The following is a 60,266-nucleotide window of genomic DNA, read 5'->3' on the forward strand; positions in this document are numbered from 1 at the left end:
ATATACATTCCTAGGTTAGGCTAAACTAAACTAAGGAACTAAAACTAGAGAAACTATTTGCAATAATGAGGTTTGATATGTTTGTTATCATTCTTTTATAATTAGATGACCCTTTAATTGTAGTTGGAGCATTGTTTGTGCGTGTTAATTGTTTTTTTTAGGTATGTGCCTTGAGGGGGCGTTTGGTATGAGGGATTGGGAGTTTGGGGATTAGAGGATGGGATTGGGAATGGGAGTTAGAAGGTGGGAATTCATTAAATATATCCCAATCCCTTGTTTGGTATGTTAGTGGGATTAAGTAGGGAATATATTGTTAAATTACAAATTTACCCATTTTAATGAAGGATAGTAAAAGAAGAGCAAGCAATATTAATGAAGTATATTTTAATGAAGGATATTTGTCTTTTAACATAACCAAAAATAATCCCCTCCCTAATACCTGCCCCCTCCCATGTCTTATTTTGGTGGGATAAGAGGGGTTTTAATCCCATTCCCCTTCACATGGGAATTTAGATATCCCCTCAAACAAACATGGGATATCTACCCATAGGGATATAATATCCCATTCCCACCCCCCTAATCCCCCTAAACAAACACCCCGTGAATAGTGAATGCACTCCTCTTTTGGCTCCAATTTCAACCATCACTTTGATCAAAACTCAAAAGAACCTTGAGGCTTGAGCGCAATAGTGTAGGAGTGTTCCCTTCCGGCTTCCTCCACCCAACCCAGACACCCACCTTTGAGGCTCTTTGGTCTTTCCAAGCATGGCAGAAAGCCGACCTTACGACCTCATCATACTCGGCGCATCAGGCTTCACAGGAAAATACGTCCTTAAAGAATCCCTGAAATTCCTGACTTCTCCGAATTCCCACCTCAAAACCCTCGCAATCGCCGGCAGAAACCCCACTAAACTCACTCAATCTCTCTCCTGGGCAACCCACCCAAACCCACCTCCCCAAATTCCCACTCTTACCACTGACACCGCTGACTTTAACTCCCTTATCAATGTCACGCGCCTCACGCGCCTCTTACTCAATTGTGTCGGCCCCTTTCGCCTTCACGGGGACCCCGTTGTTCGGGCTTGTATCGAAACCGGGACTGATTACTTGGACATTTCTGGAGAGCCTGAGTTCATGGAGAAGATGGAGGTACAGTATCATCATCAAGCTGTTGATAAAGGTTGTCATCTACTTCCTCTCGTTTTTAATAGTTGCAACGTCTTCATTTTTATGCTTTATAATACACTATTTTCATTATTATTATTTCTAGCTATCTATTTCTGCAAATTATAAAATTGAAATCTTGTAGATATATAGTGAGAAATGCAACAATATCCCTCATGCTACATTTTGTTATTCTATTATATATTTCTGGGTCAAATTTAAGTACATCAATAGTGCAATCAAGAGTCAAAACATTGCAACTATTGAAAAACGGACTACACACAAGTTTTTGCTGGAGGAAAGTCTGACCATATAAGCATAGACCCTATTGGTTTTCCATCTTAAAACCAACCCATTATAGTTATATGTTGGTTATTCTCTTCTTTTTTTCTTCAATGTGGGATTCTTAGACATTGTTGTGGGTGAACAGGTTGTTTGGTGGTCTCTGCTTGTGGGTTTGATTCTGTTCCTGCTGAGATTGGGTATATGTTTAATTCTCGTCAGTGGGTTCCGCCTTCGGTGCCAAATGCTATGGAGGCTTATTTGAGTTTGGAGAGTGAGAAGAGGATTGTGGGGAATTTTGCCACTTATGAGTCTGCGGTTCTTGGTGTTGCCAATGCTGAGGTGCTTCGACAGTTGAGGAGATCGTGGCCTAGGAAAGCTCGACCTCAGGTTATATTGTTGGCATTTTCGTGTGATTTGAATTCATGGTTGAGATCAAAGAATTTTGGTTTGTTTTCTGTTTCACATTGTGTTATTGTTGATTAATGTGGGTTTAAGGGGGAAAAAAGAGAAGCTCTGGAATTAGCCTTAGCACTTGGGTTACTTAAACCAAGGCATGGTGAGAAATAGAATGGAGTACAAGAGAAAGAAAATGGTATAGGGGTTGCCTTTAATAATGATTTAATCATCAGGATGTAAATGTGGCTCAATTCTGCTGTTATATGGTGTCATTGTTGATCATTTGCTTCTGGATGTTGTTGATATTATGTATGATATTTCTGTGTCGCATGCTTAATCTTCGAGTTGATCTTTGTGTAGGTTGATATCTGAAGTTATGAAACTGGCTGTCTTGTTGTCTGTTGTAATATGAAATTAGGTCTTATGTAAGACTTTCGGGGAGGGTTTTGTGGAATCACTCTATTTTGCTTGTTTCCCCTAAAATGGTTTTCTGGGCTTCACTGATGCCAGCTTCCGATTGATTCTCCAATCAGTCAGATTTTTTGCCACCTTTATGATAATATGGTTTGTGCATCTAGATTTGGTTCAACAAGAGCAGCTAATGTTACATTTTGCTGTGCTCACAGAACTTGAACTTGGAAGTTTGGCACTAGTGTTGTAGTGGTTGGTACTTGGTAGGTTTCATGAAGTTTAAATTTCAAGCTTCGACAAGGCTTTATCACTGTCTTTACTGAAGGGGAATATAATAGCATTTGCCGTTCACCTTAGTATTCGGGACCGGGGATTTGGTAAGGAAAGGCGATTGAAGAGAAGATTTTTTTCTGCTTTAGCACGTCAATTGGAATATGATATATTATGGTAGCTTATTTAATCACTCACTCAAATATGTGATCAAAATATCAAATGATTGTACTTCTATGTTGCTGATCTGTGATTGATTTTTTTTAAATTTTATTTACAATGTTATTATAGATGTGAATCTTGTTGAGTATTAAGTTGGTACTTATTTAAGCTTAAATGTGATTTTTTTTTCCGTCGAATTTATAAACCATGCATTATCTATGTTTTTTTTTTCTGGTTGGAGCTTCATTGTCATTTCCATAGCTCCATTCAGATGTCAGCCTGTAGAGTATAAAATCTGGTACTTATTTGATTGTTTCTATAATGAGAAGAAATTATATGTCAGTCTTGCTCTCATAACCTTATTTGAATGTGTCTACCAAGCAAAGCGAAGACATACTTTTCTAGTTTTTTAGTGGAGGAAGGGAGTGTAGGCTGGCTATTGGACCAATATTTCTCTGCGTTGGGTTATTGCTTCTCTAAAACTGCAGCTAAGTTATTTATTCTGTGGCCCATGCAGATTCCAGGTCCTCCTCCTGCTAAAGGACCGACGATTGAACAACAGAAAGAGCTTGGCCTCTGGGCTGTGAGGCTACCTTCAGCCGACTCTGCTGTTGTACGAAGAACCCTTTCTACTCTAACAGAAAACCGTAGTGGTCTTTTTGGGGTGAATGAGAGTGCTGATCAAGCTCTTAAGAGAGAAGCATTTTGGTCCTCTGTGAAGCCAGCTCATTTTGGGGTGAAGATCGGCACCAAATCTTTACTAGGCATCTTGAAACTTATCACCGTGGGTGTGTTTATTGGGCTCTTGGGTAAATTTTCTTTTGGAAGGTGGCTGCTTCTAAAATTTCCTTCAGTTTTCAGCCTCGGAGGGTTCAGGAAGAATGGACCCACTGAAGCTGAGGTTAGTAGTGCAAGCTTTAAAATGTGGTTTGTTGGTCACGGCTTCAGCGACAGCAATACTGCATCCCTGGGAAACAAGAAACCTGACACTGAAATTATCACCAGAGTAATGGGACCAGAGATTGGTTATATAACCACACCAATTGTTTTAGTTCAGTGTGCTCTTATTACTCTAAAAGAGCGAGGAAACTTGCCCAAAGGAGGCGTGCTTTCCCCTGGAATTGTGTTTGGACCAACTGATCTCCAAGAACGGCTTCAACAGAATGGAATATCATTTGATGTGATATCCAAACGCTCATTGATGTGATGTCAAAACTTGCCTGAAAGAGGCATGCTTTCCCCTGGAATTGTGTTTGGACCGACTGATATCCAAGAACGGCTTCAACAGAATGGAATATTGTTTGATGTGATGTCTAAACACGCTTTGTCTTCCTAATTGGTAACCGTTTTCCTTCCCTTTTCACTTTCCTATTTGATTTGTAGGTTCCACATCCTTTCTTTATACAATGTTATGTGAAAGCAGATGGCTTATCATCGAAGACACTGAATTACTGAACTTGTTACTGTTGCACTTACTTTTTGTGTGGATATAATGCAGTAGTTTGCAAAGCTTCAAATTTCTGATTAGGAGTGCTGTTTAGGGGACTAACATAAGTTTGTTGAGATATTCTCAGTAAACTAACACCCCTAACGACGCATTTTGGTGATGGATATAGATAAAAAAGTCTCATGTTAATATCCGTACAAGTACTTGTCCATCTCCAAGTACCTCTCTTCCTTCGCAAGTTTCTATTATGAAATTTTGTGAGAAACTACTTAATAAGATCAATTTTTTGCGAGAAGCTACCTGTAAAAACCTACCTTTCATCGGATTATGAAGTTTGACTAAATTTTCCGGCGTTGACCAAGTATGTTCTAAAATATTAATTTCCCTAATTTCTCACGTTTTCTCTCTCCTACCTTTCTCTACTCTCTTCCCTCACAACTTTGTATAGTTCACCCACATTCAGACCAATTTACGAAGCTGAGTAAGAAAATTTTCAGCCATCACAAAGCACAAGTGACTCTAGAATTATTGCTTTCCAATTCCATTAGGGCCAAATCGAGCGAGGTAATCCAAAAGTAGGTGCGAGGGAAGAGAGTGAAGAAAGAAAGGAGAGAAAAAACATGAGAAATCAGGATATTATGGGTTTTGAAAATATCGTGATCAGTACATGTTTGGTCAATTTGGAAAATTTAGTCAAACTTCATAATCGGGTAAGAGGTAGATTTGTAACACAATCTATTTTATAAGGTAGTCAACAACATATTTTTGTTAGGTGGTTTCTCGTCAAGATTCAATTTTATTAGGTAGTTTCTTGCAAAATTTCCTAATATCATCCATTACCAATTTGGATTAGATATTGAGTGGTAATGAATATTTTATGAAAAAGAATACATGTTTGGGGATGTTGCTTTAATATCTTGGGTATTGGCATGAGACTTTCTTTACAATATTATCTATAGATTCATTATCATTACCATTATTTATTACTATTAACTAAATGAGTAGTATTCTGTTTTCCCACTAACATCTAATGGTTTCCATTTGATGAACACCATCAAATTGAAAATATTTTGTATCCTACCACATGGAGCCTTCGTAGTTCGTAGAGATCATATACCAAATCAGTTCCTTTTGAAGGTTTCATAATGATAATATGGCAAGTTGATTCAAATGAAGGTAGTTATTAGAGAAACTTCCTTTTTTGTGGTAGAAACTTTGAGAAACTTTTGGTAAGTGAACATTGTTAGTAGGACATCTCAAAAAGGAAATTGAAGGTAGACATATGATATATTCTTGTGACCAAGACCTTTGGAAGTTGGACCTTTGGAAGACAATATATTCCAAACATAATTTCCCAGAATTGGTTGCAAGCAATTGCAGAACTAGTTTTCTACTTAGCTTTCCTGATATCTCCTAGACATATCAATAATTGTCTTGAACGATTTTTTTGAGCTTCCATGTATTTCCCAAGCTTTGCTAGCTTGTTCCCCAACTCTTCTAGCAGAATCCATTAACTTTCCACTTGTCATCATCTCTTGTATCTTCACTGCAATCTCCTCACCCTTCACTAATCTCTCTCCTCCCCATCCCCAACTTCTTTCCCAGACTCCTAAACCTGCTTTCTCCACTACCTCGGCGTTGACCTTTTGGTCTCCATGTAGGGGCCAAGCAAGCAAAGGGATCCCTCTTTGAGTGGCTTCCATGACCGAGTTCCATCCGCAATGAGTCAAGAATCCTCTTATTGCCGAATGAGCTAGGATCTCCTCTTGGTTGACCCATTGCTTTACAACTAACCCTCTTTCCTTAATTTTCTCGAAAAATGTCTCACCTAGCAATTCTCTTAGCTCTTCTTTATCTTCTTTGTCGACTACCGTAGTCTTGATCACCCACAAAAATCTCATCCTACTTCTTTCAAGCCCTTCTCCCAGTTCTCTTATTTGGTCTTTGCTCATTGATGTTCTGCTTCCAAAGGAGACAAACACCACAGAGCTCAATGGTTGGTTGTCCAACCATGATATGCTCGTGCTTCCTGTACGTGGACATAATCAAGGGGTGTAAGTGTGTAATTATGTCAGTACAAAAGTTCATTGTTAGACAAAATTAGACAATAAACCAAGGTTGTTTGGTCTAGGTCGTTACGGTTCTTTGAACAGTAAGACAATTTGCCTAAACTTTAGGTAGCTAATTTAGTGTCTTATGAGTCTAAAGGGGGTATATTTATATCTGTACTCTGATAAAGGATTTACAAGTTTTGTATCTCATACTCTGATGAATTGGCCTAAGGGAGAGAGGTACTGGTGGTAGTGCACAATTATTGAGTTAGGAGTTAGCTTGAGTAATAGAAAGTTGGTGAGGAAAGGAATTCTATACAAACAGTAAGTTTGGGAGTAAGAAATTATGCTGAATATTTATAGAATTCCCTATAAGACCTTTGATTTCATTCAAGTAAGAAACTATGCTGAATATATGAATATTTGGAGGTATACCATATACTTTATCTCTTTGTATAGCCCAACTGGAATAAAAAAAAAATACTCCTAGGACAATAAGCAAGTTGTTTGGTGTAGTTTGCGTGATTCTTATGTGGTGATCTTAAGGATATATTGTTATACCTACATTGGAAAACGATAACAAAGCGTTGGACAATGATGGTTCATTTGTTGGTTATAAATGGTGGCAATAATAACGCATTGTGGTGATCTTAAGGATATATCGTTATACCTACATTGGAAAACGATAACAAAACGTTGGACAATGATGGTTCATTTGTTGTTTATAAATGGTGGCAATAATAACGCATTTTAGTGTAAATTTAAAGAAGTCTCGTACCAATATTGATGGTAATGAAATTTCATTCCAGAACATCTTTTCCTACAATATATTGTTACCATTCGTTACCAAAAACCAATGAGTGTTATTGAGTGATAATGGAAATTTAGAAGCAAAATCACATATTTAAGGATGGAACTTCATTATCATGAATAAGTTAGCATGATTACTTTATATTAAATTACACTAAAAATTTCATCACCATTACCACATTATTTTTGAATGGAATACCGTTACCACCTTTGATGACCTCGTACCAAGCAGATAAGAGACTATGCTTACCTTTCTTTGTCTCAAATGAAGTCAAAGGTCCTACAGGGAAGATAGGCGGTAAATTTGGTAGAACCTTGCCACTTTGTAGAGCTGAGATTGTTTCAGGTTCAAAGAAGTCAAAACTGTTGAGTAGTACGCCCTTAGCCTTGTGAAGATACCTACAATTGATTTCTAAAATCCGAGTGAATACATGATCTGGATTACACATTGGAGGAGGAACATGTTCTCCTTGTATTGGATCTACACCCGGAATCGCAACACTTTCACCTTTTGTAATTCTAATATGAGGTAGACTCGCAATGAGAGAGAAGAACCTTGCAGAAGTGGTTATGACAGTGTAGTTTAGGACACCAAGGTCAGCAAGCGGCGTGTTGATCCCCGAAGCAAGCATCAAGTCAGAGAACACGACAGAGAGTGGTGGTGAAAGGTTGGAGAGGTGGTGAACGAGGAGGTGGGCAGAACGAGAGACAGCATCATATTGGAGGAGAAATGGGTCCTGTGTGTTGGGGTCTGATGGTTCAGGGGGTAGGGCGTGGAACTCTGAGGGACTGATGTGGGGGTGGGAGGATAAGAAAGTGCTGATTTGGTTGGCTTCAGCAGAGGAAAGCGTGGGGCGGATGATGATCATTGTGACTCTGCAGCAGTTGGACGGAGCTGCTAGCATCGACGCAAGCCGAAGGAAAGGGGTTAAGTGTCCTATTCCTGCGCTTGGACCAATGTTATCAGGATCGAGATCCTACTTTGGATCGTAGGGGCTGGTAGAATCGAATCGGTGGGATCGGATCGTAGGATCGTAAGATCCTACAATTCGGTGAAATAGAGATAATTATACTAAAATATGGTGAGAACGTCATGTTAAAAATTTACACATATTAATAATGATTTTCTTAGTTAGCAAATGATGATAGTTTTTCAATACAATAAGATTGAAGTAACATGCGATCAAAATCTAATAGGAGAAATATAATATGTGAAATTACTTTATAATTTTTATATGGTAGGATCGGATCGTAGAGTCGTAGGATCGTAGAATCGTGTTAAGATCCTACCATGTGATTTTTTGTGGTTGAGCAGGATCGAAAGATCCTACAAAATTAAGATCCTACGTAGGATCGGGATCGGTGAGGTCCTCCAGGATCGTAAAATCGTAGAATCGTAAGATTCAGATCGGGATTTTAACAACAATGGCTTGGACATACAGATACAGCTACATGTGGGTGTGTGGGTAGTGAATCCATGGGGGGTGTGGAATTTGATGTTAATTTGGTAAGGCTTGATTTTGAGCAAAGACTGAATTCTTTTATCATCTATCCTGCTTCCTGTTCTGATGGACGGAATAGAGAGATTTCGGTGAAATTAGTGTTGCATACCAACGACTTAAAGATGTAGGACCACATTAAACATTAATTTATTATTAGTCTTGAAACATATGGCCTGTCAGGCTTTTGGTGACCTAGTAAAAAAAAAAATAGTTATGTCGAGTTGTATTAGATTTATGAATTTTTAAAATGATAACCTTTTATGTCTTTTACATACCCCCGTTTTTTTTTACTTGCAACACTTTCCTAAAAGAGAAATAATTAATTACTTGCAACACTTTTTACTTTTGCTTTTCCTTTCTCTCTATCTTTCTCCAATCACATGGGACCCTTTCTTTTTTTCCTCTCTATCTCTCTCCTATCCAAATTTTGCATTGAAGTTGAAAAAAAGTGTTGCAAGTAAAAAAAAAAAAGAGGAAGTATATAAAATTAAAAATATTAATAATTAAAATTATATTTCCTTATTTTTCTAGACAATACGTTTTGGCTTTTGACATTATTCATATATGTAATTTTGACTATCTCTTGTGATTTGTATTTAAGAAAAAATATAATCATGTAAGATCTTGTTAGATTCGTCTTAATAAATAAAAATATCATTTTTTTTTATAATTTTTGCTTATTGATAATTGAAGATATAAAAGTTCAAAATAGTTCATAGATAGATATGCTTAAAGGCAATAGATCAATTAAAACAATATAGGAGGTAGATTATAAAGCTTGAAGAGTCATTGTCTCTTATTCTCTTCTATTTTTCCTTTTTTTATTTTCTTCTGTGAAAATACAGTGGGGAGTTTGACTGTCTATCCTTCTTCCATTCATTGGATTATCAATTCAAGATCGGATCAGATAAGTTCAGATCAGAAAATTTCAGGTGAACTAAACATAGCCATAATGTAATAATACAATTTGTTATCTTATTTGAATTAATCTATACTCTGTGTAATTTTGTATGTCCTTTCCATAGGGAACGTAGGAATAAACCAAATAGAATTCACTTTTTGTAATCTCTCTATTAATATTTGGAAATTTCTCACATACTTTCTAGTACTTGTTTCTTACTTTTTGGTAATTTCTAGTACTTTATTGATATTTTTCTTGTACTCTATCTGTTTTGAAGTAGTCTGAACTAATAAAAACATAGGAACCAAAATGGAAAACATTAGTAGTTTAAAATAGGATTTCTATTGCTACTTCGTTTTTGGGAAATCAATGGATAAATTTCAAATTCTACCAGTACTGGAAATATAATGGAATATCAATTTCAATATATATTATTTTTAACAATTAGCAACTCTCTACACTAATGAGCCATTAAGGAGCTTTATTCTTATTTTTTTTACAACGGAGAAATTTTGCATTAATTATAAGCGCAAATACATCTTAAGGCTAATACAACCAAATAGAAAAACAAAGCAAAATGAAACTTGAGGATTTTCATTTGCTCTTACATACTCAATAAAATAAAAACAAATTATTACATATTCAGACCAATTTAGACTAAACTCGAGCTATGGTAGAATGGTATGGGAGGAAGGTCTTGATGGAGTAGGCTTGATATGAGAGAAGACGTATTGAAAGACGACATCCAAATGATCTTCAGAAGTAGATTGCTGCAACTCAGCTTGTAGCCCCAATGGCTACTAGTCACACAATCTCAAGGTCCTTGAACAAGACAGTGATTCTACTGATGAAAGTAAACAAGAAGTCACCTCCTTTGGTGACTTTTGACCCTTTTGCAAGGGTAATTAGAGTTTATTCTTGCAAGACTGAAATTCAAAATGCATGAAGGTCATAACTTGCTCTAAATTAAATTGGAGGGCCTTCCACAAGATGCATTTTTTAGTTGTGATGACTCTAAAAATTATCACATGAATTGTGGGCGAATTATATTACGGATCTGAATATCCAACCTTACAATCTCGAACCTAGAAGATCTAACCACAACAGGATTAAAAAGAATCACTATTTCTCATCTTACCAAAATTTTCAACTCCTAAGAAAGCATACCTATATTTAAATAGACCTAAATTAAAGTGGAAAGAAAAAGCATAAACAAGATACATAAAACAAATAAACATCCAAACCATAAAACCACACCATAACCAACACCATAGAATCGTTGAAAACTGCATGAAGTCTTCACGGGTCAATGATGGCGTCCTTACCAAGCCTGGCGAACCGACAACACCTAACACTAGTGGGGAACGGGGAAGGGGACACTAAACTCTAAAGCTCAAAACTAGAGCAGGGGAACGAGGAGGGGGAACTAAAACATACGACTTCAATTTTGAACGGGGGATCAGGGTGGACGACACAACTCTAGGGAGGGGGGAGGTGAACGCGACTACAAATCAGGGGAGGGGAAAAAACGTCGACTACAAACTAAGGGAGGGGTGGGGAAAACGACGACTACAACCAGGGGAGGGGGAGGAGAAAACGAACAACAAACAGGGGAGGGGGAGAGGAGACACAATGAAGGGACACGATAAACCGGGGAATGGGGAGGTGATGGCGAGGGGAGACGCAACGGGGGAAGGAGACGCACGACGGGAGACGAGGGACAAGGGAGGGAATAGGGCGACGCACGACTATTGACCTCTACACACTATAATAAAGACTCGCCGGCGACAGGTGAAACCACGCCAGCCAAGCAGCTTATCAATACAACTAAAATACATGTCACATATCCATTTTCAAGACCATTGAACCATCAAATGAGCGTTATTAAAAGATTTTAAATTTAGAATACTTCTATAGTTCTATATGGTAAATTGTAGTAAAACTATGAACCTAAATTGCGTTTAATTGATGCACTAGAAAATTTGCTTATGAGCGATAAAGTGGCATAACTAATTCGAATAAAACTTGGTTAAGTCAATGAGTAATTTATTTACCACTAAATAAAATTTAATGTACGGTGGAATGGTTTATTAGGAGCGAGCAATCTACTCAATATTCACCCGATGGATGCACTTATGTCCTAACTAATACAAAGATTTATTTAATTTATGTTGATACCAATTGTTACTCGTAGAACAAGTACGTTGCCTTAGGAAAAAATTAACATAATATATGCACTTTTCAAATTTCATTAATCATCACTAATACGTTGTTTGGATAGCATTAAGGGATGGGAAGAGAGGGAAGGGAAGGAGAAGGAATGAGGAGAAAAGGAGGAGGGGGGATGAGGAGGGGAGAGTGAGCTTCTATTTCCCTTTTAAAAAAATTCAACATTAAACGACTTTGCCGTTTCAAGAGGAGGAACCAAGATAAATCCTTTCGATTTCCTTGCCTTCCCTTCTCCCATGTATCCGAACAAGGGAAAATGAAACCCTTCCCTTTCCTCCTAATTCCTTTATTCAAAATAACTAAAAAGAAAAATTAAGTGATTAAAAAAGGGCTTAACTGTGGTTAATGGATGGGAAAAGGAGAGAGAGAAGTAGGAGGGGTGGGGGGTTGTGAAAGAGAAAGAACAAGGTTGAGGGCCTGATATTTTAAGGAACACGAAAAAACTTTTATTGTTTTAGGGGCTACTGTCAATCTTTTGGTTAATGGCAAGTCTATATTTTCTTGTTTTTTAGTAGTTTTAAGATTATGTTCATAATAACTTTTCTTTCTCTCTCCATTAGAAAGTTTTTTCTACTCCATTATTGAGCTTTATTTTGAGTCTTATTTCTATTATTGAGTTTGGAGTTATATTATTCAATTTCGCAAGAAAAGTTGGTTTGTTTATACAGATTTGTGGTATTCGCAACATAAATCACTAATAGGGTTTGGCAATAACTTTTGAGGTAACTTTTAGTGTTTGGATTAAGTCAAAACTCTAATAATGATGAAAAATTGTATTTGGTTAAGAGGTGATTGGAGTAGCTTTTGGTGTTTGAACTAGTGTTTTGGAAAATCTATAAATATTAGCTTTTGAGGTAGAGGTAGCTTTTGAAGATTGAATATAGTTTATTTTTGTTATTTTCTAAATTATCAACTAGTTTTTCCAAACACTGATTGTTATAAAAACTATTTTCACAGTCAAACTCTAACAACTAATATTTGATAACTGATGACTAGTATAAAAACTGACAACTACTTTTACAGCTAAGAGCTACTGCAACAGTTACATTTGTCGAATAGTCACATAGTCTACAATCAATTGCATTAGATTTGGTTTAGTTTCAAAACTACAATGGATCGAAAGGATATCTCGTGGAAAGTTGTACTATCAAACAACAAAGTAAAAGAGGGTATTCATCAATGACGAATTTCATCGACAACTATCATGGTTTTTGCCAAATTAGAATTTCATTTGATAAAAGATGCTTATCTGCTCAGTTTAGTCTTTGTTCTAGATGTCATATGACTCTTTTATTAATGATTAACTACAAAATATAGGAAAATCTTTTAAGGAACTCAAAAAAAAGTTTCCATTTAACGAAATTTTGTTTGAGATTATATGGACCCGAGTTTCTTATTACTTCTTCCGGTTTTTGTTAGTTTACCCGTTTCTTTTGCACAGAGTTTTAATAGAAATAATGTTGGGACATAGAAAGAAAGAGAAAAAAAATGTATATTAAATTCAATGAGTGTGCCATGAAAAGTTATTGGACCCATTCCAAAAATAAAAACAAAAAAAAATGAGTAAACTAATAAAGGATATTCCAAAAAAAAATAAAAGTAAACTAATAAAAACCAATGTATATGACTATATGGCAAGAATTTGGGTAAGTTCCAAATTCTTTCAAATCCAAATATGTCATTGTGGGCTAACCCCAAAAGAAACACTAGTAAGTAGTATCCAAAGAGACCAAATAAGACTTCCCAAAGAACTTTTAATTTGCACAAATCAGATATAGATTATAAAGCATAAAGAAAAAGGAAACCACTAGTTTTTTTACTCATGTGAGTCACAAAAGTGGTACAAAGTATAGAGAAAGGGAGGGGAGATTTGAACCTATGACCTATCATTCAGAACACCTCAATCTTAACCACTTGGCCAAGACATCCTTGGTAAAAAGAAACCACCAGTTATTGTACATGAAGATGGGGAAAAGAAGTTCAAAATAACCTATTCTGTTTTACTTATAAGATACAACTTCTGACCATTGTCAACCAAATCTACATCAAGTATTTTACCGCCATCATCAGATAAAATACAAGAACCAGTTGGGAAGTTTAACTTTTCTGATGCTATCTTAACCAATTCATCAATCGTACGTGGAACCCATAATACAATCCCTGTTCTTCTGTTCTCTTTGGTTTCCCACGGATGGAATGGGAAGACTATACATTTCTTATGTAGTGTCTTGTCTGCAAGAAAGTGATATGATTAAATTAATAAAGATAAATTCTTATATATATGTAACACGTTCTATTTTCAAATAGATGTCATATTGACTTTTAGATTGTGTATGGACTTTACTTTGACCATATTTTTTCATTGGTGTATAAAAACCAATGTTAGCATATAAGATGTTGAATTTATCTCCACGTAATTTTTTTTTTTAAAAAGTATTCTTTATTATTTTTTTTCATGATGATTGATGAATAATTAAAGAAATAATTGATCATAGTTATATATTGGCAAGTATACAAATTAAGTGAAGCGTATGATGGTTTTAGTGACCTTAGAAAAGGCCATCTAGGAAAAAAAGTTCACTCAGACAATACTTATTTGCAGTAATCATCTTTATATATCTTTCTTATGTGAGGGGTTTGGGGAATATGAAAGTGGCAACATGAAATCAATATATATTGACATTATTAACCATTTGATTACCAGACATATCTTCAATGTCAGCAGAAGATTGAGACAGTTGAGCTAACTTTGCATCTTCAAGAAGCTTTATCAAATTGTTATGTCCACACATTCGGGCTTCGTCCATTGGAGTTTTACCCTGTCTGCAAAATACATAGCTTTATAACGATTACAAGTACCTTAGTGTTTAGTGCAAAATCATGCATCATTTTACATGTCCTAATCAATTTAGTTTATGTACATGTTAACAAGTGAAACAACAAAACATATATCTAAACTATAAACTTCATAGAACTTTGTCACAATTGACAATTTTAGATTTACCTGTCTTTCAACAAAACATTAGCTCCAGCCTCTACCAGCAGCTTTGCCATCAAATATAACCCTTGAGAACAAGCAACATGAAGTGGAGTTCTAAGATCATAATCTCTCGAGTTCGGGTCTACTCCGTTAGTTATCATCCTTCTAAGAACTTCCACATCTCCGCTTAGGACAATTGTGCTAAGAGATGATCCAGCATTTTTTAGATCAATTCTTGCTCCTTCTTTGTACAACAACGCAGCAACCTCGTCATGTCCATTTTTTACGGCTTCTAATAAGGGCGTATTTCCAAAATCATCTGTTGATAAAAATAATTAGTGACGTTGTTACAAAAGAGCCTAGTTGAGTTTATAGCAATTAGCAAAGAAGTTAAATGCTAAAATCACCTAATATATTGACATCAGCTCCTTCTTGAATAAGGAATAAAACAATAGCTTCATGTCCTCTTGATGCGGCTACATGCTGAGGCCAATGGAAATTATATCATTATTACATAGCAATCAATCTATCAATAAATTCTTTTGTTTGGCAATGTAAAGTGTAAACCACAAGTTAAAGCACAAGAGTCTTGATAATAAACAAAGGCTACGAAGGAAATGAAAAGGTAATGATAGGTATAAGATGAGAACAGCATGGAACCATATGCAAATAATTTCGGAAATAATGGACTATCTATATCAGAAAATGCAAGGGAGTGCAATAAATATTTACTATCTATATCATACCAGTGGAACTCTTCCATTATAATCTTTCCTCTTAAGATCAGCTCCTCCATTGATAAGAGTCTTCAGCTGATATAGATCACCATGATATGCTACATTATTTACTTTGAGAGCAAGTTCTGATTCTTGTTTCCTTATGTGAGATGCGATATCAGATTCAACTTGGCTTAAGTTGTATTTTCCATCATTCCCCTATCACATTAAAGAAAAATAAGTTAACACATTATTGGTGCTCTTTAGTTAGTACCTAGCTAAAGTTGAATTGCTGAATTTCATCAACATAAGTTACAAAATTGAGTTTCTTCTGATATATAATAAGCCTACATTTGAGAAAAAGAATGCCCCTCTTATTACCTTAAGGAGATTGTTAAAGATTATTTTCCCGTCATTGAAGTATATGTCAATAATATTGCTTAATGACTCTTTGTCTATTCGCAGAAGCCGACACAGATCAAGAACTCGAACTGTACACGATTGAGGGATGTTGCAAAAAATGGAAATCTGTCCAAAAGTGCTATTAGGTTGAAGAATTGAAACCTTCATTTCTGACCCATCTTGCCCAATGCTTACCTCCTCCTGTAAAGCAAGAACAACAACTGATTGGTCAAATCCTACAACCTCCATCTGAAACTAATACTTGTTTGAGACAGAAAAGTAAGAACAACACATTGAAGCTGACTTTGTTTTTATCAGCTATAGCTTTAGTTTTGCATCCAACATCAAATCAGAGTCACAATCTACCATTAATTATTTGTAGTTCATTATGAAAAATTGTAACAACACAAGAAGAAAAGTAAACGGTAAAAAGGAAGATAGTAGCATGTGTAACAATGTATGGCATACCAGCATTCCATGACAAACAACATAAAGTTGATCTACGACATTTCCCTGCTCCAAGATCACTTCACCGGGAAGAAAAAATTCTTCATGGACTCTAATTACCTGCAAGATCAAGCGCATAGATAAAACATCTTATTCAGATGATTTCAAATTATGATCTCTCTGAAAGTCCTAAAATTGCTAAAAGCGGCACATAGACAACTTTCTTCATTGTTACTTAAAGATCTATAAGCTTAAGAAATTTCAAGAATTTTCCTAACAAAATCATCACCAATGTGCAGATCAGTTCAAAAATCTTTCCAGAAGTGTATGAACATATTGAAAAATCACGAAAAAAAAGTTACTCAGAAATTGTATCTTCATGAGAAAATTCTCCTAGTCAAACTTTAAGCAGCATGTTAAACAAGTATCATGACCAACAACCTGCACCTCAATATTTAAGGAGAAGAACTCTGGACCTCTAGAAATGATCATCATGTGGGTGGATTTTAGTTCTTCTTTTTACCAGGGACACCACATATTTCTAAGAAGCACAGCATGCAAGAGCCTCCTTTCTACTTGAACTTTACAATAGTAACCAGGAATAAGCAGCCCTCTTAAGTATACACATGCATAACTTGTGTTTTACTAGAGATTCAAGAATGCATACTAGGGGTAAGATATTGGTGCTTACAATCTGATTAATAAACTCTGAAGAACATCCGTTAAAGAGAGGAGATTCTTCAATGTATGGTCTATATAATGATTGAAAAATCTGCACATACAACATATATAGTTAGTTAGCACGATAGGCATAAGTCGTGACACAGACACATGTAATTTGTCAGAGACTTGAACGGCCAATATATGAGTTCAAATAAAGAAAACATGTATGCAACATAATCGTTGGCTACTCAGATTGGTAACTAGACATAGGCATAACTCATAAGCAGCGAAATCACCATTAGAGTGCATATGATAATATATCCTAAATGTATGTGCTCGCATAGAATCCTTTTAATTATAAAAGTGGAGAACTCCTTAATATCCATGAAAGGAGTAATGTTGAATGAATTTTAACAACTTTTGACATAACCAAAGGCCTTAGATATGGGAATGTTCTCAGGCACTCAAGGATGCACATAAAAGGTATCAGTGTAACTTAAAATAACTTATATATGTTTTTGTACATTACCTTAGCTCGAAGAGATATGGGAATGTCTCGCAGAATAGACGCCTCAGTATAACTACTTTCATATTGTAAACGCAAATGACCTTTGATCTGATTGCAGAGGCCCCTCTCAAGCCTATTTCTGTTCATATATTTCATTACATCTGTCATTTTATCCCTAAATTTTTCTGTCTTAGAACCTTTCACTATCAATGCTGTCATATTACCAATCAAATAAGCACCCAAAATCATGTCAAAAGAGACATAAATCATAATAAATATCATCTCCCTCAGATTGACAGCATGTATGTCACCATAACCTGCAATATAACAAAAATATTGAGACAATCCTGACTGATTCTAGAGACTACTCATGATTAAGACATAATCAGGATCATGATTTGTCCAGCATACATATGCATAATATATGTTTGTATGTATTTTGTGTGACCCCTCCTTAGGTAGGCACCATGCTTGTGGTGCGAGCTGGTTGGAGAATACATAGTCACTTATTATAATGACGCAAAAGACTTGAAAACTTTGCATTAGCTAATTCTTAATTAGTAGTCATTTAGTTAAAATGACATTGGCACTTAGAAAATGACACTGACAACTTCATAATTGACATAACAACTCCTAGAGTTAAAGTCTCGTGTATCAAGAATTGACATTAGCTAATTAATAGTTAATATGTTGAGTTAGTGACCTTTGGGGAATTAAGTAGGATATACTCATATCTCTTTACTGATTCAATTGTGCAAAGAAATGTGTAAGGAAGAAATTAATACGAGACCAAATTTTTTAAGCATCTTGCAAGAGATCTACTAGGATTGGTGTCTCACAATTTTGTGGACAATCCCACTGGTATTTAGAAGGTTACATATCGAATAAAATCTACCACATCAAAGTTTTTAATAAATCGACAACTTGCTCCTAAAACTATGTGCATGATAAGTGTTCAAACTAATGTATTTGTGACGGAGGGAGTAGTATCACATTGTGTAGTTACTATAGTTAACTTCTATACTTTGAGTACTAGTTATGATGCCCTTATGATTTGGCATGACGCCTTAAAAGCCAATACATAGTCTCATATCAATTCAAAAGAAGAAAAAACAAAAGCACTTGAAATAAATAACTCACCTACAGTAGCCATGGTGACGATGGCAAAATATAGAGATGTTGTGTACCTCTTCCAAATATCAATTTCCCTAAAGTTGGAATAACTGTAATCTCCCAACGTTAAACTACCAATCCATGTGTAACCTTCTTCGCGTTCAGGAACTGTGGTGGCTAAGTAATAGAAAATGCAAGCTGCTGTATGCGTGCAGTAGATTTCAACAACAAGAAGTTTCACTATCCTAGTAAAAAGGTAGTTGATCCTTATATCCTTCTCCAATTTGTGGAGGAAGTAAGTAATCTTGCGAACTCGACACAGCCTGATCCATAACAAGTATCTCATTGCTTCTTTCCGTTTAGCTGCCTGACAAAACACATTGCAATTAGATCTAATCAAACTCTACATTTCATTGATCACTTTTAAGCTAGATGACTTGTAAGTTGCAAGGGAAAATTGTAGTAGTACCATACTGAAAATCCATTTTAATTGTAAACGCATGAATGCATGATCAAGTTTAGCAAAAACAGAAACGACGTTGGTCAACAAAGGTAAAGCTTAAATGGTATATTAGGGACAGTTTTGTTGTGAGGTAAATAATAACCTTTTAAAGTGGCCATTTTCCATTTTTTAGATTGTGAAGGATAGAAAATTATTCTTCCAACGACAACAACAACGAATAAAGCCTTAATCCCAAAATGATTTAGAATTGGCTAACATGAAACGTCATATGAGAAATCATTTCTTCAAATGATTTATTCTTTCAATGATGCAAAAAGATAGTTAATATACATTGCTCATATAAATCAAATAATATTTGATATTTTAGCTTTGTATATTATCACCTATCAAACGAGCCAACAATTGTTAGTCTCTTCTCTATAAATATCTACTTTTTTTAGCTTTATTATGTCTTTGTAATGTAAAAAAAATCACACACACACACATGAAAGCGAAAATCGTAATTGTCCCCAAGACCTCATGCAAGTCAAGGACTTGATCAATGAGCTAGCTCATAATGGTCAAAAGCTTAAATGATGTGAATTGTGAGGTTAGTATAAGAAAGCAAGCCAAGAAAAAGAAAGACAAATATAGAGAAGGTTATTAGAATTACCTTGTAAATAAGATCCCATGGCATACAAGCTAGCAAATCAAGCATAAAAGTTGATTTCAAGTACCTGCAAAGTAGAATATTGTCACCAAAGATGTCTTGGCCTAATGGTTAAGATTAAAGTCACAGATGCGATACATTAAATTAATTGTAGGCACCTGAAAGCAATAGCACGACGCTGATGGACCATATGATGAGTCTTTCTATCTCTGTATCCAACATAGAATAGAAGCACAATGTCGACAAGGAAAGCAACTTGTCCAACAAGGTCCAAGACTAATAGGTTTTTAGGAAGTCCAGTAAAGAATCCAAACTCCAAAGGTGTAAAGAATGAAGAGTAAATTGCCCATAATAGTATGAACTTCTCCCATGCCCTGTACCACCTGCATTGGGCCATTATGGTGCCATTCCTTTGTATCAGTTTTACCCTTTTTTGTCTAACAAAAGCAGTAGTGCAGACTGCAGATGCAGCAGCAGTACTAGTACGTCACTAGTTTGTGCTCGGCCATCCCGCAACATTATTTTGCTGCTTGGATTTACAATCACAAATCAATAATCAATTTAACTCTATGCTTTCTCAAATGCTCAGTGAATTATTGCTAGTTAGTAAATTACGTACTTGAGCTCCTAAAAAATATTACACACTCAGTGAACATAAAATAGATATTTAAATATACATTTAGACAAATTCGGCAAGTTCACATGTGACTATATTTAACTTAAGTATATATACAAATGTAACGGTGGTCAAACTGATGTATATGAATAGTGTCAAAATCAAAGTGTAACTATCCAGGACCGTTTGGTTTAATGGAAAACATATTCCGTAGAAAATGATTGTTCATGAAAGATATTAACACGAATGAATTTTTCTTTGTTCGATTTGATGGAAAACAGATAAGTTAATAAGATGAAAATGGAGATGTTGCAAATGAGAGAATGGAGGAGAATGATTTTTCCTTCAAATATGTAAGAAAAATGTTTACAAAAAGATGAAAAATATTTTTCCAATTTAGTTTTCCTTTTTAAAACTATTATCTAACCAAACAATGAAAAATACTAAAAATCTTTTTCTTTCAAAATAAACGAAGTCCTAATGAAACATACGGATAACAATACTTTGTTTTCCTCTTACACAAAGCACATCCTTCTCAAATATCATTATCTGTATTTGATAAATCAGATGATGTGGTAATTAAAAAAAATTGTCTCGATTGTCAACTTCCTCTTGAGAAACTTCCTCTCATCTCGAAAATGTATAAACTTTGTTTATTAAGTAGCGTTTTTATAATTAAAGATCACAAAATAAAAAATAAGAAGTCGTATGAATTAGATTCTCATAGTCGGGAGTTCGATTCTCATCAACCTCATATTTAGGGTGTTTGTGTGGATTTATGCCTCTAGTTATAAATCCCTAGTTTTCAGTCTCTCGATGTTTTCTTATGAGTTGCGATCCTCTTCTTACCCCTAGATCACGAGGGTTGAACCTTTGAGCTAGTTAATTACCGAATAAAAAATATATATAAATTAGATATTAAGTTTTAGTTTTTCTTTTTACATTAGTTAATTTTTCGCATGTGCTAGTGTGGTTGACAATACACTTCTTCCGAAATTTCAGTCAAAGATTTAGCTGTCATGTACTGATTGCTGTCCAATACAAATATTTTAATTCATGTCTCTAGACTCTACTGTCGTGTCATCTTTGATTCAATCCTAGCCGGATTATGCCATGTAAACTCCAAATAAAAAAGACCCCTAAGAGCAACTCCAATGGTAGAGCAAAATGAAAATTGGCTTAGAGTGACACATAGATTTTTCTAGCTAACTCCATTTTAAGCCAAAACTCCCCCAATGGTTAGCCAATATGAGTAGGTCCCAATTGAAGTAAGATAGTTTTTTTTAGAGAATAGTATAGAAATTGTTCACCAAAATTCCCACATGGGCCCACAATTTTAGCTTAAGCCAATTGGCTTAGTTAAGCTACATTGGCTAGCAAATGAAATTCTAGCTACTCACTTCAATAGTTAGGCTAATTGCTTAACTTTTTATTTATTTGCTAGCAAGTCCCTAATGTTCACCATTGGAGTTGCTCTAAACCAAAGAAAAAGTCGGATGTGTAAACCAACAACGATCTCATGGAATCATCAAAAGAATACGAAAATGTCAATTCATGTAAACGTAATCTAATTAAACCCAATACTATTATAAATTCTTCCCAAATCTATGTAGTCATCTTTTTGGCAATTACTGTGGTGGATCGCGTAGCAAATTCTTACACAATAAATTCATTGGGGGAGTCATTTAATCGCGGCATTGTTAGTTTTTAGTAATTAAACTGCACTAATTAAGTCTCAAAAGGAAAACATTCACCCATCATATGAGCCTATGAGGTAATATTTGGCTTATTTGATAACTCTTATTTTGAAGAGAAGTTTAATGAGAGAGGATGAATGCTGCTGACAGTTAATGGCAATGGGCAAGATAGGATTTTTAGGTTTGTGGCCTTCAATGACGGCACAACCTTTTTGTGTATTATATTCTCCTGTGTTGTCTATTACAAGCAACCTAGTTCTCCTTATATATTGGAGAGAACAACTGAGGGAATCAATCCCTAGAAAGATTACATATAAAGACAAAACATGACTAGACACCTAAGCAATATAACATGTGCAGCTCACATGATGTAGTAAGATAGAATACTAATGCTTAGGCTCTTTACACTCCCTCTCAAGATGTGAGTGAGGTGAAAGCTGCACTCCCATCTTGCTGAGAAGCTTGTTATGCTGCTGAACAGGAAGCGCTTTGGTGAGAACATCTGCTAGTTGTTCCTTAGAAGGGACATAGGATGTTTTAATGGTCCCTTGAGCTACTTTCTCTCTGAGAAAGTGACAGTCCACTTCAATGTGTTTTGTTCTTTCGTGATACACAGGATTAGCAGCAATGCAGAGAGCAGCCTGATTATCACACTTCAGGGCAGCAGTTTGTAATTTCTTCAGGCCTAGATCTTTGAGAAGGGACATAAGCCAAGTCACTTCACATGTAGTGAGAGCCATTGCTCTATACTCAGCCTCTGCTGAGGATCTAGCTACAACAGTCTGTTTCTTGCTCTTCCATGAAATAGGAGAGGATCCTAGAAGAACACAATACCCAGTAGTAGACCTTCTAGAGTATGGACATGAAGCCCAATCAGAGTCACAATAGGCAGTAAGAGTAGCTGCAGTATTGCTAGCAAGCAAGATACCTTGTTCAGGAGCCAATTTGAGATATCTTAGAACCCTTCTAGCTGCTTGCATATGAGTAGAAGTAGGAGCTTGCATAAATTGACTAAGAAGTTGTACAGAGAATGCAATGTCAGGTCTGGATATAGTGAGATAGATCAATTGACCTATGAGCCTCCTATAGGATTCAGGATTAGGAAGGGGTGTTCCTTTGTTAGGTTCAAGTTTAAGATGAGCATCTAAGGGAAGTTTGAGTGGCTTTTGCTTGTCAACACCATACTCCCTCAGTATATCTAGAGTATACTTTCTTTGAGATACAAATATGCCTTGTGAAGATGTGATGAATTCCATGCCCAAGAAGTAACTCAGATTTCCCAAGTCCTTCATGTGAAACTGGGTACTCAAGAGATGTTTTAGAGTAGAAATAGCCTGATTACAGTTGCCTGTGATAAGTAGATCATCAACATAGATTAAGACAGCAGTGAAAGAATCACCCTTCTCTTGAATAAACAGAGAATGATCTGCATGAGATTGAACAAAACCAAATGAAAACAAGGCACTTGACAGTTTGGCAAACCACTGTCTAGGTGCTTGTTTCAAGCCATACAATGCTTTCTTCAATTTGCACACTTGTGTTCCAAACTCCCTCTCATTTGCATAAGGGGTAGCTTCATGATAGCCTAATGGAATCTTCATGTAGATCTCCTCTTGCAAATCACCATGCAAAAATGCATTTTGCACATCCATCTGACAGGTATGCCATTTATTCATGGCAGCAACAGCTAGCAATGCTCTAATTGTGCTCATTTTAGCCACAGGAGCATATGTGTGAGTGTATTCAACCCCTTTCTTCTGATTACACCCTTGAATTACTAGCCTTGCCTTCTTCCTTTCAACACTTCCATCAGCTCTATACTTAGTTTTGTATACCCACCTACATCCAATAGCCTTTCTTCCCTTTGGCAATGTGGTGATCACCCAGGTGTCATTGGCTACTAATGCTTCAATCTCTTTATTCATTGCTTCAACCCAGCCTGGTTGAGCAGCTGCTTCATAGTAATTCTGAGGCTCTTCAGTTTCATTGATTTTTCTTACCATGTTTACAAAATGCTCAGTGACATTGGTAGTCACAGAAGGCAAGACCACTCCTGGTTGATTGTTGTTTGTATGAGCTGTAACAAAGTCATCTAACCACCCAGGAGGCCTTGATACTCTGGTAGATTTTCTCAAGGGCAGTGGTTCAGGTGAGGGTTGAACAGGTGATGCTTCAGGGCTAGGTGTTGGTGTTGGTGTAGGTAAGGCTTGATTTTCAGGTTGGGCAAGGTTAGGTTCCATATTGTCATTGAGTGTAGTCAATGTAGAGTCATCATAGATGTCTACAGGAGAGTGTTGTGAAGGAAGTGGAATAGGAACAGGGTTCATAAGGTTATGTGTTTGAGTTTTAAGCATAGGGTAGATATGTTCATAAAATTGAACATCTCTAGAGACAAACTGTTGTTTTGTGAGAAGATTTTGAAGCTTATAACCCTTCTGGGTTGTAGGATATCCCAAAAACAGACAAGGTACAGCCCTTGTCTTGAACTTATCCTTTGCTCTATCTGGATTATAGGCCATTGCAAGACAACCAAAGCACTTAAGATGATCATAATCAGGTAGCTTGGCATACATCATTTCATAGGGAGTCTTGTTTTTAATTACAGGAGATGGTAACCTATTTATAATATAGGCAGCTGCAAGGACACAATCACCCCAATATGACAAGCTTAATCCAGCACCAAACCTCAGGGCTCTACTTATTTCAAGTAGATGCCTATGCTTTCTCTCTACCACTCCATTTTGCTGTGGTCTGTCAACACAGCTAGTCTGATGAACAATACCCTTTTCAATAAACAAAGCAATACAGTCTTGATCCTTAAATTCAAGAGCATTATCAGACCTGATGATCTTAACATTCTTATCAAATTGATTCTTTGCATATGTACAGAATTCCTTGATTGTAGCAAAAGAATCAGATTTGTTTTTAAGAAGATGAACCCAAGTTGCCCTAGTATAGTCATCAACTATAGTTAAAAAGAATCTATATTTTTCTTTGTAAGCAACTTTGTAAGGGCCCCATATATCTATATGTATAAGATCAAAAGGACCTGCCACTGTGGTTTCACTGGGAGAGAAGGGAGATTTTGTTAGTTTTGTCATAGGACAAGAAAGACAAATTTCAGAGTTGTGTTGTTTGATGTGATCTTTTAAACATGTAATATGCTTAAGCTTGCCTAAAGAAGCATGTCCAAGTCTAACATGCCATAAAGAGTAATCAGAACACTTTGCATTATAAGACAACAAAGCATTACAAGGATAGTCATTGACAAAAACAATTTTTCCAGAACAATCAACTACATTTTGTTCTCTTTTTACAGTGTTACTAACACTTGTTTGAGGAATTTGGCTAACATTTGCCTTAAATTTCTTGAACACTTTAGGCTTCTTTGCTTGGGTTGTGTTTGAGCTGAAAAAGAGGCTTGGGTCTTGACTTGAGAAAGGCTGGTTTTGAAGATGGTAAAGTCCACCAGTGGCAGTCCCTATGTCTTTAGTTTTCTGTGTGATGCAATCCTGCAAGACACAGTAATCTTTGTAAAAAATTACTGAACAATTATCATTTTCACAAAGTTTTTGGACAGACAATAAGTTTTGTTTAAAATCAGGAACAAACAAAACTTCTCTCAGCTCAATTCCATTTGAGAGATGAACATTTCCAACGTGTGTTACATAGGCTGTTCCTCCATTTGGCAAATTTATTTTAGGTTTATGCAACAATTGCCTCACATTGTGAAGCTTCTCCAGATTAGCTATCATATGGTCAGAGGCACCTGAATCTATGATCCAGGCACTTTCTGCATTACTAACACAGTGACAGCATATCATACCTGCAAAGTGGTTATCAAGCTCTTCATCAGTGTCATCATTTTGTTTTGCAGCTGCATTACTTGAACTTCCACTCAGTTTCAGCATACTCTGAAGCTGTTGAGCAATAGCAGCAGCAAGCTCAGTGCTCCCAGCATTCAGTTGAGCATTGTAAACACCCTTCTTCTTTGCATTGGCTCCTCCATAGTTTCCCTGAGCTCTTCCTTTCCCATGATAAACTCCCCTCTCCTGAGCATTTTCAAAGCTCTTGTTCTGCTTGTTTTTGTTGTTCCCAGATGGAAAACCTATCTTGAACCAACACTTATCAGCTGTGTGGTTGGTTTTCTTACACACTGTGCAAAACGTTTTGTTTTCATTTTTGCTGTAGAGAGCTATACCAGCACTCTCCTCCTTTTCTTTTCCCAAAGATTCATTTTGAGACTCTTCCTGCTGGACCATTGAAACAGCTGTCTCTACAGTTGGAAGAGTACTCATAAGTAAGATCTGACTCCTTAGAGCTCCATAGCCTGAGTCCAACCCATTGAGAAATTGAAACAATTTCTGTTCTTCTTTTTGTTGATCTATTGCTTCTATGTAAGCAGTAATTTCAGAGTTAACATTTGTAATAGGTGGATAGTCATTCATAGACTCAATTTCTTCCCAGAGAACTCTTAAGTCTGTGTAGTAATCTGACACAGGTCTTTCATTTTGTTTTACTTCATAGGTGTTTTTGTTCAACCTGTATTTTCTATTACCATTGCTCACAGTGAACCTGTTTCTTAAGCTCATCCAGATTTCCTTAGATGACTTAATATACATGACTGATCTTTTTATGGATTCACTCATGTTGTTAAGCAACCAAGCTGTCACCATATTATTACAGGCTTCCCAGGCTTCCTTCAACACAGGGTCAGTACTTGATTTTGTCAAAGCACCAGTGACAAAACCAAGTTTTCTCTTGGTTGCAAGAGAGATTTCCATGGACCTCTTCCATGGTCTATAGTCTACAGTCCCAGTGAGCTGTGGTTCTACTTTTAAAGTGTTAGGACCATCTGAAGGGTGAAGATACAGAGGGCTACTACATTCTATAGTAGTTTTGCTGTTGTCACCTCCAGCCATATTTTCTTTTTTTTTTTTTAGGTTTGTGAGCGAAAAGTTTTAAACTTTGAAGAACTACAGAAGTCTACAGATGCTTTTCTTCAATAGACATTCAAAGATACAAACTTTACACTATCTTGCAATGCACAAAGAAATAACTTTTAACAGATTCGTCACTTACCTCTCAGCTCTGATACCATGAAGAGAAGTTTAATGAGAGAGGATGAATGCTGCTGACAGTTAATGGCAATGGGCAAGATAGGATTTTTAGGTTTGTGGCCTTCAATGACGGCACAACCTTTTTGTGTATTATATTCTCCTGTGTTGTCTATTACAAGCAACCTAGTTCTCCTTATATATTGGAGAGAACAACTGAGGGAATCAATCCCTAGAAAGATTACATATAAAGACAAAACATGACTAGACACCTAAGCAATATAACATGTGCAGCTCACATGATGTAGTAAGATAGAATACTAATGCTTAGGCTCTTTACATATTTCAAATCTACAGGTGAGGCCGTCAGGCTTAGGAATGTTTATCACTCGAGTCGAGCCCGATCTCTTGCTAGCTCGGCTCGTGTTTATTTAAGTTTATTTGAACTCGAGGCGAGCTGGAAACTTGACGAGCCGAGCTGTAATCGAGTCGAACTTTGACCAAGCGTTGACCGAACCGTTATCAAGCTGTTCACAGACAAGCTTGAACTACTACTATCTTTAGTTTACTCAACTTCTTTATATTTCTTTTTTGAATATTTTTGTTTTTTTTTTGAGATTATTCTTTGATAATAAAATTGTTAATATATAAAAAAGTACTCGAGCCTGTTTCACGAGCTTTTCGAGCAGAGCCCGTCATAAATTAGTTCGGTTCGTTGAGGTGCCGAACCAAACTCGAACCCAAGTCGAGCCACATCTAGCCGAGCTTTGACAAAACTTTGATCAAGTGAAACCCGAACTGTTCACGAATACGGCAGGCTTATTATCACCCCTAGACAGGCCATATGAGCTTTAAAGTGACAAAAAATCGAACTTGTAACGAGATATGTCAAAATCGATAACCCTAAACTTGAAATTGGCTATTTACCTCGAAAATGTTCAAGTCTTAAAAAAATTTTGATGAGTAAGAGCCATCATTTGGACGAAATTGATATAAATAGAGGTTTATATGGTGAAATTGAAATAATGAAAGGGGAAAGAAGTTGCCTATGATAGTTATATCTCTAGCTAGACTTTCCTACTTCTATATAGTACACTATATTCTCTCTTATTTGACACTAGAATTTTTTGCACGCGATGCGTGCTTGAATTTTTTTTTTCGAAACAGCAACTCGATTTTCTTCGGCATAAGAGTCAAATTTTGAACATTTTAGAAAAAAAAATTATATATCATTGAAAATTTCAGAAAATGTCATTGCGAACATAATAATATTCTGAAAATGCGCGAATGTTGTTAATCTAATCATGACCTATTAAGTTATTAGCGTTTTAAATTTATTTTAGTTTTTTCACTCTTTTGTTTGGAGCTTCTCTTCTTATAAAAAATTATTAGATCGTAGTATTGTGTACTTATAAGCCCATAATCGAATCCCCGCAACCTGTATGATATATGGCACGAAATATTTTTTTTCTTGACTGTGGCTGTGGGAACTGGATATGGTAACATCTTTTTGAGGGAAAAAAAAGGAGGAATACAGTTTGCCAAAAATAGGCAGCTCTTAAATTTAGCAAAGTCAAAAATACAAACACTATTTTGTAATTTAGAAAGAGAAGGGGGCAAAATTGGCATTTCAAAAGAGGACATCATTGCTCCCCTCTTTCCTTATATAATAGAGATATATGATAGAGCATAGAAAATGTTCTACCAATATACAAAAGATTTGTCTTAGTTTTTAAACTATATAATAGGTTTTTAAGGCATATATAGAGTATTAATTTGGATTCTTGATGAAAGATCATGCAGCTAGTGATAGTTATTGATTGATGTTTCAAATTTTAACTTTTTATTCATAGTAATTAGGGTACATGGAGCATTTTTCTTGTTTCTAATTTAAGTAAAAATCATTTCAGTTTTCAAATTCAATTGTTTATGCACAATAAACTTTGTATAAACAAATTACATAAATTGGATGTGCGATAGAAATAGATTTGGCAACTAAGTTGGATTAGTTCGGATTCGTATTCGGATTTTTTAATTGTATAAACTCAATGATTCAGATTAATTGTATGCATCTGATGATTCAGATTGAGCTAGTTGCTTGTTACCTTGATGTTAGTATGGTTGTCAACAGGGCGGAGTTGAGGTCGACCTCCCCATCCTCATGGCAGGTCTACAATCCATCTCCATTCCCGCTCCGCCAAGTACAAGTCTAAAACCATCTTCGCCCCACCACCCATCACAATATCCACCCAATCTAATCCCTACCTTCCATGCCTCAACACCCGTCAAAACTCTACCTCAAACCCACCTCGCCTAAAACCCAACTTAATGCTCAATATAAAAATCATAAAATATATCATTCTACATAGAAACAAAAACATAAGGAAGAGGTCAATTAAATCTTCCACTTCGACAAATAAATCAACTTGAAAAAATTAACACATCCAACAACAAATCACTCCGACAAAATGTCAAATTTCTTCTTTTTTCTTCATAAAGAATTCATTTTTTAATTGCACATGTACAAAGCGAGGCGAGATGAAGCACGTGTACAACCTAAAATCATCGCTGCCCCATCACCTTTGGCAAGTACAATTTTTTTTCGACCCCCGCCCCACCACCAGCCAGACTTCAGGGCGAGGATGGGGTAGTTCTCCTATTTAACTCAACCCACTAACATTCCTAGACGTTAAATATCTTGGTAAATTATTTTCCTTCAGACATCTTTTATTTCTTGGAATACCAAGAAGCAAATCACAATGTCTCAGTCTTTTTCTCGAGTTAAGAATCAATACATGGCCTATGCTTGTGCTGAAGTTAAGTGGTTAAGATATTTTCTTTTTTTTCTTGGGGTATAGCCAACTTTTTCTTTTCTCTCGTTACAATCATATGATATTATTCATGTCTTTCATATACGCACCAAGCATATTGGAACTGATATTCCTTGTCCACAAGCTTCCTATTGCCGACGTCATTGCCACGGCTATCTCCTCACTAGTCTCCAACTTGTGGCCTTGTGTTCAGTAAAGTATAAGATGAAGCCCAATTGTCATTTCTATTGTCTAAACTGGGTGTTCGAGATTAGAGATGGCAATGGGTTCTTAATCCGACCTAGACCAGTCAGGATCCGATCCATTTATAAAGGTTTGGGTCTAGACTTTTTAGACCCAATGAGTGGGTCTGGGTCCCAAAGTCGGTTCTAGGTTCGAGTTCACATATGTCAGATCCGACCCGTAAATCCATTTAAATATTTTTATAAAAAAATTATCTAAACTCTAAGGTTTAATGAGTTATGATTTTGTGAACTTGTTAGTGTTGTGATTCCATCTAAGTCTTGTAACTTTTAAGTTGTAACATTTTAAGATTTTATGAGTTATTTTTTTAAAAAAATTAGATAATACTTTACCCACGAATACGAACCTTATATATATATATATATATATATATATATATATATATATATATATATATATATATATATATATATATATATCTTACGACTAAACAATTTAATTACATATATTGAAAAACGTGATGAAAACTAAAATTTAAAAAGGACCCGTAAACCCATTAGACCCAACGAATCTAGTTCTGGATCTGAAACATCTAGATCCAAGGGGTCTGAGCTGTAAAAAAAATAAACGGATTTGGATCTAGATCCAAGTGGATCCGACCCATTCGAGATCTTTACATAAAGTTTTCGTATGATAAAAGTTTGTTTCCTATCTTATTAGTGTTACCTCAACAGATAAGTAGATGTTCTATAATTTAGCAGCAGTAGTAGCGCTGTAAATATCTGACGTTTTTGCTTGGAGTGAATAACCATAATTTTGTGACTTCCTCCATAATTTAGCAACAACCATTGCAATGATGGCATGGCAAGATAGTGGCACCATCTACCTTTCGTCCCCCATATGAGCAAATATATGATATGGCGGATGTTTATTCTTAATTTCTTCCGTATATACCTCTTTTAGATAATAGATAATATCCCTATGAAGTTGAAATCTTGAATTCTTTTTGTATACCGACATCATCGGCCACATAAAAAAATGTGATTAGAATAAGATTGAATACGATTTTTGGCCATAAATACAAAGTTCAATCTGAAATGGCAAGGACAGCCGATGTCTTAGCTGGGAGAGAGAGACACATGACACATGCAGTCCGAAAGTTTAGTCGGCCACGTCTCAGTAGATTGAGCAAAATCACTGACCCACCTTAATACTTAAAAGCGACCTTTTGAACTTCATCAGGACGCACAAACATATGTAATAGCCTAATAGGTTGATGCAAAATCCCAATCATACAATCTTTGTAAGCTCCACATTGATTTTCATTTTTTAAAATTACGTTTTATATCGTTACACATTGAGAAAACTATATTCACCTCTGATGTAATATAACACATGATATATAGATCTCATCTAGTTTAGTTGAAAAAGTTTTATAAAATAATAACCAAGACTTGGATCGAATTCCGTCTATACTATTGCGCTTAGCGCTTCGCTTATTTACATCAAAAAAAAAAAAGTACCACATGAGATAACTGTCATTACGCTCATATTGTGTTCAACTTTTTTATTAAGTAATTATTTTTATTAAACATAACTTATTATTTACTTAATTGCATAGATATTTAATTGAACTAAAATTTGTCACTCATTCTTTAACTCAGGCTATATTCTCCTTAACTTATCTTATTTTTATGAACTTATTTTGCTGAACTTAACTTATCTTTGCTAACTTAACTTTATTCTTGCTAAACTAACTTATATTTCTCTACTTATTGTGAATTGTTGAACTTATTCTTTTATTAACTTAACTTAATTTTGCTGGACTTATTTTTATTGAACTTATTATTTGAGAGGCTTATTAGGCTCAACTTATTTATATTGTTTAGCTTATTTTCTTTTCCCTAACTTAAATTGAAGTATATATTTGCGCAATTTAACTCACATTTACCCAACTAAACTGATTTTGCTATGATTCAGTAATTATTTTTATTCAATTCTCTATAGCTTTGTGCGGTTACACACTACTTATGGCCTATTCTCCCCAACTTATATTCAGTTTCGTACTTAACGGAAATTTACGAAAATAATTTACGAAAATATGAAGACAAAGCAACACCTCAATCACTAAATAATTTACGAAATCGTAATTAGTTCCGTACTTAACGGAAATTTTCACCGCTTATCCTTAATCAAGTAACTTTCCATACTTCCAAAGTTCTTTTTTTTTTTTTTTTTTTTTTTTTTTTTTTTTTGACAACGGGGAAAACGTACAAAACAAACAAGCAAACAAAGCAGCTCAAGAAACAAAGATAGGGACTCCCATTTCCTTACACCTCTTGGCGAGATTGTGGGCCGGAGCCACCTCATCACGGGTGACCTTCATGACCCAAGAGATTGGAGTCCGTGTAGATGATGATGTTGCCCGCCGAAGTCGACACCGCCCATTGGATAGCCAAAAAGCATGCCATGGCCTCAGTTTGCACCGCAGACGTCGATCTGAACATGTGCGCTTGGCGCGCAGTCGAAACATGAGAATGGAGCTCGGCCACCCAGGCCGCCACAGCACGATGTGTGATCTTGTCCCAAGCCCCATCAATCCGAATTATAAGGGGGGCATAGCTTAAAGTGAGCGAGCCAAAGTGAGCATAATTGAAACCCGGCGGGGGCCCACAACCAATGTCGGGAGACAGGGTACTTAAGTCAAGAGTTGTGAAAACCATATGCTGCTTTTGACCAGTGTCAAGATGACTTTGGAAAGCTTCCTTGCTTGCCCTTATGTGTCTGAAAATTTGACCATTTCTAGTGAGCCAGATGGCCCATAAAGTTCCCACAAACTTGGGGAGCAACGGCCCCGCAAGGCCTTCCGAGCTGTGGAGCCGTAGGATTTGGACCTCCAGCCACGGCGAGACCGAATCTCCCTGGTTGGGCGCAGGGGGAGTTAAAGGCGTATAAGAGGTCCAAGCTTCCATAGCTAGCGGGCACGTCAAAAACATGTGGCAAGTAGTCTCAACATCCTCAAGGCAGATGGGGCAGGCTGAGGAGGTCCCAATGCCTCGTCGAACCAGATTAGCTCCAGTCGCCAAACTATTATGGTGTAATTTCCAAAGGAAAAATTTCCACTTTGGCATGATGTTCAAGCTCCAGAGGATACGAAAAAACCGCTCCTGCTGAGTGCTCGTCATGCTACAAATATCATTTTGCTGGTGTTGCAAAGCTTGATCGTAACCTGTTTTCGTGGTGTAGTTACCGGAAGCCGTATACGGCCAATACCTAGAGTCCTCAGGATTAGTGTACTTTGGAAGTTCAATTTCCAGAATGTCACGAGCACTGGTAGGGACGAAAAGCTGAAAAATTTTTCTCACATTCCAGTCCTTCGTTTGTGGGCACACAAGGTCGGCCACCTTGAGCGTAGCAACGGTCCTGAGGGGGATCTCATCACGGCAAACTGGCGGTTTCCCACAGACCCAATTATCAGAAACCACTTTGATGTTATTACCAGAACCGACTTTCCAAGGACAGTGTTGCATTAGAGTTTTGTAAGCAAAACGTAGACTGCGTTCTCCCCAGGAGACACTGGACTTGCTAGCATGCCAATGATCTGAGATAGAGCGCCCCCTAGCATAAATTTTTGACACGAGGATCTGCGGATTATGCATGATCCGCCAGGCTGACTTCATCAAAAGCGCTTCATTCATTGCCCTAACGTTACGGATCCCTAGCCCCCCCCTCCCCTTAGGGAGGTGAATGATGCTACGGCGACACCAGTGAATACCTTGGCCATATTGATTAGTCCAGAAGAAGCGAGCGAGCAGGCTATCAATCTTATTTGAAATGGCACCGGGAATACGGAAAATCGAGAGATGGTGCAGCAGGGACGCTATCAATATTGAGTTAATAATAATGACTTTAGTAGCTTGACTCAAAGAACGTTGCGTCCACTGCGACAGTTTTTTAGAGACCAGGTCGAGCAGGGGGGTGAAATGACGGATTCTAGAATCTTGGATATCCACTGAAGCCCCTAGATACACCCCTAGGGAGTGCTTCGAATCCATGCGAAGGATCGCTTTGAGAGATTGTTGGGTATCCATTGGCGTATTAGGGCTAAACTTGATAAATGATTTGTGCAGGTTCAGGATTTGGCCCGAGATGGAACAAAACCGATCGATCATGCTTTTGAGAGCTGTACATGCAGACTCAGTAGCTTTGAAAAAGAACAAAGAATCGTCAGCAAAAAATAGATGGGATATCATAGGACCTTGTCGTCGAAGCTTGATACCCTGAAATCTACGAAGATCCACTGCCAGCGATGTCATACGGGAGAAGATGTCCATACAGAAGAGGAACAGGTAAGGGGACAGAGGATCCCCTTGGCGTAACCCACATTGCGGGATAAAAGGTTTGGAGGCTGCCCCGTTGATGAGGATCCGATAAGACACCGTCGAAATACACTGATTGATTAAATGAATCCAAGGGGCAGGAAACCCATAGGCCTTAAGCACTTTTAAAATGAAAAGCCAACTTACTCGATCATAGGCCTTATTCATATCTAACTTTAGCGCGGCTAGGTAACGGGTTCCACTCCGTTGCTTGTTTATAATGTGAAGGGTTTCGTGGGACAGGAGTTTACTATCGTCCATTTTGCGCCCGGGGATGAACGCATTTTGATAGTCATCGATAAGCTTTGGCAGAAGAGGTTGCATGCGTTTAACCATGCATTTGGATATGCATTTGTAGATAACATTGCATAAACTGATGGGTCGTAGATGGTTCACCTCTTCCGGAGGATCCTGCTTAGGGATCAAGATTAACAACGATTGATTCCATTCTCTCAAGAGATACCCAGTTTCAAAGAAGCGCTTCACTGCCTGAATGAGAGTCGTTCCAATCGAGGACCAATAAAACTTAAAGAAGGAAGCCGGAAACCCATCCAGGCCGGGAGATTTACTATTATTGATGTCGAAGAGAGCTTCTTGAATTTCCAAATCAGAGACCGGAGCAACAAGCAGATCAGCCTCTATATTGGTAAGAGAGGGAAGGTTCAGCTGACGTAGGGTTTGATCAATATTCTCACACCGAGTAATATCATCCGGACTAGGCAGCGGGGTTGCCTGCAAAATGTCTTTAAAGTGATCCAAAACCAGATCCGCAATAGCTTTGGGATCATCAACCCATTCCCCATCCATATTCCGAATCATAAAGAGGTTATTTTTCCATTTCCGAGGTTTGATTCGCTGGAACAGAAGTGCTGAATGGCAATCCCCAAATCTGATTGTATTATCCTTTATGCGTTGTTGCCAGTAGGAATACGCAATGTTAGCTTCATTCATTAGATTCTTTCGGGAACCTAAGACCCGAACACCCTGGGCAATGGAGTCAATATGGGAACTTTGCGAAACAAGATCAGAAGTAATAGTATTCCAGTTAACGCCCCAAAACAATTTGCGATCCAAGCACCACACTTTCAGACGATCGCGAATAATAGAGAGTTTCCGGGTTAAGACATACATAGGCGACCCCACAATGTGGAGGACGAGGGCTTCTTGAACAATGTTGCGAACGGCCGAGAACGGAAGGCACCAAGCTTCCACTTGGTAAGGCCGAAACGAAGACGGGGAAGGGGGGGACGAACGTAACATGATTGGAGCATGGTCCGAAGAAGTAATCGGGAAATTATTGACAATGGTGGAGGGAAACTCAGCCAGCCAGGTCGGGGAAGCGTAAGCACGATCCAGTCTTTCCATAACCAAATCCTCACTTTCGCGGTTATTAGACCAAGTAAACCTTGGCCCTTGAAAAGGAATATCTTGTAGATCTAAGGAATGAATCCAGGAGTTAAAGTCTTCCCAACCCCGGATAAAAGGTGTGCCACCAATCTTGTCCTCATACGCACCCACTTGGTTAATGTCCCCGATAATAACGTAACTGGTGAAAGGTTGAAGTAGTAAAAACAATTCCTCCCACAGTAGTAAGCGACGGTCATGACGCGGTTCCCCATACAAGAACAAAATATGCCATTCATTGCCATTCATAGCCATAATTTTACAGAAAACATAGTTGGACGTAAGGCAAACAACATCCATGTCGAAGGGGCCCCAACAAAACACCGCTAAACCCCCTCGAGAACCTTGAGCATCTAAACCACAAACTGACCTAGGACTAGTAGAGACCATGATTTGTTTAACAGCATCTAAGCTACATTTTGTTTCTTGAACAAACAAAAAAGATGGACGATACTTAGAGACCAGCCAGCGCAGATAAGGGATTGTCGTGGTTTCGCTGGAATTCAAACCACGACAATTCCAAGAGATGATATTCATGGGTCCACCTGAGGCTGTTCTGGATCAGCCGATCCGTTGTGGGTTGAAACAACCATATCCTCTGCCTTCTCATCGACGAGGTCACTGAAGTGCCTGTTCGGATCCTGGGACGGCTGGTCGAGTGAATTGATCTGAAGTTTCTTTTTCTTTGCAGACCAGGAAGGAAGTGGACTCTCCGGGGACACACGAGCAGTCCTTTTTTCCAACTTGCCCAAGAACTCCTCAGGAACCACGCCTAAAGCTTCAGCCATAGTAATGTCAGTCATAGCCTTAGCACGAAACAAAGGTGGGGAAGAGTCCGACCAGAGGTTAAAACCACCCTTTGCCTCCCAGTCCTCAAGGCGGCGCTTTTTCCTCTTAATTCGAGCCTTCTGAACATCCGGATCTGGAATCAAATAACTCGCATGGGATTGAGACCTCTGCAGAGGGTGGTCCCTTCTCCGCTTACCACTGAACTCCTGGGCAGAAACTGGGTGCTCGATTGCCGGAGCAGAAGGAGGCTGACTAACAGGTGAGACCGGGCTATCTAAGGGTCCTGACCCCACTTGGTTGAATTGCAGTGGACTGGTAGGGGAGTAGAGCTCAGCCTGAGGGTCCCTAGGAGGCAGAAAGGGATCCAACGCTGGGTGGGGCGAAACCCTGAACCGTTCGTTGATGATGTTCTCGATATTCTGGAGCTCCCTAGGTTCTTCAGTATTTGGAGACGCAAACGGACCTGAGATGATCCTTTGGTGGGAACTCGGACTTTGGGCAGAAGGGCGACATTGATGGAGCCAGTTACTAGGCCCCGCTTCGTCCGGAGCCGGCGGGGCCCTTATCATCCAGCCTTGTTGTACTACATCTGTTAACGTACCTGTGCTCACATATGGACCAGAATGTATAGGGCGAAGACCCGAGTCAGAAATATTAAGAGTACCTGAATTTGGGCGGGGTCCTCTTTGCACGCCACACAGACGGACCAAAGCTTGGGCTGATCGCTGCGCCCAGTTACCAAGGCCCAAAGATCCAAAAACCCTTCTGTTCGGGTCTTTGTGAGGTGATTCCACTTGCGGTGAGGCTAGCTGATCATCCCAAGAGTTGGTAGCTTGAAGGGCTGGTTGATTGAGATCAAGAGGGGAAGTATCAGACTGCTCCGATAACACAACCGGATTGATGACACCCCTGGATGGGGGGTCCGGGCTGAAACGTTCACCTGGTTCAGTTTGATAGAGGAAACGTTCCCGCAGAGCAGCCACAGAAAGTTGATGTAAGGAGTCGTTGGAGAAGTCGGGAGGCGGGTTAGTGTGGTGTTGAGAGTTGTCATCCGAGTACCCTTGAAATGGTGGAGGTTGAAAAACTGGGGAAGCATCCTCGTATTCATCCGAAGAAGAAGACCAACCTGGGTTTGAGTGGGCATAGTACCAGGGGTATAGATACGGGTCATGTTCCGGGATAAGGGAGGAAGGGGTAGCATGCCTGAGATTCAACCGGTGATTTCTATAGATAAACCTATCATTGAGGCCCCTTATCATATTGGAATAGAGAGGGATACCGTCCTGGGATCGCAGAACTGCCATTCCATCGTCTTCAAATTCTCGCACTCTTCGTTGGATTAACCGATGCGCCTCATAGGCGGAGATGTTGCATCGACCTGTGTTATGTCCGACTCGCCCACACTCTTTACAGAAGCGGAAGATTCCCTCGTACCTGAAGTAGACCCAAGCCACCCTATTACCTTCCAAAGGGACGAAGCAACCTGGCACCAAAGGTTGAGTGAGATCCAGCACAACTCTCGCACGGAGGTAGGGGTCAAGTGGAAGGCCTGAGCCATAGTTATCAATGGCTTCCACATACCCTATATGGTTTAAAAGGCGAACGGTCCATGCTGATTCAAGGAATTTCCATGGAAGATCTTGAACGCGGACCCATACTTTCGCCATGTGGAATTGGATGGATGTGGGAACTTGGGAGTCGGATGATTCACGAAAAGTGATAGGTTTCCCATCTATAATGACGGTATGATAGTGGAGGATCGCATCTCTATCTAGAAGATTCTGACATTCTAGGATAAAGTACGGCCCTGTACGAAGCACACGAATGGGTTCACGTGTGTTCCAATGATTATTGACGATATTATAAACAAAACTAGATGTGGGTGGGGCTGTATCAAAGAAAACTCCAACCACAGCTCGGGACCAGTTTATGTAAGGAAGTGTAATATTCGTAGTTGGTTGTTGGATGAGGATTCCCATACGTTGTAGTCGAGGGTAATGTGGGGGAAGAGATGAATTGTGGGAATCTGAAGATGTTTGGTGAAATGGAGGCATCTTTAATGCTTTAAGAAGGTTGGTGAAAGTTAAAGGAGGATTTACTTAGGGATGGTATTAATGGTGGAGGTAAGGGGAGGTAAATAATTTATACCAGTTTAACCCCAGAAACTTAGAGTGGAAGAATTTTCATGCGAACTGAGTGTTTGCATGACTAACACTTGGCAGTAAGGGGAAGATCTACAGAGGAAATGGAGGGCGGCTGGACTGTTAGCTCTGATTGGGTGAGGGAGCGGCGCCGCAGGAGATAAATTTTAGGGTTTGTACTTCACTTTTCAGTGAGATATTTTTAGAGAGATTTTGGTTTTTCTCTCTCTAAGTTTTTTGTCTTCTATATTGTTCTTGGTTTACTTCCAAAGTTCTAATAAAAGATAAAACTTCATTCATACTACTATTAGAACTTCCTTAACGGCCCGTTTGGTAGTCGTTAATAAATTGCGGTAATGGGAATGAATTTTAAGTGTAATTTTATTAGAGAAGCACCCTTAAAATCTCTATGGGGAGGCATTTTTTCCCATGGACAAGCAATCTCACCCTTAAACTTGTGTTTTTGTCTCCAAGGAGAAGCAATTTTCATTACCACTCATTACCACCCTACAAGGTGGTATTGGATGGGAATGAAAATTCAAGAAGGAAAGTGAACACTTTAGGATAAATTAGTATTACCATGGTAATGGACAATGATATCTTTCACAAATTTACACACAAATTCATTCCCATTACCACCATTTATGACCAACTACCAAACGGGCCGTAAAAGTTATCCTTTACAAATGAAACCAAATGACCACTTAAGCATGTGACACAAACACATAATTTTAATTTTTACAGCCTACTGCCTATTATGAACAAAAGTTGGTAAAATTATTGTCTTCCACAAAAATCTATTAAACCTATAGGTGACAAAAAGAAGCTCTAAATTTTCTTTTCATTAACCAATCACCGTTGTACTTATAGTTGTCACATGATGTATTTGATCATGTTCATACCAATTTGTTCTAAAATAAAGTGCAATGAAGTAAAAGATATTGTACCTGTTGTTGTCAGGATGAATTGCAAGACCATGATAAAGATCCACAATACCATTAAAAAACCCCTCTCTGCAAAACTCCCTTTGAGATGATTCTTGGTTCAACTCGTTCACCATCCTATCAAATTGTTTTCCCCTTGAGGATTTCAGCCGTTCCCGCGGCGTCGCGACCGTATAATCCCTCTTGTGATTCGACGGCGATGTTGATCCTTCCACTTCTTCCCCTTCTTCCCTTCTAGTCGACATTGTTTTCCCAGATATCAACCGAACTAATTTTTTCGGCGTCATAATAACTAATACGTATATCCCAAAATAACGTCAATTGTGTTATAAGGGTGTCCTAACTTTTATTTGTAACTTTGAAAAAAAGCGCTAAATTTTGAAAAGAGGATAAAAACATAAATCTGACCTTGGATATAATTTTGTACCGCGAATATGATGAACAACTTTTCAAATTTTATTGGGTTATGGGTTTTAGCGAAAAGAGGGATTTGATAAGAGAGAGAGAAAAAAAAAAAAGAGATGGGTGGATTTGATTTGAGCTAAGGATTAATATAGAAGTATATGGTTTACAGCATTCGGGAAAATGATGCTTAAGGTTATCCTTTTCCTTTAAATAATGCACTTGCTATTGCTACCTGGCAGTATGCTTATGCTAAATGATGTTAATTTGAAGTATTAATTAGTCTTTCTTGCTAATTAGAGAGCCTTTCAGATTCATCAACAAAAAAAATATGATTTGTTTCATAATGAATCATAGACAGAGTACATTGATTAGCAAAAAAAAATAAAATTAGTCGTAGTACATTGATGTTTATGCTTGAGTTGTAAAAACTTGTTAAATTTTTTTAGAAAGCTAGCAGGTAAACTACTCGTTGACCCTTTTGAGTAATTTGCCATTATCTCAATTCTCATCCATTGGTTAGAAAAACACTTGTAAAGTTTATTTAGAAGTGTTTGATAGATGGAAGATTGCATATACATTTGAGAATTTTGACCCAAGGATTAACCGGTTAAATTATCTGATGTTGGTGTTTAGTAAATAAAATACTGAAAGAGTTGTTTAGACCCGAAACTCTAGTATTACATTGAAAAAGCTAATTGTTGGGAGGATTTGTTTGTAAGAGTGAATTGAGCGTTTTGAAATTAAAAGACAATTATACTAAAATGCAATCGACTATCCACCAACAAATCTATACAAGCATCTCATATAGTCAGATTTCGGCTAATGCAATCACTTAACACCTATCAGAAAACGTGTTAGGGCATGTTCTCCCCAACTTATTTTCAGTTCAGTTTAGTTCAGCTTCAATCAGTTCAGTTCAGTTCAGCTCCATTCTTTTATAACCATTTTGTTAAATATTATTATTATGTTGGTATAATTTATTTTACTAATTACTCTTATTATTATTATTATTATTATTATTATTATTATTATTATTATTATTATTATTTAAATATATATCATTACTATTAAGTATTATTGTTATTATTATCATTATTGTTTCTATATATTATTTTGTTTATTATAGCTTTACTCATTATTATTATTATTACTATTATTATTAGGAGGAACATGATTTAGGTCGAAGCACAAATAAACCCACGTTTTTTAGCCCATAAACCAATCAAATCGCGTCAAGACGGTTTATGATGTAATTTTTGCGGTCCAACGCAATCATTATTTTTATTACTAAATAATTTTATATTATTAAATCTAATTATTAAAATAGTAATATTAATTTACTTCTTAGATATTATTGTTATTATATATCATCATCAAGTATTAATATATTAATACAAATAATATAAAATAATTATTATTAATTATCATTACTATCATTAATTATTATTATTGTTAATTTATGATTATTAATATTATTTATTTATAACTATCATTTAAAAATATCCAAAATACTATTATTATTATTATTATTATTATTCATTATTATTACTTATCATTATAATTATTATTTAATATTCATATTATTATTGTTTAAAATATTATTTATATATTTATTACATTCATTTTATTTAAATTTAATTCAATTCAATTAATTCAATTCAATTCAATTCAATTCAATTCAATTCAATTCAATTCAGTTCAGTTCAGTTCAGTTCAGTTCAGTTCAGTTCAGTTCAGTTCAGTTCAGTTCAGCTCCGATAAGTTCAGTTCAGTTCAGCTGTTTTATGCCGAAGAGAACAGGCCCTTAGTCCAATTAAGTACGATATATAAATTATTTTACTGTTAAAAAATATACTACCTAAAATATATATTTGGAAAGTGATTCCATTCAATTTGCTTTAGAATGATAAAATTAGGTGAATCAAATTATAAATGGAGTAATTTACAGTTAAAATGATACTCCCTCCGTCCCATAATATAGTGCTTACATTCTTTTTTTTGGTGTCCCAAAATGTTGTGCCTATTTTCTTATTTGTCAATTTATTTGGACTAAATTATCCTTAATTTCTACACAAACTTTCCAAAATACCCTACTTTTCTCTCAAAACAAGTGAGTATGTGACCCCATTTATTGTTTTACACCATTCTAAGGAACATTTACTACCTTTTGATTTTATTTAAAGGAAAAAGAAAATAAATAACTAGTTTCAATACAAAAGTATCAAAAAAGCACTTTATTAAATATATTTTTTTGGAAATCCTACCACTCACTCCATTTTCCTTAATCCCTGTGAAAAATGAGAAGTAAGCACTATATTATGGGACGGAGGGAGTACTAGCTAGCTAGTTAGTTCAACGAGCTTTTCTCAGTTCATAATGAATATTTTTTGTTTTTGTTTATAGCAACAAAATTAGTAGTATATAATTTTTAAAAAAAGTAGTATATCAACGTGAAAAAGGTTCTATATTGAATTACAAAAATATTATTGTATTTATATAGCTAAAAAAATGTTACTTATATGTTGGTTTTTATATTACGTTTTTTAGAGTGAAGGATAGCTTAATGGTTAGAGTTTCCCTCCTGATTTCAAGAGGATCTAGGATCGATTCTCATCCTTGACAAGTTGGGATCCCTTTTATACCCTCTACCTTGTCAAGGTTTCTCCTTACCTTAATTTTTTTTAAAAAAATATACTTGCTTTTTAAAATAATCTACTACACGTTTATGTTAGAAGTGTGATCAAACAAGGGAACCAGATATACCAGTCCAAGGTACGGAAACCACACTTTCCTATTAGTTTAATTTTGCCCCTCTATGATCACCGGGTTAACACGAAATAACTAATGATATACAAAAGAGAAAACAATTCACAAGATGATCTTCTATGTGAATCAACAAGAACTTTGAGTTTGTAGTTTGTGAAGAACACTAGAGAGAAAATAGTAAAGTTTCTCTAAAGCAAAGCAAGTGGTTTTTGGAATATCACAACTGATTTTTCTCTTTCACACCTCATAAGAATGACAAAGATCATATATAAATATCACCTTCATAGATTACAGTTTGCCTTAATCCCCCTTTAATCCTCTAATTAAGAATCTCAATCGTCCAATACAACGGTTATAAATCGTTCACGCAAAGTTTCATGTTCCAAAACAGAACTCACGTCGCAACCCGCGATACAGATCGCGAGTCGCAACAAAGCACTGGTCGCAACCTACGACAGGTGCCGCGACCAATGACAAACCTCCTGTTTTGCTTGATTGTTTCACGTGATTTTGCGTATTCTAATCTTAACATACTAGACCTCCTCCTCTTCTAGTATAGGATCATATGAGCTTATAAAACCCATTACACTATAAATGTTCCAACAATCCTCCTCCCATTTATAGGGTAATGTTGAAAAGTTTTCAACTTGCTATAAATCACAAACAAGACATGCTCATGCATCATGGAAATATCTTACAGATTGAATTTCCATTTAGTAAAAGTAACTTTACAATAATTTGATCATAATGATAGACAAAGCTTTGAATCATATAACCAACAAATTATTGAAGTTACTAATACACAAACATAAACTAGGTTCTTAAACCTCCGACACCTATGAAGCCTTGGTGTCCATATCCATTCATAAGCTTCCAAGTCAAGCCTTAGACTTGTGAAGCGGCCAAACTTCTAGCTTAATAGGTAAATCTTTCGAACATGCTCCTACAATTGAGCACTTATCAAAGATTTATTAAGAATAAATTCAACCTCTTTACATTGTAGCAACAAGCACTAACCTGGGATGTAAAACAAGTGCTCCCAACCTCTAGAAAGTACTATCCTCTTTGAATTTGAGATCTAACGTTGTATTAGACATCAAATAGAGTTTTCCTTCACCATAGGTTATTCAATAGGCTTAAGACCCATCCCTTTGTTCATTTTGTTCACTAGTTCCCTTGACAACGGTTTTGTAAACGTATCCGCCAAGTTCAAACTAGAGAACAAAATTAATATTATACAACTATTCCTTATCATTTCCCGCACATAGCTATGTCTAACTCCAATGTGCCTTGACTTGCCATTTAGACTTCACTATATGCTTTAGCTATGGTTGATGCACTATCACAATGGATAGCAAGAGGTGACATAGGTTTTTACCCATAAGTCCACCTCACTCAACACATTCCTTAGCCATTCCGCTTCTTGGCAGCAACAAGAGCCAATGAATTCCGATGCCATAGTGGAATCCGTTATACATGTTTGCTTCTTGGATGCCCATGAAATGGCACCTCCTCCAAGAAGAAACACCCAACCACTAGTGGATGAATAATCTTCCTTATTCGAAATCCAACTAGCATCCGAGTAACCTTCTAAGATAGAAGGTTCCTTTGTATGTATTAGACATAATCCAAGGTCTTATTCAAGTACCTTAACACTCTTCTCAATGCTTGCCAATGCAACATACTAGGATTACTAGTATACCTACTGAGCTTGCCAATAGCAAAGCTATATCCGGCCGAGTGCTAGTCATAGCATACATCAAGCTTCCTTAAGCTTGCATACTCCAATTGTGAAATTGGAGTACCACTACTCGGAACCAAGTGAATACTAGGATCCATAGGAGTAGCAAAATGAGTCGAATTTGACTCATTATACCTCTTGACCACTTTCTCAATATAATGAGATTGTGATAAAGAAAACGACCCTTTCCTCTTATTATTCTAATGCCTAGAATAACATCCGCTTCACCCAACTCTTTCATGGAGAAGCTAGAAGAGAGAAAAACTTTGGTCTTTTCCACTTGTTCCAAATCAGTCCCAAAAATAAGCATATCATCAACATATAAGCAAATTATAACTCCTTTACCGTTATTATCAAATTTGCTATATACACACTTATCGGACTGATTTATTTTGAACCCACTAGACAACAAACCTCATCAAATTTTTGATGCCATTGCTTAGGTGCTTGTTTAAGACCATACAAAGATCTAACTAATTTGCAAACTTTAGTTTCTTGACCTTTAACCACAAACCCTTCAGGTTGATTCATGTACACTTCCTCCTCCAATTCACCATTAAGAAAAGCAGTTTTTACATCCATTTGGTGAATTACTAGACCATGAATCGCAGCTAATGCTATCAATAGTCTAATAGTAGCTATTCTAGCTACTGGAGCATAAGTATCAAAGTAATCGATACCATATCTTTGCCTAAAACCTTGGACCACTAACCGGGCCTTATGTTTTAGTATGGTTCCATCGATTTTCTTTTTCCTTACAAAAATCCATTTACAACCTAGGGTTTTGCAACCGGGAGGTAAATTAGCTAAAATCCAAGTGTATTACCCATTATAGAATCCATTTCATCATTCACTGCCTCTTTCCAGAAAGCAGAATCATGAGACTTCATAGCCTCATCAAAGGCCTAGGATCCTCCTCCATATTGTAACAATATGAAATTTGAGTCGAAATTGACTCCCTTGACCCTTCAACTAAATATAGTTGAAAATCCGGTCCAAAAGATTTCTCTTTTCTAATTCTTTTACTTTTCCTAATTTCCGGTGTTGTAGTATCATGATCATTTTAATGTCATCTACAACATTGGAACTAGTACTAGGTATCATGTCCTTTGGTCTTGGAATCGATGAGAATCTAGTCTCATCAAATATTGCATCCCTTGACTCTATCACGGAGGAATAGAGACAAAGTCATTGGGCTCAATGACATAAAACCTATAGGCTTTGCTATGTACCGCATAGCCTATAAAAATGCAATCAATTCCTTTTTACCTAAAGTTTTCCTTTTAGGTTCCGTCAATTTGACAATTGCCCTACAACCCCATACCTTAAGGTAATTGAGATTAGGCTTTTTATTACACCAAAGTTCATAAGGGGTAGTCTTATTCCTTTTATTAGGAACTCGATTTAAAATATAACATGCAGTTAAAATTGCATCACCCCAAAAACCGTCATTAAGACCCGAATTAGAAAGCATGGTGTTAACCATTTCTTTTAGAACCCTATTTTTCCTTTCCGCTATACCATTACTTTGAGGTGAGTATGGGGCAATTGTTTCATGAATTACACCAATGGAACTAAAATAACTTGGATTATAATATTCACCACCCCTATCCGTTCGAAGTCTTTTAATTTTTGATTAAGTTGAGTTCCACTTGTTTAAAGGTCTTAAACTTTTCTAGTGCTTCATCTTTAGTAAATAATAAATATATGTAACAAAACCTTGAAAAATCATCAATAAAAGTTACAATATATTTTTATTTCCAAAGAAGGTGAACTATGAAAGTCACACAAGTCACTATGCACCAATTCAAGCAATACCGTTTGTCTAGTCACACTAGGATAAGGATTTTTTGTAATTTTATTTAGCAGCAAGTGTACACTTCTCTAACTTTAAATCAAAGGAGGTATAACCCATTTTAGACATGTCATATAATCTACGATAATTCAATGACATAAACGATTGTGCCATAGAGAAGAAACATCAAGCATGTAAATAGAACTAGTACCAATTTATTATCAATACTAAATTTAAACATTCCATTACAAAGAAACCTTGTCCAACAAAATACCACCCTTGGAATAATCAAATTATCCGACTCAAAAACAACTTTAAAACCATACTTATTCAAAGACCTCCGACACAAGATTCTTCCTAACTTCCGGTACATAACAACATCCCGGAGAGTTAAAGTCTTTCCCGAGGTTAACAACAATTCTACTTGGCCTATGCCTCTAGCCTTTACCGTAGAATCATTCCCCATATACAAGATTGGACCATCATCCAAATCTTTCAAAGACTTGGAAAGTCTTTTATTGCACACATGTCTAGAGGCTCCCGAATCTATCCACCAAGAATCATCAACCTGCACACACATAATTTCAGAAATCATCACAAAATCATTTCTTCAATTATATATATTTGTGCATTTTACCTTGGTTTTGAACAACACTAGGTTGTTCTTCTTTGTCTTCTTCTTGTTCTTAGAAGGACAATCCCTCTTCAGATGAGGTCCATTGCATACCGAACAAGTGAGGGTCTTCCTCTTCTTGTTTGCAAAATTGGTTTTAGAGTTGTTATTGTTGGATTTCTTGGTCCCACTAGACCCACCAACCTCTACCATATTCACTGTAGACTTAGGAATACTAGTAGTAGTATCCTTAACCCCATCTTGAGCCCGGATACCCTCTTCAATACGAAGATGGGTACCTAATTGCTCCATGAATATATCTTCCTTCCTATGTTTCAAGGAATATTTAGTTTCTTTCCAAGAATGTGGTAATTTATCAATGATTGAGGCAGCCGCAATCGCCTCATCCATCACCGTACCATGTGATCTTATTTGGTTCAAAATATGATGAACTTCATGAAATTGCTCTATGATAGGCCGATCATTAGTCATTTTAAATGAATTAAAATTGCTAACAAGAAATTTCTTACTTGAAGCATCTTCCGAAATATACTTGGCCTCAAGAGCATCCCAAATTTCCTTTTCACTCTCCACATTTTGGTAAAGATCGAACAAAGTGTCGGTTAGGGAGTTGAGGATGTCACCCAGGCAAATGTAATCATCATTCTCCCACTTTGTTCTCTTCCTTGTAGTCTCCACGGACTCTTCCTCTCCATATTTTAGGAATGGTGGCATGGGTGTTGAAAGAACTTACACCACATTCAAAGTTGTCACAAGAAGTGCATCTTCTTTTGTCATTTCCGATAACCCACCCCCTCAAACTTGTCCAACTTTGGAAGTTCATAGTCATGTCCTTGAGTGATTGAGCCATATCCGGAAAAAAATGGAAAATTAAACTAATAGATTGTTAGAAGTGTGATCAAACAAGGGACCCAGATATACCACTCCAAGGTACGAAAACTACGCTTTCCTATTAGTTTAATTTCTCCCCTCTAGGATCAACAGGTTAACACGAAATAACTAATGAGATACAATGGAGAAAACAATTCAAAAGATGATCTTCTATTAGAATTAACAAGAACTTTGAGTTTGTAGTTTGTGAAGAACACTAGAGAGAAAATAGCAAGGTTTCTCTCAAGCAAAGCAAGTGGTTTTTGGAATATCACAACTGTATTTTTTCTTCCATACCTCATAAGAATGACAAAGGTCATATATAAATATCACCTTCATAGATTAGAGTTTTTATTGCCTTAATCCCTCTTTAATCCTCTAATTAAGAACCTTTAATCCCCTGATCAAGAATCCCAATCGTCATTAGAAGGATAACGTACACAATACAATGATTATAAACTTTTGAGGCAAAATTTCACATTCCAAAACAGAACCCACGTCGTAACCCGCGATACAGATCGTGAGTCGCAACAAAACATTGGTCGCGACCCGCGACGGCCCACTGGTCGCGACGCGCGACGGGTGTCACGATCAGCGACGAACCTGTTGTTTTGCTTGATTGTTTCACGTGATTTTACATATTCTAATCTTAAAATACTAGACCTCCTCCTCTTCTAGTATAGGATCATATGAGCTTATAAAACTATAAATGTTTCAACACTTTATAGCATCTTTGAGCTGCACATTTTTCCTAGCTTAGGAGTTCAAGTTAATCAAATATGTTGAAGAAAGGAAGTAGCTAGAATATATTTATATAAAAAAAACTTCTTTTTTTAGTTATAACAATGTTAATTTATATTTGTACTATCGATAAATTTTACTTTGGTCATGATTGACGACTTCTCTTTTGTTTGCGGAAAAGAAGTTATAAGACCTCGCATAAGTCAATCCCTATGTCGAAAGCGTGCCAATCCCTATGTTGTGCGGAGCTGAGCATCTTCTATTCGCTAGGATAAAGCTTTTCCTCTGCAGGGGCTTGGTGTTGTAAACCCTTTACAGGCGGTCGTTTGTCGTCATAAAGTAGTATTTGCGAAGTTTTTTAGAAGAGGGGTAGTCTTGTGCGTAAACATAGCAAATATGTTCTAACCCGCCCAAATTTACTAAGAAGAATTGAACCTGACAGACACATCTTTTTACCTTTTTGGGGAGGGTACTCTGAGTAGTGGGTACCTTGTAGGACCTCGACTCGCCTACTCGGGTCTTGTATGAATATGCAGGAAGGGGTGCTCCTAGGTGTGTGTAGGAGTTGTGTTTGTTCGCGAGAATGGATTCCTCGTCAAGTCAGTTTGGAGGGTGTGGACACACTTCTGCGAATTGTGGTTTAGCTTAACAAGTAAAGGCCCCTATAGGGTGAGGGATGGTTAAGAAAATACGTACATCCAAAGTCCCCTAGTGGACTTTGATCCCACAATCTAAAAATTATAAGATACCGATTTTTACCATTCGATCAAGCCTTAGTTAGCCATATTTGGTCAAGTATATAAAGGAAATATTATATTTACATGTTTGATTTCCACTATAGTATATAACTAAAGATATTTATGATCAAAGTGATGCATGTGTCAACATAGAAGTAAAAATCTATCTCCATTCTTTTAATGGTTGCAGTAACTATAGACACACATACTAAGGTAAGGATGAGGAAATTAGTATTTTGTGGAGTAGTAAGGAAAATATAGAAGAGGGGGTAGCGATGTGTTGATAGACCAAGGGTAGATAATGACATTTTTCTCTCAGAAAAAATAGGGAAAGGTGAGATAAATTGCAGTAGATTGGAATAAAATAATAACAACGCATAACTAAAAGTAAAAAATATTAAAAGGATAATAAAAAATAGCAGAAGGATTATAACAAAGTTCAGGTGAAGACATTTTTATATGACGATATGAAAACAATGAAATATTAATCCATTTTAGTGAATTATAGTCCTATTTCAACATTCCATAAGAATAACGTTCTAACTTGAAGTGAATCTTTTTAGAAGAACGGCTTCACAAGGAAATTTCACCCAAGAAAGATTACATGTTGATTAAAAAGGATTACTACTTATTAGTTTCTCATGTTCTCATATAAGAATAACTAGTTTTAAGACTCGTGTATAATGCAAGGGAGTATTTATTATTTTATTAGATATTTAAAGGAAGTCATATAATCACATTGATTTAACTTCCCGTATTACACAAAATCATAAAATCATAAAGTAAAAATGGTGATGAACAAAAATTACAAATGAAATTTTTAAATCAATTTATATGTTTGCAAACACTTCATTGTAAACTACATTTATTGTATTTGTACGCGAATCATACTCTTTAACAAACGGGGGGATCTTGGGACCTTTTTTACTCGTAACTTTGGAAACGACAGCATAAAATTTTCCATGGCTGAAAACTGGTCTCAAGAGATACATGCCTGCATGAGACAAAGATTGTCCTTGACTTTTATTTATATTCATAGCAAAACAAACCATTAAAGGAAATTGTCGTTTCTGGAATCCAATAGGAAACTTAGTGGATTCAGATGGGGTTAGTGTCATTCTTGGGATGAATACTTTTTCTCCAACATTGCTTCTGGAAATAAAAGTAGCTTCAATAACAAGGTTGCCTAAATGATTGACAACTACCCTCGTGCCATTTCATAATCCAACTGTTTGATCAATATTCCATAGAAGCATAACTCGCGCACAACCTTTAATCGTGTGCTACGAGAAATTCAGTGGAGTATATTTCATGTACTCCAAAATTATCTTCTTATTTGCTTATAGCATCTGAACTCAAATAGACTTTTTCTTGTCCGTGAATAATGGTAGATAAAACATGATCATTGACTATTTCCACTATCTCATTTGTTGGTGCCAAAATAGCTCTTTGTTGGAAGTATTTAACTTCCTAAATATGATCTTGTAGGTCTGGGTATGTCCTATCAACAATTGTTGAAATTGGATATGTCTAAGGATCTAGAAGGATATCTTTTTCAACCTCAATTATGGCTTCACCATCAGTAGGACCCCCAACTTTTTCATCTCCTACGCTTAGTATCCAATATGAGAAATATCGTAATTCATCAACAATAGATTTCGAAGAACCTACTTGTAGTCTCATATTGCGATTAAGTCTTAGGACATTACATGAATCCCACAAGTAAGATGAATTAATGGATTACAAACTCGAAAATTATTCCATAATAGTCCCATATTCAAAACAAGTCAAACCTTGACCCCAATGGTCAAAAAAGTCAAACCTATAATTCAAAATAACTTTATTAAGAAAGTTCTCGTGCACTAAAACTCTCATCCGGATGCTTATGATTTCCATGCACATTAAGAACTTGTACCTGAAATTTCTCCTCTACCTCTGCTTACCAAATGGGTCATTATAGGGTCGTTGAGGAAAAACAACAGCCAAAAGAAAACGAAGAAACACATACATCAACAACGCTAAGTACATAACACTATTAAACTAATGTGAATAATAATGCATACAATCCTCAAACAACTTCGGCTTGCTCTTCTTATGACTCTACATGCGATAAGCACATAACTGAACTTATTAAATACTTTATTTTGATATTATTTGGCAATGAACGGGCACCGTCCTCCTCTTGGAGTCATACGGGCTACTAATCCTTGTGTAAGAGATTGCATACCTCTTACTGTAAGAGATTCCACACCCCTTACTAAAGTTCCATGAACTTTTAAATAACTTGACTCGAGAATTCTACGCTTATTAGTAATGAAAGAGGGTGAGAGTGAGCCTCTAGACTCAACATCTCAGAGATAAGGAATACGAGTGACACCTAGTCCACTCGAAGATCTTGATAATTGGAATTCCATAAACTTGCTCGATAAAATAAAAGCATTAGCATCGTCATGCTAAGCTATATGCAGGAGTGTAGTTCCACATTAACTCCCCCCTTATGTTCAATACTCATGGGGGATCCATCCCAAGAGTTTTATTGTCAAAGCCTAATAAGTGAGACACAATCACAATAATAATACATCTAGCAAATAAATTAATTTCTTATCTTTCTTTAACAAGTGAATGCAACAAACACCATACATAACTCAATTTTAAATCCTTTGAGACCTTGCTCATCTTGTTACTTTAATGACTCCTTGAGTCCTTTCTTAGTTTCTTAAGGATCCATGATCCAATCAATTGAGTCCTTGCTCAATGACTCAACTACTTGTGAGACGTTAGTAGAATAATTGCTATTTGCTGCGGTAATATTGCTGCGGTTTTCCCCATACGCAGCAATATATCACGTAAAAAGAAAAGGAAAATATAAAAATAAATATATTGTTGCGGTTTCGGTCTAAAATCGCAGCAATATAGTGTCATCAAGAAAATTTCTAAAAAAAAGTTGACTATTTGACCAAACATATTGCTGCTGTTTTTAACAAAAACCGCAGCAATATATTAAAATAATATTAAAAAGTAATATTTTAATATATTGCTGCGGTTCTTGACAAAAACCACAGCAATATCATTAAAAAATATATATAAAGGCGTGACAAGGCGTGTGACTTAGAGTTTATTCCTCGCGCCTCTCACAACCCTCCTCTTTCTCTCACCCTTCAGATCTCACGCACGCCTCTCACCCCTCTCACCCTTCAAACCTCACGCCTCTCACTGCTCTTTCCTCTCACTAGTCACTCCTTCTCTTTCCTCTCACTCCTCTCACTTCTCTCATCACCATCGCATATCATTCAGATCTTCGAGCACTTTCGCTGGAGGCTGTAGCAGTTCCTCGACCATCGGCTGTAGCGTGTCCTCTTTCCTTGGTGATTCCGGTTCGTTGGTGATTTCGTCGAGACTTGAGTCCAACAGCCTAAGCACATTAGCACGTTCCCACGCGTGAACGGAGCGACGCGATCTTCGTCGTCCACCTTCGAATGGAGCGACGCGATGAAGCCTCGACTCCGCCGTTCGATCCAGATTGTTCGTCGATCTGAATTTCAGTGGTGATGTTTTTATTTCTTGATCTGAATTCCAATGGTGATGTTCGTCGATCTGAATTCCAGATTGTCCTCGACGCGATCTTGTTTGTTTTTTTTTTCGTTTTTAGATCTGAATTTCTTTTCTTTTTTCTCCTCCTTTACTGTAATGAAATTATCAGTGTTGATGTTTTTATTTATTTTTTTCGATTTTTAGATTTTTGTTTGTAATATATTTTCTGCTTTTTTGTTTAATTTTGTAATTATAATTTCATTACAGTGAAAATTTAATATATTTTATGCTTTTTAGTCTATACTAATATATTAAAAGGCGTGTGTAAACCAAAAACGGTGACACGTGGCGCTCTCCCTTAGGGAGTTTCAGTTCATGTAATCCATGTACAATAAAAAAATTAGAAATTGCATAGTATAGGTTTTGATCCCGTGACCTCAAGTTCATGAACTAAAGTTTTAACCACTAGACCAAGTTGTATTTAGTGGTATCATATTAAAGTACAATATTAATAAATGATATTTTTCTTACCCGGGGAATAGCCCGGGCCTAATAATAACTAGTTTCTTTTTATATTGGGTGTTTATAACATTGTTATAGCTAATATAACATATTATAATAATGTTACTCTAACCACAAAAAATTTAGGGCTTGAAAAAAAATTTTAAAATTTTTTTTTTACCTGCCTGCGCCTATTGTTGCGGTTTTGGGCCAGAATCCGCAGCAATATTACGTGTCAATCAGATAATAAATATTAATATTGCTGCGGTTTGGCCTAAAAACCGCAGCAATATAATTAATACCTATTGCTAACCCCTTAATTGCTGCGCGCCGAAAATCGCAGCAATAGGCCACTTTTTAACCGCAGCAAATAGCATTTATTCTACTAGTGGTTGCTCAATAACTTTAAACTTGTGAGACCTTGCTCAATAAAATATAACTTCTAGTGAGACCTTGCTCAATAAAATATTCTCATGCAAGTCCTAGCTTTAAGAATAACTTTAAATAACTTCAATCATGCTGAAAAACAATAATCGCCAATCCTATGCTTTTGAATAACTCAAAAGCTTCATTCCTAATCTCCTTTCTAAGTTCTCAACATGTACTCAAATAATTATAAGGCATGAGCCTCTCCTTACTTCTCATGCACAATAAATAATCTTAAAAACCACTAAAGTCAAAGGTTAAAGTGTATGTACCTTGATAACACAGTACACAAAAATCAACAATTAAAAGCTTCAATTGCTTCTACTATGCTTGAAACCTACCAAGAACGAAGTATTATCAATTAATACTTATTAACAACAATTCAAGGCTACTAATAAATAAAATCAGCACATTAAAAATAATAACAAAGCTGATTTTTCCTCAAAAAAAGGCTTTAAAGCTATTTTGGGTCATAAAACTTGAAAATCTTTTCTAGTAAGAAAAGCCCAATGTAAACTAATGCTTAAAAGTTCATAAAAATTAATAATTTATTAACTTAAATACTACAGTAATTTAATTAGTAAATAATAATTAAAAGGATTTTTTTCTATATGTGTCGTTCGAAAACCACACAACGCAAAAACCTAACACCAACCGGCGGCCACCACGAGCACCACCTGCCACCACCACCGGCACGACAGTGGGCAGGGCAGCACTCGTCGTGCCAGCCGGCTGCCACCACTACCGGAACGACAGTGGGCCAGGCGGCACTTGACGGTCCCCAGCCGACGCTCCACCACCGCGGGTGGCCAAAAAACGAGAAAGAGAGAGCCCGAAAAAGGAGAAAAATAAATTTAAAACAGTTGAAGATTAAACCTTTTTGCTTCCCTTTGTTATTTGAATGATCCTCCTACAATTATCAAAAATAAAAACTAGATTAAAAGCTTGAATCTTTGAAGAAATTACTTGAAGTAAACTAGGGTTTGAGAGAGAAAAGAAGCCCTTCTTACTCCTTTTTGAAGAAAGTGGCTACTAGTATGATGGAGGAAACCCTAGTTCCTCCTTCTATAGTGGAAGAAGTAGTCTTTTTGGTTAAAAGACTACAACACCCTTACTAATAAAATTACCAAAATACATTTGATAATGAAATTGATTGTCAAAATAATCTTCTCACTAATATTACTAAAATACTTTCTTTTTTTTTGATGGAAAAACACCACACACCTATGCATTCATAGATAGCAAATCAGAGTTTACAATATCCCACACCTCGTGTGGAATCTCCTCTATCCATACTCTCATGTCCCTAAACTCCTTACTCAAATGGGCTAGCTTATGAGCCACTCTATTACCCTCCCTATGAACATGGTTAAAAGATAAAGATAAACAAAAGCTACCATGAAATAAAATATCCGATATAATAAAACCAAAATTTGTAGTTTCCTTCACGCCTTTCTTCAGATGCGTGATGAGCTTCAGACTATCACTTTCAAGCACTACCGTCCATAGTCCAGCTTCGACAGCCGTCTTCACAGCATGACGTGCCGCCAAAGCTTCCCCAATATCAGTGCTGCTCTCGCCATCATACATAGCACAGGTGGCTAACATCACCTCGCCCATTTCATCTCGGACAATCCCACCAAAATCTAACTTCCCATCTCCAAAAACGGCCACATCTGAATTAATTTTGAAAAGACCATGGTCCGGAGCTTTCCATGTACGTGGTCCACCACTATCGGAATTCTGCTGTGAACTCGGCTCCTCCATTGCAGCAACATACTCATGCACTAAATGCACAACTTTTCCCATCACTTCCACACTCCCCACCTTGCGGTTCTCAAACATCCACGCATTCCTTCGTAGCCAAATACCCCACATCAAACTCCACAATATGTCCCACCAGATATCTTCGTTTACATTTCGTGAAACCCTCGTGACCCATTCCATAATTGTACCCCCATAATCATCTGGTGACGTCAGCCTCAAGGGAGACAGACCCCACACCCGCTTCGCTTGTGTACAACTAATCAGCGCATGACTAGCCGTTTCATTGGTTTCCCCACACATGGGGCATCTACAATCTAGCTCCCAGCCTCGCTTCCGGAGATTGTCGCGCAGTGGGAGTCCTTGATGTAAGGCCTTCCAAGCAAAAATTCTTATCTTAGTGGGAAGGTTAGCTTGCCATAGCTTACACCACACTACATTATCAGTTTCCCTAGATGATGTTGCGCGTGCGCGTTTCCTTTCAGCCAGCTCCAAGAAATACGCACTCCTTACCGAAAATTCACCATTTTTTGAGTAATGCCATGTCCACTGATCTTCACATGGTTGCAACTGGATTGGGATCCTCAGAATCTCCTCAATTTCCCACCTCGTAAACCATCTTCTCAATTCTCCTTGGTTCCATTGCCCATTCAACATGATATCTGCCACTTTCCTTGGGGCCTCACTAGGTAGTATCCCAGTTAAAACACGAAAATTAGGTAAAGTGGGAATCCACGGATCAGCCCACACTTCAGTACTTTCACCATTCCCCACTACCTTGTGCACCCCCTCCCTAGTAATTTGCGTGCAGATAATATCGATTTCCACATGTAACTTGCTTGGGGACTCACCATCACTTCCATGAGAGTAGACTTTGGGAAATACTTGTTTTTCAGCACTTTCACCATCAAAGAGGTCATATATTTTAAAATCCTCCAAGCTTGTTTGGCTAACATAGCTTTGTTAAAAACTTCCAAATTTCTCATGCCCAGTCCTCCGTCTCTTTCCGACCCACAAATTTTCTCCCAATATACCCACGCCATCTTCCGTTCTTCATCTTTTTGCCCCAAAAAAAAATTCCGACACAGTTTTTCCACCTCATTTAGAATGCTCATCGGGATATTAAAACATTGCATTGCATAAGTAGGTATCGCCTGGCCGATAGCTTTGATAAGCACCTCCCTCCCTACTTGAGATAAAAAACCTTCCTTCCAACCTTTCAATTTTTTCTGAATCCATTCCTGAATACTCCGAAAAACCCACTTTTTAGACCCCTCCAACAAAAGTTGGAAGACCGAGATACTTGTCATGATTTTTTCATTGCCTTAAAAGTTAACTTCATCTGAAGAATTTCTTGCTTTTCTGGTGCGACATTTCGGCTAAATGACACTTCGGATTTTTCCATGTTCAGTTTTTGACCGGATGCAGTCTCATAAGTTGCCAGAATATCAAGGACTTTATCCACTTCATCCTCATTTGCCCTTGCGAATAATAAACTATCATCCGCAAAAAAGAAGTGTGATATCGCGTCCACTTTCTTTCCAATTTTCAACCCATGTATTTCTCTCTTTGCTTCAGCATCACGTAAGAGTGTAGAAAGACCTTCTGCACAAATAATAAATAAAAATGGGGACAAAGGATCCCCCTGGCGCAATCCTCTAGTAGGCAGAAATTTCCTGGAAGGCTGTCCATTCACCAAGATTGAGAAGGATGTAGAATGGACACATTTCATAATCAAGCTCACATAACAATCAGGGAAATCCCAATTTAATCATCATTTTCTCCAGAAAACACCATTCCACTCTATCATTAGCTTTGCTCATATCCAATTTAAGGCCCAGATATCCTTCTCTCCCTGTTTTCTTCTTGCGCATATAATGAAAACACTCATATGCTACTAGAATATTATCAGTGATTAATCTACCCGCACAAATCCACTCTGCGATTCATGAATGATAAGAGGGAGCACTCTTTTTAATCTATTTGCAAGGACCTTAGACACCAACTTATAAATTACATTGCATAAGCTAATGGGGCGATAATCAACAGGAGACTCACAAATTTTCTTTTTGGGGATTAACGCAATGTTGGTGTGATTAAAGGCCGTAACATCACCACCATTATTTAGAATATCAAGAATTGTGTGCTTAACATCTATGCCAACTACATTCCAGAATTTTCGGTGAAACAGCGCACACATGTCATCGGGTCCGGGAGCTTTGGTGGGATGCATTTGTTTTAGCGCCTCCTGGACTTCTGTCGTGACATAAGGCTCCGCAGGCATGGATTGTAGTTCCGGGGTTACCCTAGCGCACACCTTATCAATGACGGGCGCTGCATCAACTATGTCATTTGCCCGGAACAGCTCATCAAAATGCTGAACTAAAACTTCAGAAATTTCGTCCTCCTCGTAGAATTCATTCCCTGCCCCATCTCGAATTTTTCCAATAGAGTTTCGCTCCCTTCTTTGTTTTGTCTTTGCATGGAAAAATTTGGTGTTTTGGTCTCTACTCCTCAGCCAGTCTTGTCTACTCCTTTGCCTCCAATAAACTTCCTCTCTTCTCTTCAACTGGTCCATTCTAGCGTTAAACTCTTTCATATTATCAATGACATGATGTGTTTGTTCTTCACTCATGAGCGCACACATTTGGCTTTGGCAAGCCCTCATCTCTTTCGCAAATTCGCCAAAGTGGGCTTTGCTCCAATCCCACAGCTTGGCGGTTGTGCGAGCCATACAGCTTGCCATATCGTAACCCCCACCCCACGCTTCCTTAATCACTTCTCCACAACTACCATCACGAGTCCACATCTCTTCGAAGCGGAAATTCTTTTTTTTCCTCGTGCCATCTGTTTTCATAGTTCGAGTACGCACACTAATGAGAATGGGAAGGTGATTTGAGCGTCGCTTCTCCAAATGGGTGACAATGGAACCGGGGAAAAGTTCACGCCATGCCGCGTTAGTGAAGCATCTATCTAGCCTCTCTTAGATGTTTTCTTGCCACCCTGATTATTTGTCCAAGTGAAAGGGTGCCTCACATAATGCATATCATCCAGCTTGCAAAAGCCTATAGCTTCTCGAAAAATTGTTGCATCCTCAAATCGAAACTCATCCCCTCCTTGCTTTTCACACGACCATAACATCAAATTAAAGTCTCCCCCACAAAACACGGTTTCGTCTCCCTCCTGCATAGTGACATCAGAAACTCACCTGTCTTATATTTATTTCCTTCCTCCGGCCACCCACATATGCCTGTGAAGCGCCCTTCCTCCATATCAATGCTTGTTACTGTAACATCTATATGGTTTTTCGAGTACGTACTAACCGTCACACACCACTCATCCTGCCACAACAAAGCCAACCCTCCCTTTCTCTTGCGCCCTTCGCCTACACAATCCACTATGCATTTGAACTTTAACTTTCTCTTAATACTTTCCATTTCACCTTGTTTCAACTTGGTTTCCTGCAAAAAAAACCATTTTAGGGTGCTCATTAATTACCACACGCCTGAGTGCATTGGTTGCCTGAATGCTCCCGAAACCCCGACAATTCCACATGAGGATGTTATTCATGGACCACCGAGAGCCCAATTCGTGGGGCCCACCACTTCCTTTTCAGTTTTCTCATCACCTGCCAACATAAAAAAATCCTCCATTTCGTCTCTCTGCTTCTTTATCACCCCTCCTATAGTCTCCCTTTATCCTGTCTCATCATCTCTCTCTTTCCTCCTGATTCCCGCCGTCTTGCATTTCTTTGCTCCCACCCCTTCATTCTTTTTATGGTATCTTTTCCATGAACGTCCACTAATCTTCTATTGCATAACGAGATCACAACCATCAAAATTATCACAGGCATTTATTCCCTCTCCAACTTCAGCTTCTTGTAGAACCTGCTTTCTCCTCCCTCCTCAATTGCGAGGGTGCAACCCTCCTCTCCCCCTAGTTGGGCACCTCTACTCTCAACCATCGAACTACCGCCCTTAGTCCCTTGCCCCTCCGCCCGAGTTTTTGTTTGCTCCACCTGAATAGTTTCGGATATGTCGCAAGAGTGTAGGTGGTTAATCACTTCATCCACTTGTTTAAATGTAGCATGAACATCTATAGATTTTGGTTTAGTGATAAACAAAGGTTTTGCACACTTCATCTGCTTGTTCTTCCCCACATTGTCTTCATTCAGTATAGTTCGCTTCCATGGGGAGGCTTTCAGCCACCCTCCAAACTCCATAGCCTGATCCTCCTTGTCACGACACTCATGGCAATCTTTAACCCCATGCCCTAATCTCCCGTAGAAAAAGCAAAAGGGAGGTGGTTTTTCATATTTAACATCAAAATAGTCCTCCACCACACCCCCTCGCATCTTAACTTTGACATGCTTGGAGAGCAGTTTGCACACATCCACCTTAATTCTCATTCGAATAGACTTGTCAATACCCATTGCGCCCGAGTTATCCAGTTTGACAAATTGCCCCAATTTAATTTATTGCCTATGCCTTCAACATTCATCAAAGTAAATCTTCCTTTAAAGGAGAGATTGTACACCCTAACCCACATAGGTAATTCAAAAGGTTGCATATCTAAGGGTTTTTTGTTACCTTCTATATCACCAAAAAGAATGGCGTGGTTGTCAAAATGCCAAGGTTGTCCTTCCACAACCCTTTGTTTGTCTCTCCAATGGTGGAATTGGAAGACAAAGGTGTTGTCCCCAATACTACTAATGTCAACTCCATACTTCGTTGCCACACCGTTTT

General features: G+C 37.3%; 3 protein-coding genes across 7 annotated transcripts; 1 reads left to right on the forward strand and 2 right to left on the reverse strand.

The window, feature by feature from the left end:
• The first annotated feature begins 584 nt into the window (after positions 1 to 584).
• Positions 585 to 4,205, forward strand: LOC104887296 (probable mitochondrial saccharopine dehydrogenase-like oxidoreductase At5g39410). Its single transcript, XM_010671909.2, has 3 exons — positions 585 to 1,180; positions 1,595 to 1,836; positions 3,206 to 4,205. The coding sequence occupies exons 1-3, from the start codon at positions 766 to 768 to the stop codon at positions 3,893 to 3,895; spliced, it is 1,347 nt and encodes a 448-aa protein (XP_010670211.1). The 5' UTR covers positions 585 to 765; the 3' UTR covers positions 3,896 to 4,205.
• A 1,324-nt stretch (positions 4,206 to 5,529) lies between these two features.
• Positions 5,530 to 8,475, reverse strand: LOC104887295 (UDP-glycosyltransferase 708C2). Its single transcript, XM_057392882.1, has 3 exons — positions 8,437 to 8,475; positions 7,247 to 7,973; positions 5,530 to 6,164 (listed from the first exon to the last, which is right to left on the reverse strand). The coding sequence occupies exons 1-3, from the start codon at positions 8,473 to 8,475 to the stop codon at positions 5,530 to 5,532; spliced, it is 1,401 nt and encodes a 466-aa protein (XP_057248865.1).
• A 4,942-nt stretch (positions 8,476 to 13,417) lies between these two features.
• LOC104887294 (potassium channel SKOR) lies at positions 13,418 to 40,631 on the reverse strand. 5 transcript variants are annotated; one of them, XM_010671906.4, is made up of 14 exons: positions 40,019 to 40,631; positions 39,614 to 39,902; positions 19,728 to 19,952; positions 19,573 to 19,636; positions 18,485 to 18,824; positions 17,366 to 17,661; positions 16,865 to 16,945; positions 16,195 to 16,293; positions 15,706 to 15,927; positions 15,355 to 15,543; positions 15,016 to 15,091; positions 14,633 to 14,927; positions 14,330 to 14,451; positions 13,418 to 13,860 (listed from the first exon to the last, which is right to left on the reverse strand). In XM_010671906.4, exons 2-14 carry the CDS (start codon positions 39,895 to 39,897, stop codon positions 13,619 to 13,621), a joined length of 2,535 nt encoding a protein of 844 aa, XP_010670208.1. In that variant the 5' UTR covers positions 39,898 to 39,902; positions 40,019 to 40,631; the 3' UTR covers positions 13,418 to 13,618. The 5 variants fall into 5 exon arrangements, with proteins under 5 accessions (XP_010670208.1, XP_010670209.1, XP_019103532.1 ...); XM_010671907.4 differs by lacking the exon at positions 40,019 to 40,631 and having other exon boundaries at positions 19,728 to 20,095; positions 39,614 to 39,752; XM_019247987.3 differs by lacking the exons at positions 39,614 to 39,902; positions 40,019 to 40,631 and adding an exon at positions 29,045 to 30,319 and having other exon boundaries at positions 19,728 to 20,095.
• Between the last annotated feature and the right edge of the window lie 19,635 nt (positions 40,632 to 60,266).

This window comes from Beta vulgaris, chromosome 2 (assembly GCF_026745355.1).
Source record: "Beta vulgaris subsp. vulgaris cultivar EL10 chromosome 2, EL10.2, whole genome shotgun sequence".
Lineage (NCBI taxonomy): Eukaryota > Viridiplantae > Streptophyta > Magnoliopsida > Caryophyllales > Amaranthaceae > Beta > Beta vulgaris.

Bases quoted from the DNA above. Each gene is read 5' to 3' on its own strand.
- LOC104887294 (XM_057392505.1), bottom strand. From the start codon at position 24,983: ATGACAAAACTAACAAAATCTCCCTTCTCTCCCAGTGAAACCACAGTG.
- LOC104887296 (XM_010671909.2), top strand. From the start codon at position 766: ATGGCAGAAAGCCGACCTTACGACCTCATCATACTCGGCGCATCAGGC. The intron at 1,181-1,594 runs GTTGTCATCTAC...GTGGGTGAACAG, and splicing joins TCATCAAGCTGTTGATAAAG to GTTGTTTGGTGGTCTCTGCT. The intron at 1,837-3,205 runs GTTATATTGTTG...TGGCCCATGCAG, and splicing joins CTAGGAAAGCTCGACCTCAG to ATTCCAGGTCCTCCTCCTGC.
- LOC104887295 (XM_057392882.1), bottom strand. From the start codon at position 8,475: ATGGATTCACTACCCACACACCCACATGTAGCTGTATCT. The intron at 7,974-8,436 runs GTATGTCCAAGC...GATCCAAAGTAG, and splicing joins ACCCACATGTAGCTGTATCT to GATCTCGATCCTGATAACAT. The intron at 6,165-7,246 runs GTAAGCATAGTC...GTCCACGTACAG, and splicing joins TTCATTTGAGACAAAGAAAG to GAAGCACGAGCATATCATGG.